The following is a 53,667-nucleotide window of genomic DNA, read 5'->3' on the forward strand; positions in this document are numbered from 1 at the left end:
TTACACTCATTGATTTGCAACACTGCCCACAATGGTCTCATAGGTTCCCAAACTCTTTCACATCAAGGACCCCTTGACGACACTCACAAATATAAACATCACGGGATAAATGGTATGGCAAAATCTCTGACGGTATACTTTTATATTTTGTAATATATCGTCATATCACCAGACGCTACATTTAACTGAGATGTCAACACATTAAATTGAGTTAATAGATTAAACCTGCACCTTATGTGAAATCAAATTTTATTGATTTCAACCACAGAAATAAGTCTTTTCTGTGGCCTTGGATTAACATTCCCAGTATGGATTTGTTGTTTTGAAGGTCAAATGACATGTAGGCTAAAACTGGGCTAAATATGGGCTAAAAGTTTTTTTCAATTTTTATTTTTTACACAAAATTTCAGAAAATGTGAGAAAAATGTCAGAAGAATGCATGAAAAATATCCGAAAAATATTGTCCATAAACTGTCCTAAAATGTTTCATGTTTCAACTGCAGCTGAAATGTTTAAATGTAGTGAAAAACACTTATATGTAACCTCATTGAAAAACTTTTCAACCAACTTTATTTTTCTCTTTTTCAGTTTAGAAATATATTTTTAGGATTGTTTGGAATATTTTATGAAAATACAGAAATGATAAAACACATGAATATAATGTATCATACCTCAATACAGACCTGTGAAGCCAGAAGCGGAGCTCCTGCTGTTACCTTGAGACCACTGAAAACCTGTTATGGATTAAGCTGAAATATTTTGAAGCCTGGAGAGCAGCAGCTCTCTCGATGCAGCTGCACCACCTCTCGCTGAGAGCGGGAGAGCTTCCCTGTGGACACTTAAAGGATTCTTATTCTTATTTCTCATCTTTGGTTTTCCATTTCAAACATCAGAGAGCCGAGCCGAGCTTAGCGGAGAATAATGTGTATTTTCTGTTTTAGAGGGTGAAATGCATGGTGCGTAAGCAGAGCAGCCCATCGCTGGCCAATTGAAAAGCAGCAACCACACACAGATGATTAATGTATGTTTCTCTTGTTTCTAACAGCCTATATGTTATGCTGACTTTCCTGGAATTTAATGAACATTTGCAGCTTCAGGACTATGAGAGTTGTTATGGAGTTACAAAGATAGAAGTATAAAAAGTATGCAAAGCATACCACGTTTCTGCAGCATCATTAAAGTTCAGGCGAAAGGAAACATGTCACCATCTCCTCTGCAGAGAGGCAAACTGGATTCACACTCTTAACAGTGGAGTCCTTTTGGCCTGAATGAAGAACTGAATTTGTTTCCTCTGATGTATTACACTTGATGGATGCAGTACTTGTACTTTCTATCCTTCAATAATACATACTATTATATAGTAAAAACCTTTTTTGCATGTTAATTGATGTCAGAATACGTTGCCATGTAATTAGGTAGCTGGTTACAGTAAACAATCTCTTAAAGTTGTCTTCTCGGTACAAAAGTTATTCGGAAAAACGTTAAAAATGCCAGAAAAATGTGGACGCTTCACTGCTGAGAGTTCAGTTGTGTGTACACTACAAAGACACATTAGTTTGTCACGGTCCGCCATGGTTTTTGTTTACGTTTGGCGTCATGCACCTGGAACGTTTGGCGGTCTGAAATTTCAACTAGGAAAATTCGAACCTCTGAGTTGTCTGGACACAGCCGGGTCTTTGTGGCAGGTCTAATCAGGATGAGTGTTGACTGGTTGCCTGACTCCAGCACACCTGTCTCCACTCCTGCAATTAGACACACACCCTCACACATGAGAGGCTGCAGGCTGCATGTAGGTGGAAGTGGAGGCATTAGTGGAGGGCGTGACAGCAGTCAGTGTTTTTCATTGACCTTACCAACTGAATTTCAGCAACACCTGACACAGGACACAAGTGGACTAGAAAGTCAGGACCCCAATCTCTGTTTCAGGTCCTCAGGGTTATGTGGGTCGGTTCCGCCTGATGATTTTTCCAGTTTCTCTTGGTTGGATTTCACCCGTCAACATGTGTAGCAGAGCTTTCTCAGCTTCTGCCAGGTGACCTGTTCACAGTCTGATCTATGACTCATGTTCTCACACTTTTACGCAGACACAGGAACATTTCTGCACTTGTTTCAGTTTGCAGCTCATCACCAGATGAATCTCTCAACATCACTTCAATTACACGCACCGCTGTTTGTTATCATGGGGAATATTATCATTATTATTTTGATGCTGTTGGTTTAACTTCTGTGTTTTCATCTCTTCTTTCAAATCTGATTTAAGGGTCATAATGCCTTTATTTTCTGGATATGTTCTCATTTTAGATATGATACATAAAATATGACTTAAATGCTAAACAAATATTCTGTTCACCACATCATCATCATCATCAGGTCTGCAAAGTAGTTGTGTGTTTCTGCAGGTTCTGTATCATCCTGTTACATCCAACAATGTAACATCACCTGCTGTCGGCTGTAATATTCTGCCGTCTACTTCTTATCTGTTTGACTGCTGATTTCCAAAAGTAGGACAAGAAGCTCAGCAGTCTGAAAGTCTTTTTATTTACTCTTTGATTACATGTTTTGTGAATGAAAACTATCCTTTTATGCTGATGATCAAATCTCTAGCGTGCACCTCCTCATGAACAGGTGGCTCATCGGGCTGAAACAAGCGATTCATGACAAGTTTGTACAGTTTGGAGAGTTTGTTGAATGCGACTTGTAATACTCGTACGAGCAAACCTCAGCAACGTGATAAGCCGTATAAATAGCCTGTGTCATGTCTACGTATTTTAAGCTTTCTGTGTTTCATTTAACACCATTCTCATTCCCAACTCCTCACATACAGACGCACGTTCACAGTTTTAAACACTACATGTTGTAGTTTAGGAAAAGATCAAATGTTTTTAGTACATCAGTTAAGTAGTCAACGTAGCATCATCAAACACAGGACTTTCAACTAGGACACCGGTGTTTGTGTTTGTGTTATTTTGAAGTTAGTGATGTGTTTTCCGTACTTCTGTTACGTTGTTTCCGTACGTATTTTGAGCCCAACCACTATGTTTTTCCTAAACCTAACTAAGTGGTTTTGTTGCCTAAACATAACTGCGGCCGTTACCCTTGCCAACCCGAATGTCTTTGTAATGTTGTGCTATTTATACGCCTTCCCATGAGATCGGGTTGCAAATCTACTTGGTTATGTTTAGGAAAGGATCATGGTATAAATGGGATAAAATAAGGACGTTTGTTAAGTAAATTAAATTAAATACATAAGTTAAGCCGTCAACGTAAATAAGTCAACGTTGACTTTTGGTTTCACACGGGACATGAACAGCGGAACCCTGTCCCCTAAATATTACGTTCCGATTCAACTAAACTGCATTGTGAATTAAGTTTCAAGGGAAATTTATTTTATATCGCAAATATGTCTGTAATGACTCTGCAGAAGTCCGTGTAGGGAGGAGGTCAGGGTGGATGGGTCAAACAAACACAGGACTTTCACCCAGGAGACTGCTGTTAATGTCCTGTGTGGAACCAAAAGTCAACGTTAACTTGTTTTAATTCACGTCCGTAGCTTAAATAATGTAAAAAAACATAGTAATAGTAGTTTTGTTACAGGTTTTGTTTTGTTTTAATTTACAAAGTTAACCGTGTTTAAAATGTTTAAAACTGCAACTGTAATCCGGGACAAAATATGTTTCCCTCGAGATGTAATTGAGAATGCAGTTTAGTTGTATGTTAACGTGATTTTGTAGGAAACGGGGTTGCCTCCTTACACTGACTCTCGCTATTTATTCTACGTCACCTGACTTTCAGAGCACGTGAGCATTGTACTGCCATGGTGACGCCGTAAAAATGACGCCCTAAAAGCAAAGCGTGTGTAGCGATAACACGTGAAAGGACTTGCTGTGTTATTCGAACGCCATTTGGTGAGACCAGAGCAGGCTGGTCCGATGTCTTGAAGGTTTACTTTTTGACCTCTCCTTAAACAGGTTAGTTGGCCTGCAGCCATAAACAACATTTAAAGCCCTTCCAATAATGAGGAGGATCATTCACTAATCAGCAAGCTGTCACGCTTTTTGCTGAATTAAAACCCAATGAAACCAGCAACTTTACACGTGGCGGGATTGCAGCGAGGTCAGTTATTCAACTTGACACGTGAGAGCCCTTCAGCTCCCGTCACGGAGGCTTCTCCAGCTGTATGTGTCGGGGACAATCAATGGTTGTCTCCCACGGGTCCATTAATGATGTGACCTTACAGACCTGAAGGGCGCGTTGTGCATCCAGGGGTCATCGCTCAGCCTCTCTGCTCCTGATTGTCTTTGACGGCATTGAAATTCATGCTCACAGCTGATTACATAATCCCAGCATGAGCAGAATGTTACCTGAGAGACGCAACATGCAGGAGGGTTGATTTTATTTCACTGACGTTAAAATTGATTTTTCATGCATCTTTGAGCTTCCAAGCAAAATGCAGCTTTGGATGGTTTATACTTGTTTACAGAGAGAGAAGAGGGAAACCCGAGGATATGAATTCCTCTCAGGATGCATGAATAAATAAATAAATTTCGACTTTCTCTCAACGCCAGAGAATTTGTCGATCCATCCTGAGATTCCATGACACCTCACCTCCTGTTATCTCACATTACCTCTTCCTCCTCCCTTTCTCCCATCTATCCTCTCCTCCTGCTCCGTCTCCTTTTTCATTGTAACCTCTCCTCTCCACTCCTGTCACCTGCTTTCCCATCTTCTTCCCTCCGGCCTCTACAAACACCTCCTCTTCTTCCTCTCTTCTGTCCACATCAGTGCTTGCAAAAATTACACAAACCAATCTTTTCTCCTGATACTTTTCCGACTTCAGTATTTACCCTCAGCCTCTGAGTCGGACATTGACTAAAGATTTTATATATTACCGAACTAACTGCTAGTGATTGAAATGGAAGCACATCACAGTCACATAACTGCCCTTTGTGCCCTCGATTTAATCATTTGTGTGCATGGATTACTTAATTCATGCTCTCAATTTATATTGTTTTTGGTGCGATACAGTCGCTTTTTCTCGTTCTGTCACCGCCCAAACAAAGGTACTCCTCAATGTTACATTAAACACTGAGAGATAGTGCTGCGGTGATGTAGTTTAAAGAGCGAAAGAGACACAGCGGGCGGGCGGGAGTCAAGGTGGATTGGTCCAACAAACACAAGACTTTCATCCAGGAGAGCGCTGTTCGTGTCCCGTGTTCACAACATTCAGTGTCATTTTCACTGTAGAAACATAATAGTTTTAAGCCCAACCATGTAGTTCTTTCCTAAACCTAACTATAGTGGTTTTGTTGCCGAATCCTAAAGTGACGCCAAGGAGCATGACAAAGTGACGAGTTGGGATGAGAACTTGTTGGATCTCTAGCAACTGTTCGAGGTGGCTTTTTATTGAAAAGAGTCAGTAACACTAGTGTCAGTCATTAGACGGGTTGATGCTAAAAATACTTGTAGTTGTTGCTGGCTCGCATTAGCATTGCCAGTTAGCTCACTAGCTACAGTTCATCGCCAGCTAACCCATAATGCCTAATTCACACTACACAACTTCAGCACTAATTTTCTGCTCCCCGGCAGTTTTTGGAGCTCCCCGACAAAAGCCCCAGATCAGAGTCAAATCGGAGTTGACTCGCCGCTCGCACATCAGCGCTCGAGCGTCATGTGTGAACTGCTCAAAGGCACTCGCCGATAGGCTTGCCAACGTTTGCCGATGCTTAGCGGACACATTCCAGATATCTAACATGCTTAATATTAGCATTTGCAACACAGAGCAAAGTTGTTGTTGCACTTAGAGGAAGAAATAGTAAAAGGTGTGTGGAAACAGGCTATTTTGTAAACACGTGCCAACAAGAACATCAGCAATGTATCTCACGTATGGTATCATTTACCGTGTATTTCTCGCGTGTTTTCGTAACAAAACGTAGTTTGGAGACCTCATCGGGGATTCCTCCTGGTGAAAGATCTTGTAGTGTGTGACCTCCTGTCTCCGGTCAGTCATGTAGTGTGAAAACCACAACGAGTTAAAGACTCCCAATCACAAGACAGCAAGTTGTTTAGTGTGAACAGTACAGAGATCTGACCACTTTGAAAGTCGTGTAGTGTGATTTTCTCAGTGCAAGTTTCTAGGGTGACCAAGCACTGAGTCATCTGATGTTGGATTGAAGACCTTAATCTGACACATGCTGCCGTAGCCGTATTGGCTGCTTGACTTTTTTTCCTTGAAGTGTTTACTTGATTTTGTAAAGACACTTTAATGTGACCAGGAAAGGAAGGATGGAAGAAATTGTATCTTCCTCCTCCCGGCTTTCTTATGTTATTGCCTCTCATCCCTTCACTCCTGTCGCTTCTTCTCTCCTTGATTTCTCTCCACTCGTCCCTTTATCTCACTTTCCTCTCTTCTTTCTTTTCCTCCTCTTCTCTCATCAATCTCCTGCCTTCTCCTCTCCACCCTTCTGCTCCTGGTGTAAACAGCTCGGTGAAACCATGTTGACCGCCGGCGTTGCTCCAGGCGACAACTCCTCTAAACTGACAGGACTTCCTCAGATCTCGCCCTTACCGCAGAAACAGACTCAGACTACAGAAGAGGGCAGAGGGATGGATGGATAGTGTGCGTGTGTTAACAGGGAGAAACCAGACAGCTGTCAGTCTGGTGAGAGTTTCTAATGATAGAGAGACACAGAGAGAGGTGGAGTGATTTACATGTTTGAATCAAGACACAGCAGGGAGAAGAATTATTTATTTTTCTCCATTTTCACCATTAAATATTAAAAAGGTAGGGGTATATTGTTTTCCCATGTTGTGTCTTTACAGTAAACAGAGACGCTGTAAACAAAGCAGAGACAGACGGCCAGCGGCTCACAGTGAATGTTCTTTTATTAAGACATGTTTTCCAGGGCTCGGTTGGTTTTCTTTTGTCTCGTCAACATTACAGACATTCAGAGGAAACATTCTCCACGGCGATGTGCAAAACAGCGTATGATAGGAAAACAGGTACATTCTCATTGACCGAGTGGCTGGCCTTCAGCCACGGACACAGACACTTTGTTTTTTACATTTTCTTTTTTCCAAACACACAAACAACAACAAGCTCAGGTCATTGCATTGACTTTTAGCGCTTAACAGAATAAAAAAGAGGAATCTTTCGATTTACACCACTACAGGTAAAACGCCAGTATTTTATAAACCCTCAGTGGGCCAATTATATTCACTGCTGTCCTCAACAAGTTGCTCTAACTAACACATGGGGTTGATTCATTAATCCATATTCTCTCTTAACCCTTTCTTTTATTGAATATCTAACTTTTTAACTCTCAAAGGAAGGCAAACTGATGAGGGAAATGTATTTGTTCACCTCCACACATTGTCCACCCATATGACTTTTCTTTTGAGAACAGGGGGATCACACTGTCGTCAACCCAGTAGACATTGTTTTGGTAATTTGCAGGTGAAAAGATCTCTGCTCCTAGATCCAAACTGGGCCAAAGATTGGATGTTTTTGGAGACATATAACCCTTGTTTCAACATATTTCAATGATTATATTTAAATATGTAGTTTGAATCTGCTAGTGAAGCCCAGTTTTAGATACCTAGATTTGAGCTTGAAGGTTCACATCAACTATTAATTATTAAAATAGCAACTATTTCCAATTGCTTATACTAATAATTTGCATTTATAGAATATTATATATATTTTTCAAAAAAATTAATGATGAGAGCAAAATGTACTAAATATACAAAAAAAAAAAAAAAAAATCATATAAAAATAATGCAATAAATGAATAGTCTACTTAAACAAACAAGAGTTTTGAGTCTATTAGCTTAGCTTAGCATAAAGACTGGAAACAGGGGGAAACAGCTAGCCTGGCTCGGTCCAAAGGTGACAAAATCCACCAACCAGCACCTCTAAAGCTCTCCTCTATTCTCAAATTGATAACCTGCAAATTATCCAGTTAATGTCTACTGGGTACTGAAGAACAAAAGATTTCAAAAAGTCTCTAAATCTACCCTTAAAGACTCTCAGGGCCATTTTAGGTAAATTAAAAAAATAAATTACAAACCTGGGGGAGAGGGATAATATTCCAAGAAAATAGTCAGAATTTCAATGATAAAAGTTGTACATTTATGAAAAAAAACTATAGATGTTCTCTGAGATTAAAGTGGCAAATTTACGAGGAAAAAAATCACAAATTTGCGAGATTAAAAAGTGCGAAAATATCAGTTTTCTTCACATAAATCTCTGAGATTAAAATGGAAAAATTACGAGAAAAAACTCACAAATTTGCAAGATTATAAAGTCATAAATGTACGAGAAAAAAAACTCAACTGCAAAACCATGGTTATGAAAAATAGTTGTGAAAAAAATTGTTGGATCAATCTCATCACACCACAGACGCCACTGTTAAACACTGCGGTAACGTGAGCCACTGAGTGCAAAATATATTATAGACTCTCCATCCATCCATGTTCAAACTCCAAGGACAAAATTCACCATAATCTGTAGTTCAACACGAGCAGTTATGTTATGTTCCTTTTCTGTGTTGTTTTCCCTTCACACTGACACTGTGACAGTTAAAAGCATCAGAGTGTAACTATGGTAACGCAGTGTGTTCAGAGTAACCTCTTTGGGTGGTTGGGTTTGTTTTAGAGTGCTGAAATACAAGACATGCCTTTGTGTAGTCAAAGATAGAAGTTGGTTGTTGTTCAGACAGTGGCTGGTGTTACCATGGTTTTTTCTTGTTTTTGAGTTTTTTTCTTGTAAATTTATGAACTTATAATTGCGAAAATTTGAGATTTTTTTTCTCGTACATTTACGACTTCAATCTTCTTTTTTTAATATTACCCCTGTCCCCTAGCTCCATAGTTATAATTATTATCTTACCTACAGTGGCCCTAATGAGCTGTCATAATCCCTGGGTTTGTAACCGGCAACATTTTGGCACAAAAATGAAACAAACACATACACACACATTCCCTCCTACACCGGGCCCTGTTTAAAGTCCTTGATGGACCTTTAAATTGGGGAAGAACTGGTCCCAGATCAGCCTGACGCACACACACACACACATACACACACACACACACACACACACACACACACACACACACAGAGTGAGCTCATTAAAATGGGACTGAAGCACAGGCGGATTATCACAGCAGCAACACCCTGCTTATTCAAACATGCAACATTCATCTTTCACTTTTCCAGGAGTGTGAAACACAGTGATGTGGTCAGAATACTGTTCAGAACAACTTCATGTTCATGTTTAATATTCAAATATGAAGTGTAAAGTAAATATACTCAACTGCTTGCGGGTGTGTGATGTGTAATTGAGCCCAGTGTGTGAACACTGGAGAGTTTTGGGAACTGAAAGTACCAGTTTTGATGTTTGAGGATGAGTTAGAAATGAAAGTGCACACAGTATTGTTTCTGAATGGCAGAGACACCGTGTTTTGTCTTTTCTTCCACTCTGGTTTTGTTCATTTAAGTGTCTTAAACAGACATGTCCGGTCCAGATGTGAGAAAACATCTTCATCCTGGATCAACGCAGGACGTAGCACAGGTGGAGGGTCCATCCCACCTGTGCTGTTCCTGTCCCAGATAGAAGACACCCATGATGTGAAGAGGATAAAAGACTCAACGCCTCAGCAGCAACAAAACATCACCAACAGCTTTCAGAGAGGAAATACTCCAGAGGTGAGTCAAAGTCACAAGTCTCAGTCACAAATGTTGTTACTAAAAGTCAAGTCCAAGTCCTAAACTCAGAGTTTCAAGTCCTTAACAAGTCATTATTATTTTAGACGGTGAGGTAGAAGCTACGCCATTTATATTACGGGGTAATTTACTAGGAGTGCACATTTGCACATATCTGAATTGCATTGAACCCAGCTCATTCTCACTCCCAACTTGTCAAATACCACCGCTTGGTCAGTGACCCTTGGCATCGAAGACTGACGCACGCGGTACCCCTCTCTCGCGTTACTTTTGGACGGATCAGGGACGGCGTGTCAATATACACTCGTTACATGCATAGTGTCCTTTCAAAATAAACTTCCGTTTTCACAGGAAGCTAGGTTTAGGCAACACAACCACTTAGCTGGGGTTAGGAAACGGTCGTGGTTGACGGTAACTTCACTGACTACTGACTCATGTGACTGACTATACAGACGAGTCACACTGTGCCTGTCAACACCATAGACTGTATTAATAGATATGAATATGACACAGTCCTGCCAACGTGGCCAACAACGGTACTGCAACAAAAAACATTTCCCCATAAACCTCTATTATAAAATAGATGTCTGTTAGAAGGCTGTGATTTTCTGTCACAGTGTTAATGTCGGCGCTACAGTACATGTCCACCAGATTCGGCGAGGACGCTAGGGGATGTGCTGCTCCACTCAACTGCTTCAAGCAGTGACGTACAATATCGTTAAATGAACCTGATTGGTTTTCTGCTCGCCGTTACAAACAGGAAACAATACGGCGGCCTGCTCGTAAACTCTCTGTTATTCTGTGTAAACTATCCACCAAAATCTACTTCTGAACATTTTAAGAATCTCGTTTCATTTTAGCACTAGATCGCCTAGTTTGACAGCTTGGTCCAAGTTCGGTGAGCCGGACGCGTTGCGCTGGACACAAGCTCATTTGTGTAAAGTTGAGATTTTTCAACTTTATGCAAATACAGACTCTGTCCACTGGGCGACTGCTTCTCCTGTTTTCCATAAGAAATGCATTCAGATCTGGTGGAAATTCGCCGTTCATGTCGGTCTGAACGCAGCCTTGAGATGGGATTAGTGTGTGTACATGATCAGGCCGTGTCATGGTTTACTCATAATCCTCACTACTGTGTGAAGAGCAGCCGCTCAGCATGAATTCCTATCAATTGTTTGCTTAAGTTTTCACACAACAGGGAAAAAAATGGTTAATCGAAACTTCTAAGATCTCTTAATGTAATTTTTGAATAGGCTAATTTTTCACCTTTGCGGTTGGGAATACTATCAAGTCATGAAGTCAAAGGCCTAAAGTCAAAGTCAAGTCACTGGTCAAAGTCAACAACTCTGTTAGCATCCCTCCATCCATCCTTTCGTCTTTTTCTTTCTTTGTCCCAGTGAGAGTTTGGCTTGTTACTCCAAAAAATTAATTGTCAAATGTAAAATATATATAATACTGTAAACGAACAGGACTATAGACAAGAAGACTGTCAGCCTCGATCACAGTTCATGTTAAATCCTAATGTTTGAAAATGTGCGTGTAGCACCTTTTAATCAATCCTTAATTCAAAAGTATATCACACTAAAGTTACTATGAGGAACTTTTAACTGGTTATGAAACGTCTCAATTTAATACTGATGCCTCTATATGACCTACATAAGCAAACGAGACCATCAGTGAGAAGATTGGCTATTTCTATATAGTTATTATTAATACTTGTCATCGGTGCCACCGGGTCGGATTCGGCGCCAAATCAGGTACTGTCAGACCCTGCTGCCGCAGTAAAATGAGAGGTTTCCTAAAGGGACTCTGGTCCACGGGTACTGTGAAAGTCAACACAAAAATGAAAGTTCCCCGTAGTAACTTTAATATTCCCGAAGAGCACCAGTTTGTTATTCTAATCAATACATTTTTTTTTTTTTAAAAAACATAATTCTGAGCAGCATCAGTCAGATTTCCCTTCTGTGGAAACAGAAACAGTGTCCACTATCCCTTTAAAAAAATCACAGTATCGGAGTATTTCTGTCTTGAAACAGAAGATTTTATGCATCAAAATGAATCAGGCGAGGAAGATGATCACAATATTTGAATAATCCAACATCAAATTGAAGTATGAAGTTGGTAAAAACATAAGAAACAACTTTAATTTGAACAATAATTCATGACTTCATTATAAAAGGAAGTCATGATAAAACACATTACTAAGTTACTCCCAAACTCTAGTCTCTGCCTGCCTCTCTGTAGATTTAAAGTCTCTCAAGGTCCCTGAAGGCATCACTGATAACTCTCTGTGTGGCATCATTTATTTCACTTTGTCTCTCCTCCTCTTCTTCACCTCCAGATATTAAAGTTCTTCTATTTTTTACTCTCATATAAAGTGTTTTTCTTTCTTTTTCATGTAGTATATTTGTTTTCTTTCCATCTTATTAGTACAGTTTTCCTCTCTTTGTCAAGGTCAAGCTTTTTAATAGCCTTTTCTTGTCACAAAAGTTAAAAATGACCTCCACCCTTTCCTTCCCCTCAGCGCATCGTCTCATTAGTGAAACTTGAAGATGATCAGGACGATCCTCTTGTACTCCTTCCTAAAGTTGTGGTTCAGGACGCCGTAGACGACAGCGTTGAGGCAGCTGTTGAAGTACGCCATAAAGTAGCTGGCCGTGAACAGCCACTCAGGTATCGCCTGGCCCAGCCTGGAGTCCAGTGCCACTGCCAGACCGATCAGGTTTATCGGCGCCCAGCAGACAGCGAAGAGCACAAACACCACGAACATGGTGAGGAAGTTGCGGAGGTCGTGTGGTTTGATCTTTGGCCGCGAGTCCGGCTTGACCCTCCGCCTCACCTGGATGACGAGGATCCAGATGCGCAGGTAACAGTAGCTGACGATGCCGATTGGCAGTATGAAGTGCACCACCACCACCGTGATGGTGTACAGCGAGCTGACCGACTGGGCAAAGGTGCAGGAGTAAACCCGCGGGTCGTACTGCAGCGACTCCACGAACCAGTTGGGCACGATGGCGAGGATGGTGAGCGCCCAGACCAGCACGACGTAGCACATGGTGTTGCTGTTGGAGAAGAGTTTGTCGTACTTAAGACTGTGGCAGATGTAGCAGTAGCGGTTGATGGCGATGCCCGTGATGTTGAAGATGGAGCCGATGACGCTGAGGCCCATGAGGAAGCCGCTGATCTGACAGTGGATGTAGCCGGCGATCCAGCCGTCGTGGAAAATGGCGGTCAGGACCAGCGGGTAAGGATAGATGGCGACGACCAGGTCAGCCAGAGCCAGGCTCACCACGAAGGCGTTTCCTGCAGACAAGAGGGGAGACAGATGAATCATCAGCAGTTAGAATATGAACTGTGAAAGGTGAGTAAGCTCCAATTATTCTTGTTTGTCTTGGATATACCAACAGAATCACGTGTTTGACTAAGTGAATGTTGCACCTCCAGCCTGCCTAATTAAAGGATCTCACCAGTGTATAAATACAGATTTCATCTATTTCACAGTACTGATGAATTATAATAATCTTCTACCTTCCAGCCATTGGTTTCCATTTATTTCTACTCAAATCAACTTGTCAAGACTTGAAACTTGATTAAGGGTTCTGAAATTGCTCACTGTTGGTGCATTTATCAATGGTCACATTTGAATGTCATGAGTTGTTGGCCATTAGCTATGACTTTGTAGGGCAACCGGCCTCAACCAATATGTCTTATTTACACCTTTCTTATAACTTATCTATGTTTATATATATATTTGTTCTGAAATGGAACAACTGAAACATAAACTAATTTCCCCCAAGGGATCCATAAAGTATTTCTGATTTCTGATCAGTAAGGATTGGTGTTAGACTACATTGACACCAAATTAGTCCTCCCATTCATTTTGAATGTGGGTAGTGCCTGTAGGCTGCGGCACTGGGGGCATGACATTTCTGCATGTCATGAAAACGCAATTCAGGCTTTTTGCGTGTCATTTATACGCCACAGGATTATTGTTGTCAAATGGTCGGCAACAAAACCACTTAGTTAGGATTAGGAAAAACATTATGGTTGGGCTTAAACTAAGTAAAACAACACTTTGGCACACGAGCACCATTCTCAAGCAACAAAGACGTTGTTATTGCACGCAAAATGACTACAAATTACCATGTCATTCATACGGCATTTGCTGACACTGGGCTGTTTGGAGAAATTCAACCCGACATCACGGTGCGTTGGCCAATCACGTAACCAGCGATCCAGAGATGTGCAACCTCGCCATAAGGGAACAGAAGCCATTAATCGTGGTGCAGTCGCTTGGCGTTAAATGGGCCATTAATAAGTGACACTCCCACATCGCCGCACAACCCTGAGCTAATCACTGGCACACCTGATTTTGTGTGAAGGCAGCCATATCTTTACACTTTCTTTCCCTTCCTCTGGAAAAGGCTATTTGCTTTGACCTTTAAAAGTGGTATATATAAATAAAATAATGATAATTATACACTTTTGTACAACGTTTGATGGTAATGTAAATCAGTGCTGAAAGGATTAGTTGATTAATCAACAGAAAATGTTCAAGTAGCTACTGGAACATTCAAAACCTCTTAAATATTTGATAAATATGAAAACAGGGCAGGATTGGAGTAGAAGGGAGTTGGATATTTTCTGACATTTTTGTAAGAGACAGGAAGAGACTGAAGGTTTGGTGCCAACAAATGTAAAAACAACTTGACAGGAAAGAAACGAGTTTTGACAGAAAAACAGCAGAGCGGAGCAAAACACAAACAAAAGCCAAACAAAAAACGGGAACATGGAGCTCGGAACAATCTGAACAGGACGTCACTGACGGAAACAAAAATAGCCTCCAACAAAGAAGATGAGCGAGCGGCAGACAAAAAACAGAAGGACAAACTCCCAGTCGTTTCCCAATACCCTCCAACGCAGCATCTGGATCATTACTCTCCAAACCTCATCACTGCTGCTCAAATACCTTCACCATCATTACAGGCTAATAAATACAACTGTTCAAAGCTGCTCCATTGATTCCATATTGACCATTCAGGTCAATAATCTGCACTCTCACCACTTTAGACAGCTCACACACAATCACACACACGAAAAAAGTTCATAATGATGGACCATTATTGTTCCCCGGGTGGGCGGTAAACACTGGTTGGTATGCCAGCCACAGCACCAGGTGTGTTACAGTTTATTCCATGATCATTTTAAATGTTATTTTTCAGAGCTACGAGCACCACAAACACAATTCCGTTCACCTCCATTGTATCGGGGTGGAAACGGATGCAAATATCTCAAAACCTGGTAAAAATAAAACCAAATGTATCAGCAGGTATAGGCCACCTTTAACATGTTACACTTGCTCCATGCTTACATGCTCCAATCAGATCTCATTAACAAACTGAGCATGCCGCTTTGAAACCCCTTCAGCGGCGCCTGAGAGGTGCGTCTCCGCTCTCTGCAGCTGCTCTAATTGATACGCTTTGGTGGTGGAAGCTTTTATCAAATTACATCTTCACACCCAGAGGGGAGCTCGGTCGTTAACTCTGGCAGTGTTAATAACACCGTCTTCTATACCTGCGAAGCTACGCGGCACCATTCAGTATTTATCACCCCCTGACTCCATCTTCATTAAGATGAAGCTTCATCGTTTCTATTCTGAATGTCTCCGGCGCGTCACACAGGGCCAGTTAGGGAAGAACTCGGAGCACAGACAGGGGACTTGTTATTAACCGCCAGCCAATATGTGCTTCTGTCTTTATTACTGCGTTTGCCCTTTGTGACTATTCCCAACAACATCCCTCCTCTCCTCTCGTCTAAGCTGCAGCTATATGTTAATAAACGAGGATGAGAAACGCTGCCACGGTTAGAGGCTCAATTCCCTGTGTAGTTCAGTAATAGAGGAAGACATTATAATAGAGTCAGTCTCATATGAGCCGTTCATGCTGCTACATATAGATTCATGGTACTTCGTGTTACATCTGTTCCTGCAACATCACCTCTACTTCCCATCCTGTGTCTATACCCAACCTGCTGGAGGTGCTGGACTCAAATACTCTGCCAGATCGTAGTCTCTGCATCAGTTAGCCTTCCGGCCTTTTTCGCATGCATACATAATCCTGTTGTTGCCTGTTATCTCTAGACTTTCCTCTCTCCCCTGTAGTTCCACCTGCTCTGACTCCAGTCCTTGTCTCCTGGCCCAGTCGCACGAAAAGGTGTATGAATTACACATAATGCGCAAGGAATATCATATGCATAAGAAAGGCATTCTTGTTTTTGGCATTTCATTTGTACACCATGTAGTCTGTTCTGAGTCCAATGCTACGCTCAGAGCTAGTGATGTCAGTGCCTGAAGTGGGCCAGTACTCACCAGTGCTGAGTACCGGTACTTCAGTATACGCACCAGCGTTATGCACGCACCATCTGAAAAGATCCTAACTACGTTTACAACCCCAAAGCCTAAATAAACGCTTCAGGTCGCGGTTACGCCCGTGAGACGCAGCTGAGACGTGAGCCTGCATGGAGCCGATGCAGATAGCTGTACAGATTAAAATGAGATTTTTTTAATGCTGCTGTTGCTGTAACTACACCATTAGTAGCTAGCTGCAGTGTAAATTGACTTTGAGGCTGTCGGTACTGGTTGCTACTGTGGTGGCAGCGGAACAGAGTCTTTGACTGTTGCACTAAACTATAGGTCTTATGTGGCATTCATCTGCTTTTATGCATTTATGGATGCTTTTATGGATGATGTATTGCCTGTCTGATGTATTCCTTCGAAGGCCTTATTGAAAACATTTTTGTGTAGACGAATATTTAAAAAAAAAAAATTCATCCACAGAGCCTTTAGAAAGGAGCCAAATAAAAGTATGGCTGTTCCTGAAAAGAGATTATTATGACTGTGATTTCATCATTAATCATTTAATCATCAAATGAATGTTTTGTTTCTCTCTGTGGAAGATATCAGACATTTGGTTCCCACTTCTAACAAGGCTTGAGCCAATAGTGCAACAACATTGGTATCTCGCGGTATCGCTCAGTTAGTGTGGAAAAAACAGATAAATGGCTGAGATTGACGGTAAAAGCCTGGCAACGACTTGTTGTGAAGTGAATCCAATAGAACGGAGGAGGGAGAATGCGACATCTAGTAGCTGAATGTTATCAATATTATCAATAGCACCTTTAACTGACACCTGACGGACAATCAGAGACTAATCATTTTTGTTACCGTGGATGTTGTTAGACGCTGGATGTAAACATAACTTCTGTTTGTTTACAACTCTACAGGGCACCTATATATCATACTTTCAGACACCCGATATGACTCCATAGTACAATACATTCAGACAACCGGAGGGACCTCAGCTCCCAAATGATACATTAAACGCAACCAGCTATGCTAATTAGCCTGTTCATTAAGACAAATGATGAATTAATGAGCAAAGATTTCTATCAGCGCAGTGTGATCTTTGCCTCTTGAACGCTCTGAGAAGTTACAGTACTTTCAAAGACATCGCTTTTTTTCCACATTGAAATGCAAATTAATGCAGCGAGTCGCTCCGAAATCTAATCAGCTCATCTGTTGTCGTAGCGCTGTGAGCTTCCTCTAGTCTGCTGTTCTGAGTTACTGTGTTTGTAACAGCCGGTCCCACACAGACAGATGTCAGCGTGGTCGAGATGCTCGTCTTTGTTCCTACACTCCTCTCGTGTTTCATTTGTTCCTCCCAGCAGTGCGAGTGTGTTCATCGCTGCAGCCGCCGCCGGTGTGTGTCATCCTGACGGCGGCGGCTTGTACCTTTTTCAAGTACAACAGCAAACACTGCTGTCAACCACAGACAGAGAGATACTGAGCTGCAGTTTGTGGGAAAAAATAGACACTTTGTCTGCCTGACTCAACCTCCGACTGACATTTCTGGATCATATTGTAAAGACACAGAAGTTGGAGGTTATAAAACTGAGTAATTAGAGGGTCATATTCAGGGCTGTAGCCACGATGGGAGTGAGATACTGAGGTCATGAGTTCAAAATTCCCCCAGCAGAACTTTCCACAAAACAAAAAGTTATACTTTCCAACATTTAAATGTTATTTGAAGTCTTCTGAACATTTTCATGTTCATTTCATGTTCATTTTTTTTTACTCGGAACCTTTAGACCTGCAATAAGCGTCCTTTAGCTGCTAAATGTCAACTCAAGTTAAGTCAATATAATAACCCAATATCACAAATATGTCTCTGGGGGCATTTGTACAGCATCAACACTTTCTGTTCTTTTTGATCATCACTTGAGAAATGGAAAAACTCCCCAAACAAACTCCATTAATGGGAAACAAAATGGAAGAAACCTAAATAAGAGTAACAGAGGAGGGATCCTTCTGCTGGACGGACAGACATGCAATAGATGCCGTGTGTACAGAATACACAACATATTAAAATTACAACATAGACAATCCAAATGACAAGTAGAATGTGAACATATATGAAAAAGATTGTCGAAAAAAGAATTTGCAAAACAGCTAGAGCCTGAGAGACACAACCTCCTCTCCACCATGTAACCTGGAAAAAGGAAACCTCGTCTCATGGGAAGGTGTATAAATAGCACGCCAACTTTAAGGACATTCTGCATGTCATGATGACGCATTTTCATTTAACACCACGTTGTTAACAGGAAACGGTCACGGTTATGTTTAGGCAACAAAACTAGGGTAATTGCAAGGCACAGTGGTGCAGTGGTTAGCACTGTCACCTCACAGCAAGAGGGTCGCAGGTTCAAAGGCAACAAAACCACTTAGTTAAGTTTAGCAAAAACACCATGGTAGGGCTTTAAATAAGTCCATGAACTAAGTCAAATATGTACATAAACAACGTAACTTAGGTATGGAAAACACATCACAAACATCCCTAACATCACTTCAAAATAAGTCATGTGGATACATGCAGATGTGTTTACATTGCAGTCAGTACAGACTTTTCCCAGTCTCACCAAATGGCGTAGGCCTATGAATGACAGGGTAATTTGTCATAAGTCATTTTGTGTGCAATAACAACGCCTTTGTTGCTTTTGGAGTGTCATTTCACGCCATCTAGTCTGTTGCTCAGAGATAGTGACGTAGAAAAAAAAGTGACAAGGACGATGGGAGGGAGAGGAGATGGATGGGTCCAACAAACACAGGACTTTCCACCAGGAGACCCGTGCTCGTGTGCTCAAGGTGTTGTCGAGTTATTTTGAAGTAACGTTAGTGACGTTTGTGACATGTTTTCCGTACCGTAACATTCTTTACCTACATTTTTTTTACATAATTTACCTACTTATTTTGAGCCCAACCATGATATTTTTCCTAAACCTAACTAAGTGGTTTTGTTGCCTAAACAATGACCGCGACCGTGTCACGGTAAGGACGTGGCGTGAAATGACGTGAGAAGACTAATGACATGCAGAGTGTCTTAAAATGTCGTGCTATTTCCTCTTCTTCCCATGAGATCAGGTTGACAGACTACATGGTGTGAAATGACACGCCAAAAGCAAGAAAGGCGTTGTAATTGCACGTGAAATGAGTTAAGAAATTAGCGTTTCATTCATACGCCATTTGGTGAGACCGGGCCTGAAAGAGGACAGCCTACACAAGAAAACAAGACGCAAAACTGAAGCACGTTATTCACACAGATAGGAGAGAGCCAAGAGGAGAGGCTGAATCTCCTGGAGGACGGAGATCCAGATCCAACATGTGGAATGAGGCACTGAGAGGCTCTGCTATGTTTACCAGCTGCTCTCTAACTGTGTCAAGTCAAGTCAGTGTTATTTATACAGCCCAATGTCAGATAAACAATGAGCTGAAACTCACTATGACGCTCCGTAAAAGCCGAGGGGAGCAGCAGATTTAGGCTGTAATTCTTCATAGATTCATCACATTGTCACAATAAAAAATATCAATTATAGCCCCTTTAAGATATTTCGGCTAAAATTGAGTAAAGAACGAGTCTATAAAAACCAAGCAAGTATACTAAATGTGTAATCGCAGAATGCCATCAACCAGTGAGATGCTTTGCATCAGCAGAACATCTGTGCTGCAGCTGGAGGCGATTAGCCACTGTAGCTGCTCAGCCTTTGATCAATGGATGGCTTCAGCAATTAGTGAAATGATTGTTAGCGTTGGTGCAGAACATGGAGGGCATTGACAAAGCTGATGAGAAAGCCGCAGGTAAACCAGGAAGGCTAATGGGTCTCTGTATTTTAATTTATGTTTCTCAAGAATGGATTTCTTGTTTCTATGCAACTCCAGCTGTAAACCTTAATGGTCAAAATTCACCTTTGCTCGACTTTAATCTGCAAATTTGGATGACCAGCTAATAAAATATGTTGTATTAAAGGGGACATATCATGAAAAACTTGAGTAGGCTCATTACAATATACCGCCCACAGACAGAGGGTAAATACAGGTATATTCAAACAGACAGTATGATAAAAATAATGTGTTTTTTTTAACTTTACATGTTCTAGTAGAGACCCCAAATACAAGTATGAACCTGAAAATGAGCATGATATGTCCCCTTTAATCCCTTAGCACTCTACAGAGTTTTAAAGCTAGAGTGAAGATACATCATATGAAACTAAAAAACCTAAGGAATCTGGACAATATTTGCCATTGTTAAATAATATATATATCCATACATTTGCATAAAGCAGCATATTTGCCCACTCCCATGTTGGAAAGAGTATTAAATACTTGACAAATCTCCCTTTAAGGTACATTTTGAACAGATAAAAAATGGGCAATTAATTTGCGATTAATCACGATTAACTATTTGAATCAATTGACAGCCCAAATACATATATGATTTAACAATATAAATGTGCCTGAAAACCAAAACAATATGGATTTCTCACATCAATAATTGTCCATTTGTTTTAGGTAATAAAACCCAAATTGAATGGATATGGTGCCATATTGTGATTTTAACTCTCACATCGCAAAACTGTGTTTTCAGATATGTGATGAGCCATCCAACTATCAATCTCATTGGACTGAAGAAAATATGACAAATATGACCTGACCTTTAAAGCACCCGCCCCATGCTGCTCTTCCATTGGTCAGAACCGTTCAATCCAAGCTCACTCATTGGCCAGACTGATGAACCTTTCAGGGTTCAGAATTGAAATTGTAATTTACTGATTGGCTCCTGGACATTTCAGTCAAAGAGTTACTTCCTCATCAATCAAGACACCATGCTGACTCAAGACAGACAGTTTTACTGACAGAGTTTAATACATCAAGTTGGACCTTTAGCTACATTTTGGGTGAAAATATGACCATTATATTGGAATCCATTGTCCCTGCTGTGAATCACAAATGACAAAAGTTTGTGCAGCCGCCTTTGAAGCCTACAGGAGCTAAATATTTGATACTCTAAGAGGGATTTGGGATGGTACATATATAGCAATGGGTGTGAAGTTGCATTAAACTGCACGTTCTACATTTTACTGATAGAAACACGGCAGATACATTTATATAACACATTTATTTCCAGAGTCAGGATCTGAGGGTGTGAGGTTAAAGATGTTGCCTCCAGCAGTGTCCTCACCAACAACACTGAAAATACAAAGAGAAGGAATTATATAAAACGCTAAAGCATCAGAGCAGTTAAAGGGAATTAGATAACATAAATCATGGCGCTGTGGACGCTCACCAGAGAGTCTGAATCCTCGGGCAGGTGTGCTGCTTCAGGACGAGGTTGGGCAGGTGGCGCGGATCAGGTCAGGCTCATCAGACATGATGTCAGGGGGAAAAGGGAGGCCATGACTTCATGTCATACGCTGCAGCAGCAACACATGCCTTCAGCACACAGCAGACGTGTGCTGCGTTGTTAAGCTTCCTGCCACCTGTTTCTGTTGTTGTAACTCCTCTTTGTTTTTTGTTCTCTGCGGATCAGTTTTACTATTATGTCTCATGATTTTGAGATATCCACAGCTATTGGTGGAAGAAGAACTCAGATCTTTAACTTAAAGTCAGCACATTAACAGCTGTTGTTGCCTGTTGGGCTGCAGTTTGCCATGTTATGATTTGAGCAAATTTTTTTAATGATAAATGCAGTACCTGTGAGGGTTTCTGGACAATATTTGTCATTGTTTTGTGTTGTTAATTGATTTCCAATAGTAAATATATACATTCATTTGCATAAAGCAAGCATATTTGTCCACTCCCATGTTGATAAGAGTATTAAATACTTGACGAATCTCCCTTTTAAGGTACATTTTGAACAGATTTGTACAAGAGTGAATCATGTATCATAGCAGATGCATTTCAGACACCCAATATGACTCAACAGCTTTTACAGGGCTCGTCTAATTTCCATCTCTTCCAATAAATATTTGTCTTTTAGGCTGTAAATGGACAATAAACTGAGGGTGAACCTGAGATTTAGTGTGTCACCATTTCACGATTTGTCAAAATGTTCCTGACACGCTAGTTTGTTCTGATGTGTGAAGAACAAGATGACAAAGATCAACTTCACAAACACGCAAACTGCAAACTCACACTGTTTGGCTGCACTGTAAACAGACATACCAGCTGCTCTTTTGTTGTGTTTCTGACAAAGTAGCTGAGCTCAATAGCTCAATATTTACACCGTCAGATATGGTCAGGGTCGGAACAAGCTGCAAAAATCTACAACAAATATATTTTTATTTATTGTCAGCCTTCCATGATGATTGAAAATGCTTTTGCTGGAGCAGGAACTGCACCACACAGCATTTCTAAAAGCTGTGCTATCTGAAAACCCCGAGGGGAGCTTCCATGAATATTTCTTTCACCTGCTGGCCATCTGTGACCTTGATCGGGCAGTGCAGTCACCCAATACTGAAGCTGTAAAGGTTTAATGATGTGAAGGCAATACAGATCACTCTTCATAATCCCTTAAAATCTATACTTGACAAGAAAAATATCTATTCAGTGAGAGGAAAAGAGAAAATGAACTCTGTCAGACCTCAAATTCATAATGACACAAGAATAAAGTGCTGATGTCTCGACTAACTCAGTCACTGTCAGCATGTTTTGCTGTAAGTAAGCAGCCAAAACAGGCTTCACCGATACCAAAGGGGTTTGGTCCTGATGTCTGGTTCCAGTTTGAAAGACTTAAGGGGTCTAGAGGGGATGCTAAGGGGCCATGACTCCGATCATGGTTCAGATCCATCGTCTGTTGTGAATCAAAACTCATACAGCTGATTTTCTCTGAAGGATCAAGCTACAAATTTTTGCAACTAATTATTATTTCCATGATCGATTAATCTGACTAGTATTTTATCTTTATATATATCAGAAAGTACAACGGCGTATTAGGGCCAGTGTAGGCTAAAAAAATAATATATAGATACAGTTTAAATATCAATATACAGTATATGGAGCTGGGGGAAGGCAGTAATGTTCAGGGAAAAAACTCTGTATTTCCAAGATTATAGTTGTAAATTTACGAGAAAAAACACACAAATTTGCAAGATTGTAAATGTAAGATGTAAATTTAAAAGCGGTTTCACCAAAAACGTGCAAGTTCGAGGAACAACATGCCTAATTTAGGTTGCACTCAAAGTTGTTGTGTTTCTGCCAACCGAGTAAAACAAAAACTGATTATAGATCTCAACTAAATCTGAGTTTTGTTCTTAAATATCAAGTTATGTAGTGGACTTAATGTCTTTACTTTAACTTTACTTCAAAATGTTGAATGTTAAACCTACATAGATTCGATGAGAGATTTGAAAGGACCAGGGGTTTGATGGACGGATTGACTTGTGGTTTCAGAATGCCCAAACCTAATTATAGCTGCTGGATGTATGTTTTATTCACGTTCATTATCTGGTCATTGCTGACCGTTTCACTCATTTACATAATAAGTCTCATTAGTTGGGAGCTTCAGGGCTCGTTGAGATCCACCAGAGCTCCTCGGAGTGAACGTCTTGAGATGTTGGAGATGAAAATGAAGGTCAGAAAGGAATCGTGAGCTAATCTTACGAGTAAATCCCCTCAGTGGTTGGTATTTCAAAGCAGACCCCACTTCCTGCTGCTCTCCAGCTGTCAAACCGGTTGGTTCTAGGATTAAGAGAATCACCCAGAGAACCGCCATCTGCTCAGCTTTACTTCTCATGATGCAGAGAGTGACACCACCCACCATCCCAACGATTAACACTGACCAAACTCCATCTGTGTGGAGCCGCTGATATTTATCACCACATATAAATATATATATCACAGACTGTAAGATGATGTTTTACCCTGTTCTTTAAGAGCACATTAACTTTGTTTGTGGTCCTGTGTGGATGGTTTTTGACCACTAGCAGCGCTACAGAGCAAGGTTTAGATGAGTGGGTCCCTGTTTAGTTTGTATTGTGTACAAACAAAAGGATTATTAATATTTCACTGTTGGTGGTGGTAACCTGCCAACAAATGTTGCAATGCACTAAAGGAAACAACAAGTTAGCAAACATGGATGTAAACAGTGGAAACACCAAGGGCAAACAGAGGCAGATTTGCTCTATGTGGCACAAACACGTCTACTCAAGCTGAACGTTTTAGAGATCTCAATTTGTTTGACTCCTCTTTTTCTGTGTTTAGAGATGGAAGCAAAAAGTAAACAACCCAGAGGGAACGGAGTTGAATCAAGTAGAGTTCATGGTAAGTTTTGAAATCTCTTTTGTCTGCAGCTGCACATACAGCACACATGCACACTTTACTGATACACAAACACAGTAAATGTCTGTACTGTCAGACTACACGTAGACAGAGACTGCTTGTGCACATACATTTGGGTATCTGGAGTGCCTACCAACCAACAAACTGTGCAATAAGACAACCCCGTTAGTTTTTAGTTGGCTGTCTAGATAAGAAAACATCAAGCTATTCAGAGCAGACTGGACTTTTTCAGGGGGGGTGACTGGTGACTGGTAGGATGACGGACAGTTACGTAGTGTATGTGAACATAACAAGGCTGCTGAATGAGAGACGCGTCCGCTGTAACTTTACACAGAAACACAGCCAAACACCTCACAGTACAACCAGCTGGGAGCGCATCTATTTCTATTTGTAACTTCACCTTTATTAACTTTTTTAATTTTCAAAATAAACTTGCAAAATGATCCATCTGTCGCCTGTACCATCTGTTATAAAGTAACAAACACAGTCCCCAGTTCATTACATTATCAAGCAATTAGCAAACTAAATGAAATATAAACTCATTTTATTACATCCGGACAAACTCTTATATTATCCAACAGTTGCCATATGTCCAACTGAACAACTTTAGTAGTCCTACTATATGTATAAAATCTTTGCTGGGATGGTGGAGTGAGCAAAATATTCATTTCAGTTTTCAGAAGTTTCTAATCCTTTTGTAAATGTAGCCTATATTATCATATTAGATAGCACAACGTAGTTCATGAGTGTTGATTGATGGATGTAAATCTGTATGTTTTTGCATACATTACAGCCCCACATAACATATAACATAGTTTAACATTTTACAAAGGTAAAAATGCTGCTTGTACTATATTTAGACCCATAACATGCATCATTCTGTGACATTTTACGTTTTTGCACACATTGATGATGCCACTGTCATACCCTCCCTCTGTAAATCTCCAGACCTGTAACACCCCCACCCATTTCTAACACCCATTTCAAACACCTGAGCTAATTGGTATGCATTGCTCCGGGATTGTGACCCAGGTCGTATCTGATTTTGTCCTGACCAGGGATTAACCCGGGTTGACTGGCTTGGTTAGAACTGACTAAAGAAGGGTTGAACATGGGTCAGATAACCCTGGTCCAACCCTGGTCAGTGGTGTGAAAGAGGAATTAGAGTTTACTCTCTCTAATGTGTGTCTTGGTGCCCCAATTTTGGTTTCAATAAGATGAGCTTAAAGATGTTTGTTTCAGGAAGTTTATGCCTTGATTGGCTCTCAGGCTTCAACAGTCAGTTGACCAAATTTAGATTTTTTGGCTCTAACTCACAGGATAGTTAATAAAGTTCCTCTGGAGAACTGTGAGTGACGTTAGAGAGAGTCAGTTTGAGCACCTCGTGTAGCAGCTATCGGCCTTTTACTGCTTTATTCCCGACACTGGACACTACTGAACTTGTATAATTAAGACAAAATAAAAATGCGTGTTCATGAATGGATCTGGATGACATTTAGAGTTCATCGCTGCTGTGGATTACTCTGTCCAGATGGGACTGTCCTCTGGCTCTGAAAAGGTTAAGACCACCGGCCGTCAACTGGAGAGGCGCTACAAAAGATCTGGCCTCACTGTCCACCTTGAGGCTTATAAAGAGCATGTGAGGGCCTACAAAGTAGCTCTCTCCCAGGCCAAAACACAGTACTACTCCACCCTCATTACCAACCAACAAAACCACCCCAGACTGCTGTTCTCCACCATCAACCGGCTCCTTCGCCCCCTCGACCCCCCCCTCCCCTCAGGTGCCCCCGACCTCTGCACTAAGTTCCTGGACTTTTTCCAGGACAAAGTCGAGTCCATCCATCAGCAGCTCCTGGTGCCTGCCCACCTCCCTCCACACACACCTCAGCCACTGGGCGTGGCTCCCTTGGATGTTCGCCTGCCTCAGTGCTCCCTCTCCTTCTTCTCCCCTGTATGTGCTCCTCAGGTCGCAAAGTTGGTCACTAAGGCCAAAGCCTCCACCTGTTCTCTGGACCCCATGCCCACAGCCTTGGTCAAGGCGTGCCTACCTGCCCTGTGCCCCATTATGGTCAACATCATCAACTCCTCCTTGGCATCTGGTCTTGTACCCGACAGCCTCAAGATGGCATCAGTCACTCCCATCCTCAAAAAGCCAGGTCTGGACCGGGATGACAGCAACAACTACCGACCGATCTCCAACCTCCCTTTCCTGAGCAAAATTCTGGAAAGAGCAGTGGCCGCCCAACTCCATCAACATATGGCCAACCATGAGCTCTACGAAACGTTTCAATCTGGCTTCAGACCACACCACAGCACAGAGACCACCCTCATCAAAATCACAAATGACCTCCTCATCGCTGCAGATTCTGGTCACATCAGCATCCTCGTCCTCCTGGACCTCTCAGCTGCCTTCGACACAGTCTCCCACACCATCCTCCTCACCCGCCTATCTGACTACCTTGGCCTCACCGGTTCAGCTCTCTCTTGGTTTCAGTCCTACCTCACAAACAGAAAACAGTTTGTCACCATCAGAGACTCCAGTTCCACCCCGGCCCCAGTCAACCATGGCGTACCTCAAGGCTCTGTGCTGGGACCCCTCCTCTTCACCATCTACATGCTCCCCCTTGGTCAGATCATCCGCCACCACGGTCTCAGCTTTCATTCATATGCTGACGACACACAACTATATCTCAGCACCAAACCATCCACCCAGCTACCCCCACAGTCACTTGTAAACTGCCTACATGCAATAAAAATCTGGATGTCATCAAACTTCCTAAAACTCAACAGCAACAAAACCGAGCTCATGGTTGTGGCTCCCAAGGCCCTGCTCCGGAAGGTTGGAGATCTCCACCTGGACGTTGACGGCTGTTCCTTCTCCCCATCCTCGGAAGTCCGCAACCTGTGTGTCATCCTGGACCCAACACTATCATTCCAATCTCATATCAGGTCCATCACCAAATCCGCCTTCTTCCACCTCAAAAACATCTCACGTCTCCGGCAATCACTCTCTGACTCTGTGGCAGAAACCCTCATCCACGCTTTCGTCACCTCCCGTTTGGACTATTGCAATGGAGTTCTGTCCGGGGTTCCCAGCAAAGCCCTGGACAGGCTCCAGTATGTGCAAAACTCGGCTGCCAGGGTTCTCACCCGCACCAAGCCCTGGCAGCACATCACCCCCACCCTCATCCACCTCCACTGGCTCCCGGTCAAGTCCCGCATCACCTACAAGATCCTCCTCCTCACCTACAAATCCCTCAATGCCCTGGCTCCTCAGTATTTATCTGACCTCCTCCACCCTTACACACAGCCCCGGAACCTTAGATCCTCAGGCACGGGTCAGCTCTCCATCCCTCACACAAGAATGCGAACTTTTGGGGACAGAGCCTTCAGTGTGACAGCCCCCACCCTCTGGAACTCTCTCCCCATAGAGCTCTGCAACGCACCATCTCTGGACACTTTCAAAAGACTCCTCAAAACCCACCTCTTCACCAAGGCCTATGGCCTCTAGCTACTGTTACATTTGTTGTGTTTATTTATGTCTTTGTTAAGCGTCCTTGGGTTTCATGAAAGGCGCTATATAAATCCAAGCTATTATTATTATTATTATTATTATTAAGACTGGCCTCTAGATCAATGAAACCTGTCTGACTCGCTCACGCTTCGACAAATTGATTTCCAGCAGGACTCGGTGTCCAGCAGGACTCGGTGTCCACGTTTGAGCAATTCCACCGAGAGCTGAGCGGAGCAATCAGAAACGTTCCTCTCGTGATAATTGCCTTTTCAGATGTAAACAATTACAGCTATTTCTGTTGAATTGTTCTCCCAGAGCGTATTAACAGAGTTGTATTTACAGGTGTTTTTTTTGCATGAATGAAGGTAATGTGTCGTGTTTGTGTAGATGTGGTGACATTGACATAATGAACGGTGACGGGACTTCACTAATGACAGAGTAATCTATCTCTGACAGGGCAGATGGAGAGGGGAGATTAATGGATGGAGGGGACAACAGGGAGATGGAGACAAGAGGATATTCACTGGTAGGAGAAGAAAAGAGGAGAAAGAGGAGATGAGAGACCTGACAGGGCAGGAGAAGAGGAAAGAGAAGAGTAATCAAGAGGAGGGGAGGGTGATTGAAAAGGGAGGAGAGTAGAGGACAGGTGAGAAGAAGAGACTAAAGAATGAATCAAACGGAAAGGATAAAAAAAGGTTGGATTTTTGGGAGAAGGAGAATTGGAAAGGCAGGAGTTGAATTGAGTCTGGAGTTGAGAAGATGAGGGGGTAAAAGAAGAGATACGAGAAGACAGGAAGGGAAATGAGATGAATGAGGAGGTGGCGACGGGAAGAATAAATGAGAGAGCTGAACAATTCATCCAGTTTTCCACCTCCAATCGTTCCATTTTCACTTAGGAATTCCAGGGATCTTCCTCCCACATTGATGGAAAAACAGGAGAAGACAAATTACTTTTTTTGTGACCGATGCGTATGGGACAGCTTTGACGAGCTAAAGGGAATTGGTGTTTATGTATTGATTCATGGCGATGCAAATTAGTCACGGTGACAGTGTGTGGCGCTCTGGAGCATGACTGTGACGGGATGATCGCAGGCTGCAGATTTAGACACTCGGGTGATGGAGAGTGATGCTGGATAGAGATAAAGATAATTAACTTGCAAAAACCCTGCCAGCTCAAACCTCCCCTTCTTAAATTCACCACTTTCTTGACCAAAGATCACTTACTTTGTGATCTTATCACTCTAAAATAAAGACATCCACGCCCCATTGCAACAGATAAAGGTGCTCTATACAATATCCAGAGCATTAGTATATCATCAACAACTATTGTCTATGTAAAGATATAGAGGAGTAATGTCTACCTGAGCAGAGAATGAAGTCTTTCTCCCTCTGTGTGTGTTGTAATCAGAGCTTCTCTGTGCTTTGTTCACGTAGCCGTGTGTGCCTTACAGTGCATGTGAGCGTGCCCAACTGGCTAGCTCATGGCCGCCGCTCTGCGCTACTCTCATACGGCGGTTACGGCTGATAACGCCGTCCTGACCGACAGCATTGTCGTGGAAGCGTAGCACACATCCTCTGGTTCCCTCTCATGTTAACACTGTTATCTCTGTCAGCAGTGTTGCCTTTGTTCGCTCTGTTAGCACTGTTAGCTATGAGCTACCGGCTCAGCCGTCACCCTGTTGAGAGCCGTGCGGAGGCAACAGAAAAGCTCCCAATCTCGCATTTAGCACCTTTTAAAGTAGTTTGAACACAGCTTGTTCAGACGAAGTTAAAACTAGGCTACATTTGACTGAAAAGTGGATATTTTTTAGACTTTCACATTACATATATCCATTGTTTCAACATCATTTCAATAACTGTATTTCAACATGTAGTTATATCTGCTTCACATTGAAATACAGTCATTGAAATGCAACCCGGTCGCCAGAAAACTGTTGGCATTGTACGTTTCTGCAAACCATAGGATGCATTAAACATCGTTTCTGAACCAAAAATAAATGTCATAGCTATGTTTCATATCAGCCTCGTATCATGCTTGCAGAAACACAATATGAAATGTGGTTAACGTTGTGAAACGATTGGTTTGGTTTAGGCAAAAAAACTACTTGGTTATGGTTAGCGAAAAAATCATAGTTTGTGTTAAAATAATAATGGAACAACGGAACAGAACAACACAACTAGCATAAATAAATAACCTAAGTCCAAAGCAGACTTTCTAACACAACGTTATGTAACTAGCGTAAAGTCAACATTTACTTTTGGTTCACTCGGGACACAAACAGCGACCACCGTCCTGTGTTTGTTTGACCCATACATCCCTTCCTACTGTCGGCAAGTGTCCTTGAGCGAGACACTGAACCCCAAGTTGCTCACTGGGAGCTTTACAGCAGCCCACTGCTCCTAAATGCTTAGAATGGCTTAAATGCAGGTCAAATTTTATGTATGTACCTATATGTATATGACAAATCTAATAAAGTCCAATTTAACTTTTTTAAGTTTATGATTTCTGTCAAATACTGGTTTGCTTGGAATGTTCATTTGAAACATAGAAAAGGCTCCTGGGAAATGCCACAAAAAGAAAGACAACTTGACATTAATGGAACTGCTGAAGAGGCAAACAAAAGTTTTCCTCACAATAACCGATATTTCTCAACACTCTTTCCACTCTTAGGGCGCAAGTATACTCCATCAGAAATGCTCATCGGATCATCAAAAGGCTCCGGAGACCTCCTCCCCTCACACCTTCCCAACATCAGATTAGGGGGCGCTGTGTCCAACAACATCACGCCATGATTGGCCATCCGTATGAAGGCAAGAAAGGAATTTCTCACATGTCTTCTAGGAGACACTGTCTGAAAATGGGCACAATTATCCCCATATTCAAACCATACAGTCTCCCCTCTTTCCACGCTCCTCATGTCTTTGTTTGTCTTCTGCCATTGAAATAAGTCCCATGACTTCAACGCTTTCAACATTCACACAGGATCAGGGTTGCAAAATAACCGTTTTCAGCCAGGTCCTTTAATAAAAGTCATTTGTCAAACATGATTATATCAATAATCATCTTGGTGTGGATTTTAACAAAACTGTAGAAGTGCAAAGCAGCAAAACATTATTATTTTCACAACGTCCAGGTTTGTCAGCTCAACATCTTTCTGTGCACCCAAGCATGTGAACGCACCACAGCAGCACATCTTTCAAACCAATCATTCGACAGTACAACCATTTAACATTGCGAAAACATAAAACCTGACTTGATGATTACTCAACTGTCACTGGTGATCAGTGGTGAAACATTTTGACACTAAAACATAAAGACTGTTTCTAAAAGTGCAGTTTTATTGAGATTTTTGACTTTTTACCATAAAGGTGTTAAAATGAGCTGAATGTAAAACACTGCAACCAGATGCCAACAGATTCACCTGCTTTCCATAGAAATTTACCAGGAGTTGGTGGCCATTTCAACCTGATCTCATGGGAAGGCATATGAATAACATGACATTACAAAGACATCCTGCGTGTCATGAACGCAAAACTACAGTAATGGCAAAAAAACATTTAGTTAGGTTTAGGAAAAACGTCATGGTTGGGCTTAAATTAAGTATGTAACCTACTCTATATACATACTGAAACAATGAAATAGAAGTACAGATAACACATCACAAACGTCACTGTATAAAAGTCCTGTGTTTGTTGGACCCATCCACCTCCACTCGGCGTTCTTATTGCACCCAAAATGACTTGCGAATTACCATGTCATTCATACGCTATTTAGTGCTACCGGGCTGCACCTCCTGTTGATCTGAATCGATTTAACAAAGACACTGAGCTGAGTGCTTTCATTAACCGGCAGCTCATTCACGATTTCAAAGAGGAGACGGCCACCCTCCTCCTCCATACTTAACTTGGGATGTGACCTTTCACAAGCAAGCCCTCTCTAACATCAACATGTTTTGTTGAGGGATGCTGTGAAGTGATGTTCCTATTAATATTGACTATTATTATCAGAGCTTAACGGTAAATTAGGCTCCATGATGCAGCGCTCGTAAACGGCACAACAACTCATCAATATTCATATGTTGTGGAGTGAGTGCAAAGCAGGTGTCCGTCCTCACTAAGTGCCTTTAATGTGATATTGAGTGCTTCATATGGCTCTGCAGGCGCATGCTGCTGAGTGAACGATAACAGTTAGGAGCCTGGATTGATTCCCTCTCTGTCTGTATGTTTGACTGCTCCTAATTGACTGGGTTATTTATGCACAGAAGTGCTCTTGAAGGCTCGTAGTCCACATCAATCTGGGACTATTATTAGATTTTAAAATCGATTACAGTGAGTCACCAACTGGGGCCTTGACCGAGAGCCAAAATGTCTCTCAGCCTCACAGCAGAGCTGCTCCACAAGTCTCAACTGTTTTCAGACATTTGACGGTGACAACTATTCTGTCAGTGCTGCATTTTTATAAAACTACAACGTGTCACACAGCATTTGGGTTGTGATCGTCTGCAGCGTGACAAACATTCTGTCAAACTGTCCTTGAGTAACACATCAAGCAGTGATCTGTTCAAGACGCTCGCTCAGCACGGCAGCGACAGGAAGACGCCAAGATGGAGAAAGTTACAGAGAATTGAGCTCTCAAGGAGTGAAATGACTTCTCCTGCTAATGATCTCATAATGAAGTTACAAAAACACTTTATAAGCAATAAGCTGGTGTGGAGGCTCACTTCGACTGCTGTCGGTGGATACTAACTGGATATTGTGTTTGCCTCCTATAATAAAGGATAGTATCCTTTCTGCTCAGTCTTAAAGCTAGAGTGAAGATACTGGCATCATATTAAACTAGAAAACCTAAGGAATCCATTGGTACCAACCATGTCATACTAGCTTTTCGCAAAGGAGGCTAAATAACGCTCCAAACTTACGCTAAATTTTGTCGAGGAAAAACTGGCATGGCCATTTTCAAAGGGGTCCCTTGACCTCTGACCTCAAGATATGTGAATGAAAATGGGTTTACAGACATGCCCACTTTATGATAATCACATGCAGTTTTGGGCAAGTTATAGTCAAGTCAGCACACTGACACACTGACAGCTGTTGTTGTCTGTTGGGCTGCAGTTTGCCATGTTATGATTTGAGCATATTTTTTTATGCTAAATGCAGTAACTGTGAGGGTTTCTGGACTATATTTATCCAGTAATTTTTTCCAGTAATACAAATATACCTCCATTTGCATAATGCAGCATATTTGTCCACTCCCATGTTGCTAAGAATATTAAATACTTGGCAAATCTCCCTTTTAAGGTACATTTTCTACAGATTAAAAAATGTAATAACCAACTAAAATAATTAAAAGTTCTATTACTAATGTTTTTTTAAGGTAAACTATTAGAAGAATATCATAAGAAAGGAAATAGAGTATAAATTCACTGAGCGCAACACTGTAGCCTGAGTTCATAGTGACATAACCTCCAGAAACACTGGATAAAGTTAAATTCTCTATTGATAAACATAATCATTCAGTTACTCCATGGATATTATAGAAAACTTAACACTTTTGAACTCACTCTTGAGTTTCTCCACAAACCGACTATAACGTGCACAAACACAAACACCTGTCCTACCTGCTTTCCTGAGTTTCCTGTTCCTGAACACGGACACGATGACCAGCAGGTTCCCGATAACATCCACCACGATGGTCGTGATGAGGACGCCGGCCAGCAGGGTCACCGCCCAGGGGAAGGTCTGGTGCTGCTGACCCGGAGACCCTTCCTCTCCCACCGTCGTGGAGTTGCGCGGCCCCAGCGTCCCCTCCACCATGGTGGGCTCATGGTCCTCCAGGGACATCAGTTGCGGGAGGTGCCTCGGGTCGACCAGTCGCATCGGGTAGTAGTGGTGGTGGTCGCGGAGGGTCAGTCCATTCAGCATTACGCACGGCTTGTCCAGGGAGGCTGGAAGTCAGTCAGAGTTGGGGTGCTCAGTCAGTCTGTATAATGACCTTGTAAGAGCCACAATGTGTGAATATAAGTTAAAATACATAATTTCTAGTTATTGTGGCTGACTTAGGTAATGTTTAAAAAGGTAAAGAGACAAATGCATGTATTTTGAATTTTTATGATTTATACTCCCTTTAATATAGTGAGAGAGTGAGTGTGCATTAGAGTCAGGAGGCAGAGAGCTGCGTTAGGGTTAGGGAGCACATAGTTTTTCTACCGTGTGACACTATGTAATATCTAACTTTTTTCAGTAAACGTTTTTAAACTGGATTACATCTCCTGTCATTCGCGACTGAAGTTACTGTGCCTACAGCTCGTTTGTGGCTTATTTTTGGGATCCAGACGGAATGCCACTACAGACCTCTTAGGATAAAACATGCCGGGACGTTTGAATGGGCACCATCATTTATATATAATAGTAATAATTAACTACCATTTTAAACGTTTTAAACTACGTTTACATTACATCTATTTTTATATTTTTATACTTCTAGTGTAACACTTCTATTTATATTTATTTATTTATTACATCTACTTTACCTGTTTTATTTGCTTTATAACTGTGTGTTTTTTTTTTACCTTTTATATGTTTTATCTGCCTCGTTTAGTCTTGTCAAGTATTTGTTTTAAAGCACTTACCAGAAGTGGCAACTGTGAATCTCGTATTTAAAACAATGACAATAAAGCTTTCTATTCTATTCTATTCTATTCTATACACTGAGCTGATGCATGAAAAGTGCGAGGAGAGGAAGAGGGAGACGAGAGATGTGACCCCCATGAAAAAAATGCAGCACAGGAACAGAGTTCATATAAACCAGCAAATTATAGATTAACATTAAGATTCCTCATCAAAGACAGTTTTTGTATCTGCTCTGTCCATATTCTCACGCCCCATCTCTACAGCTCGTCCACCACATGTGTGCGCCCTCTTCCTCTACCTAAACCTAACCAAATCAAACATCCCATTGTAGCCTACAGATAGAGCCCACAAGCGTCATTGTACAGCAGTAATATCAGTTACCTTATGTACTCTTGGTCTGTCTGTCAGACAGGATGCTCGGTGCCCCTGGTGTCTTTGGTTACTTTGATTCAGTCGGAAACTTGAAAAACTTCCTCTGAAAAGAAAAGCTCCGGACTAATAAAGGAGTAAAAGTGAATCCTCTTTCCCACCACTCGGGGAAAACATTATATAAGTTTAAACTTCTTTATCAACTCTAATGGTTTTTCATAATGCCTGGTTTAGGGGGTGCTTCAGCCCCCCATCAGCATCCCTATTTCCCACGTCCATGCGTCAAGGTGCGCATCACTGCGCGCAATGGCACCGGAGCGACGCGTCCTTTACGCGCACAAGTCTCCAAATGGGGCATCGTATAGGAACGACTTTCTGTGAAAGTAGAGCGTTTTTTTTATCTTTGATTAGTCCTGCTGTATAGGTTCACTTCTCACCGGTATAAACGAGAATATAGAAAACCTACAGATGAATAGTCTGGGAATCCTCTGAACAGGGAGAGAAAACGCAATAAAAAAATCTTCAGATGCTTTTCCAGTCTTGTCATTCAATTTCCATTTAAACTGAAAATAAAATAAATCTGCACATCTGCACAGCTTCTCTGGTCGGCGGCTTCTTCATTTTGTGAATGGAGTCCTTTTCGCGCAGCTGGATGTTGTTGCTGAATGATGTTTTCCAATCTGAGGTTTCATTCACAAATCCTCTTATTCATGATGATTCCAGCTTCATGTAGTTTCAGTTGCCGGTCTGTCTCTCAGTCTGCCGGTTTCACGGTCATTCAGACCTTCACGTGAGGAAAGCAACTTCAACTCTGAGAGTGTGGAGGAGGTTTACGCGCCTTATAGCATCTCTCTGTCACACACACCCTTTCTTTCATCCCTCTCTCTCTCTCTCTCTCACACACACACCCTTTCTTTCATCCACCTCTCTCTCTCTCTCTCTCGCTGCTGCGGTTTTGTGCGTATTTCTCTGTCACACATTCTCCATATGATCCACCTCGCCTTTCTCTCTTTTCCTTTCCTTTTTTTCCCTCCATTTTCTTTTCTCCTTTCCATCCCTCTCTCCATAATGATCTTACTTTGACCTTTTTGTTGAGTTAAGTGCCTGTGATATCAGAATTAAAACCTCATTAATTATACCTTAGACACATTATGCAGCAGCATATATATAGGCTAATATATTATGAGAGGATGTCTTGACAGTTGGATGGAAGCCAGCCAGTCAGTAAGTTAATGGCAGATAAAAAACATGATACAGCTTATTACTGTATCTGAAAACATCCTTCACAGTTATCGCCTTTTTGCATTTCCTTTATGACCTGTCAAAGAGGGAGAAAAGCTCAGATCGGTTTGAGTTTCTGAAGGCGGTGCTCTTTTTTGTCTGTTTCAACATTTTATTTGGGCATTTAAACAGTTAATTTTGTTCTTAAAAATTGCATTGATGAAAGGTGTCCCAGCTAAAAAACTAAAAAACATTGCTTAAATGACCTATTCTGGTTGAAATGGTACACCCTCCCACCTGTAGTCAAACCCAACTATGTCAAGGTGCCCTGAACACACCTTCTGTACACTTCTACATCACTGCAGCAAGATGCAAACTTTTGCCAGTGGAGGTCGGCAAAAACAAGGTTTTTCAGCTGAAGCAAAGTTATTCTTTGAAGGGCCAGTGTAATCACCGGACTTTAAGAATCATTGTGTTTTCATTAGTTTAGAATGAGTTCTTCATATCTACATACAGACACACTTGTGAAACTCCGGTTACGGGCAGCCGTCGTCTGACTTCCTTTGCTCCTAAAGTAGTGTTAAGCTTCAGTTATACTTTCTGCAGGGACAGCCGCTTGGACATGAGCTGACATGGAATCATGATGAGGAACCGTCACATGTTATACTCAGAGTGGATTTCTCCTCGCAGCAGACAGACATTCTCAAAGCTCCTCAAAGCTCTCCATTTTTGCTGCCCATTCACGTAGTTAGAAAAATTTGGATGTGCGTAGATGGGTGACAACATGCCACACGGACGCCCCGCGAAGGTCCGTGTCTGATGGTGTGACATCACTCCGGCAAGACGCAGATTCGGCAAGCATTATGTTAAGGATGGCCTTTGAGTGGGGCGAATGGCGTAACCACGGTTTTGCACTTGGTGGCTCACGATACCTCAGTCCAGGAAAGGGAGGAGTGAGCAGAGGTGTAATCAGTTGGTTGCAATCTCCAACCGCACCACTAGATGCCACCAAACCCTACACACTGTCCCTTTAATGCTGATTCAGACACCTATTCGTCCAACTTTGATTCAACTTGGAGGAATGATGCATCCAGGCAACTTCACACCAAATAAAATTTCCAAAATTAAAGGGCTTTAACAGCCACTTCACCTTCATTCATTCAATCATTCATTTTGACAGTGAAAAACCTGATGACACATGTTGTCGCTCACTGACTCAAAGGCTGCCAGCACCTTTGTTTTACATGAAACTATGAATGCAATTTTTTCCCCCAAAAAAACGAATAACATCACCGACTTTTTTGCCTAAACTGAACGACAAATATCAGCCTCCCAGCAGCTCCGATTAAAACAATTCAACACGGGAGCACACATGGTGGAGTGAACAAGGAGATAAATGTAGACCACTGGCACTGGTCCATAACAAGAGAAGAGGAAGGAAGTGGGGGGCTGGTGCATAAAAAGACAAGACGGTGCCCAGAGAATTTGAATCATTCATTTCCACATCAAACGCAATGTTCGCCAAGTCTTTGGATTTTCATCCAAAAAGGGCAAATACTCTCTCATCTCATCTGACATGCACTTTGTTGGTGCTTAAAACACCCGAGTCTCCGCTGTGAATAATGTGTGACTGCATTTAAGCATCCACACACACTTTAAACACACACAGTTTAATACACCTGTGCTCCTTTGGGATGTTTGACCAAACACTGTGCTTTGTTTGTGAGTGTATATGATTATGTTGGATTTGTCGTGAATGCACAAACACCCAAAAAGAGACACATGTACACTCACACTAATGCACAGAGACACAGAAAACCTCATGTGATTGCTTTTTGTTAACATATTCTATCTCCCGTGCTTCATGCATAAACATCTCTATCAGTAAATTCAGGGCACGTTCACACTCAGCATGTTGTGAGAGGTTTATTTAGAACCTGAGGCATTTACTCTCAGTTCAGTCAAAAAAAGAGCATAGAGACACACCTGAAAATGATAAATGGATGTCTGATGATCAGCAGTTGGGCATGATTGGAAAAACTAAATGAAGCACGAAAGTTGGGACTGATTAAAAAAAATAATAATAACTTTCAGATCAGAGTATTCCAAAAGTTTTCTTTTTTGATTTTTGAATTTTAAGTAGCAGCAACTCTATTTTAACCTTAGAGGTATTTAACTTTCCCAGAAAGTCCTCCAAACTACTCAACAAAACAGGATGTTTGTCATTGCCTCCAAAACGATAAACATTTTTTGATCTGACGCTCCTGTCAGTAGGACAGCCTTTGTCAGTGCCTTCTGAAAGCGTCACAAAGGACTGTTACAAAAGTGATTGTTTTCTGTCACCGAAACTTCAGAGTCTTGTCGTCACTGTGAGGTTGTCGCTTTGGCAGGAATCCTCGTAAAACCTAGAAGGAAGTGGCGGGCACAGCAAGCTGCCGACTCAACATCTTGGCAGGCAGGACTCTGCAGTTTTCCCAAACCACGCTGTGACAAAGCCTGTAGAAAGGAGAAGCAGCAGATGGTTCAGGATGAGATACAAGCAGAGGTGGAGGAAGAACACTGTAGCAAGATGGTCATCATGTACAAACCAAGCCGCGAGGAAGAGCGCCAGTCGTTGATGCCAATTTGCGTAGTGGCCAAACGGTGGTACTGCAACTGCCATGTCCGTCACATGATGCCATTGGGCCCAAAAATACTTTTTCCAATAGACTTACATTGAGAAAGAGTCGTCTGTAACTCAGCGGATAATTTTTTTTGAGGTGAATCAACTTCCCAGTATGAACACTTGAATAGCCCTTATTTAAACCATTAGGTCCTAAAAGTTGTAAAATGCACTAATAGCTGAATCCAGAGTTATTTCCCTTCCTCCGTTCATGTGAATGAGACCCAGACCGAGGCTGGAGCGAGGGCCGGGAGGCGGAGTTAGCAAGCCGTGTTGACGGCGTGACAGCTGTGACCCCGTGACCGAGCCATGTGACCGAGCGGGCGCCACTGCACCTGCTCCATGCAGGTTAGGCGCCTGCACCTTGGATGCGGAAGGTGGCCGGAAGATACAGGTACTTTTTTCACTTGGGAGTCGAGTCATTTTGGCATCATGCGCCAACGAACAGCTTTCATAGGAATGAACGGGGCCCCGCCTCCATGCTGTATCCAGTTCTCTCAATGCATCCATGATACAAACAAGTGGAACCTCACAAAGTCACCTGGTCAGAGCTCTGGTTTCTCATCCAATCAGTCTATGAGCCCAGCCAACCTGCAAAGCTGAGACATGCCAACTGTGTCAGAAGAAGGATACCTTGGAGTATATCCTCAGTTACTGCCTGAAGGCGTAAGGGGAAGGGCGATACCGCTGGCACCATGACCAAGTCCTAAGGTCGTCGGCGGACACAATCAGCAGAGCGATTCAAAACAGCAAGAATCAGAACGCCCCCAAACCAACTCTCTCAATGATGCTACATCTTCTAAAAGTCTTCATTAAAAAATCTAAATCATAGGCGCACAGGTGTTAGAGTCGCAGGCAAGGTAGCGCCGCCTCGTTGTTAGGATGATTTGATATAAATAATGATAACATATTTCTTTATAAAGTACAATTTATGTATAAGATGCTTGATATAAGAAAACAAAATAATGAAAAATAAATGAATACAAATGGAGCCATTATATTTGCTGTATAGAACATGTAGCATAAAGCCCAATAGATGACCCACTAATATCCAACACAGAAGGTGTCTCAATGCAAACAATAAATCCAGTTTCTTATGAATAACTATTCAATGTGCTGTGACACTTTTAGAAACCTCTCCTATTGATTCAATTTATTCATGTAATTCAGGGCCATTTTGCCACAGTAAATCACATGCTATTGCATACAGTCCTATAGGGGCACAACAATGAGGTGCAATTTTAGGCTGTATTTCCCAGAATCCCGGCAGCTTGGCGTGAGAGGTGTGAGGCTGTGAAATCGTTTTTTTCTGACCTTTGACCTCTTCCTCTGTCCCCTCGGCTCATTACTGGCCACAGTCACAACAGAATTGTGTGTGATTGGCTCGGCTTTTTTTCCACGAAACCGATTTATTCAAGTACTACAGCAGAGTTCACCCTCATGGGATGACCATGGAAACATAGCGTGTATGCGTGTATGTCTCACATAGCGAGACATACATTTGCACATAAACGGTTTAATGAGTATGAAAATGATGTGACTCATGTATGTAATGGCACCAGATCTGACCCTAATTGTATCATTTGTATTTTGCACATGCATTCATACATGGTGTTAGTTGCTGTCTTCATGGTCTTGTTCCTGGTTCTCATTCATATGTTGAAAATGTAATTTTTTTTTTTATAGTGTAAGATTTCTTAAAACATCTACATTTTCTCTATTTTAAATATATTTATCAATAGTTTTTTTTTTTGTCAAGTTAACACGATAATAACATGTTAATGCAAATTCATTTTAAAGCCACTAATTTCTTTAACACATTAAAGCAACTTGCGATTTTTAGATTGTAACAGGCTCAATTTTAAAGCTAGAGTGAAGATACTGGTAGCATATAAGGAACCTATTGACAACCATGTCATTCTAGTTTTAAAGGTGCAGTGTGTAGGATTTGGCTGCATCAAGTGGTGAGGTTGCAGATTACAACCAACTGAAACTTCTTCCGCATGCCAAGCGTGTAGGAGAACTACGGTGGCTGACGCGAAAACTCAAATGTCCCCGTCTAGTGTCAGTGTTTGGTTTGTCCGTTCTGGGCTACTGTAGAAACATGGCGGGCGGCCCCATGAAGAGGACCCGCTCCCTATGTAGATATAAATGGCTCATTCTAAGGTAACGAAAACACAACAATTCTTATTTTCAGGTGATTATACACTAAAGAAAACATACTTATTAATATTATATTCCATTTCTGCCAATAGACCCACTAAATGCTACACACTGTTCCTTTATGTAAATCGTCTTTCTGCTCAGGACATTACTTCTGTTTAAATCTGATCACTGAGATCAACATGAACTCCCATGGCTGGTTGTCTCCCACCTCCTGTGTAACAGCAGGGTTGTTAAATCATCTCTTATAGAACACACACACACACACACACACACACACGCACGCACACACACACACACACACACACACACACACACACACTCAGGCACACTGGTCGTTCTAAGTGGATAATGAGGATGACACCCGGGGTGCTAAAATAATTGAAGCTGTTTGATGTCTCGTCAAATATAATTCACACACACACACACACACACTCTCACACAGACACTTTAACCTTTCTTCATCATAATGATGTACATTGAAATACACACATACCAGCAGGACCACAACACACACACCTTAACCATGCCTGTTGGTGTGCGATCCTTGATGCTGTTCAGGGAAGCTCAATAGATGGGCATATAATAAGGCCTGACAGAATGTGTGTGTATATATGTGTGTGTGTGTGTGTGTGTGTATACGTGTGTGTGAGGGGAGGGATGGCTCCTTTAGAAGAAGAAAGGAGGCTGCTCTAAGTATTCAGTGCGCACCTTTGCACCAGATGCGGCTTAGCAAAAGTGTGAAAAACAAGACCAAGAGTCTATGGCCATGTTGGTGGCTTTGTGTTGCTGCACCAAATTGATTTTTTACCAGATGATGGCACACCAAAGTCAATAGGATTCATCCTCTGGGGATCATGAATGTCTGTAGAACATTTCATGGGAATCCATCCAACAGCTGTTGAGATATTTTAGTCTGGACCAAAGTGGTGAACCTGCCGACAACATCGCCATCCATAGAGCCTCACTAGCATGGCTAAAAACATGCTTGGGCAAGCAACAGATGGTTATATGTGTAATATATTTATACTTTAAAGGAACAGTGTGTAACATCTATTAGCAGAAATGAAATATAATATTTGTAACTATGTTTTCTTTAGTGTATAACCACCTGAAAATAAGAATTGTGTTTTCGTTAAGCTTAGAATGAGTCCGCTTTGTTGCTCCTCCATGTTTCTACAGTAGCCCAGAGCGGACAAACCAAACACTGGCTCTAGAGAGAGCCTCATGCGTTTTTAAGTTACCTGAAGGCCACCGTAGTTCTCCAACACGCTTGTGAAACTGTGGTAACGCCGCAGAGTGAACACCGTGGCACCGCCAGCTGCCGTCTGACTTCCGTTTCTCCTAAAGTACTGTTATTATGGTAAGGACGGTCTCTGAGCGAGGCCAAAGGCGTTACCCAAGCTCCTGAGCTCATCACTTGTCACTTTACCTCTGTATATACATACTACACACTGTTTACACACATCTGAAATACTGTACATTAACTAAATTACAAATTTACCTTTACATTACTATTTTATATTTACTTGTGTTTATATTTATTTTAACTGCACTATTTTATGCCTTAGATTATCATTTTGCTTTTACATTTACTTGTGTGATTTTTCCCTTTTATACAGTATATATACATATTTTATGAGTATTGTTGAAGGAACCTGAGACCAAAGATTTTCATTGCCAACGACTGCTTTGCTGGAACTGACATATGACAAATAAAGAACCTTGAACAGTTTTACACTCCCAGGGCATCTAATACCGAGGCTTTGTCATGGCCGTCGGCGTGTTACCACCGCACAAAGCACCCTTTAGCGCCAGTATGAATCGCACCAGGTTTTCCATTGACTATAATGTAAACTCATCCGTGGCAACAGTAAAAGTTCAGAGAAAGTGCACCGGGAGTGTGGTGATGTAGTTTAAAGAGTGAAAAGACACACATTGGGCAGGCTGGAGGGGAGGTGGATTGGTCCTATAAACACAAGGCTTTCATCCAGGAGACCGCTGTTTGTGTCCCGTGTTCACAACGTTCAGTGTCATTTCCACTGTACAAAGGTAGTAGTTATAAGCCCAACCATGTAGTTCTTTCCTAAACCTAACTATAGTTGATTTTGGGCGTGACAAATTGGGGTAAGAATATGTTTGCGGCTCACGTTGCTGCAGTCTTGGAAAGGGAGGAGTGAGCAACCACACCACTAGATGTCGCCAAATCCTACACACTGTACCTTTTTAAAATGTAAACAGAATATGCTTAAAGGGAAAGGACTAATGAATGAGTTTGGCAAACATTTGTGTTAGGTAACAATCTACCGTATTTAGCTGTACATGCAAACGCTTGCAGCTTTCGAACAGAACAGCACACTGTTAATCAATTCCTTACACGAAAATCCTTTCATGTTTTCATGTCGGCCACCGTACTTCTCTTACGCACACGGGAGAAGTTTCAGTTCAGTAGATGAATCCTACACACTGCACCTTTAAAACTTGCTTAAAGATGTTAAATATTTCTCTAACTACAGCTCCATGCACATCACTTCAACATGCTGACAAAATCCAAAGATTGCCATGCCTAGTTACAGATGCTAAGCTGTGATTAATTAGACTATCACTGCTCTGGGGAGGGGGTTTAGCTAATGGTCAATTAAGTAAACAACCTCTCTGCTGTGACCCCCTAGAAAGCCCCTGATTTCCTGTGTGACAATTTGATGATAATTGGACTAATTAGAAATTTGATTGGCAACATGTTCCTCTACATGTACAGAACCATATCAACTAAAAAGTTAGTTACTGTAAAGTGGTAATCTTGTGGTCTAGTGGGGAGGCCCAGTGTGAAAATGTAGTTTTAACACCTTTTTGTGCGTACATGGTGCATATTCTTAGATATTTTTAACGAACTGACACAGAGCAAAGCTGTGGCCAAGTAAGAGTACTGGATGTTTTTTGAGGCTCTGTGCAGAAAGTAATGAAGCTGCCATGTGTAGTCAAATGTACTGTATACACTTTGATCGGTACTTGAAGCTTAACAGGGTACCCACACAATGTACAGACAGTGGGAGGAACAGGAGTCACAGCTCATTTTTACCCCAATGTCTTCTATTAGACAATACAAAGGAAATGACTCACACCAGCAATTATGTCACCACTCAGCATGTATTGTAGATCAAATTATTTGAACGCCCACATCCTCTCCCCCTCCACATCATGCTTTTAACTTTCAACTGCACCATTAAATTATCACACCATGCACTTCATCCTGCAGTTTGAACTAACAACCGTCATAAACTACTTTTGAAGTTGCACTGGAGTCATTTGAGTCCACAATATAGGCCATCATTATTCTTACCATACATTCAGGCAATGCTGCAAAATAGCTATTTAATAAGTTAATTAGTGAACGTTTTCCGTCACAGCTATACCCTTCAGACTGAGGCCTTCATCACAGTGTGAATCAGTGCCGTGTTAAATAAATCAGATTAACTACGAAAAATGTTCATTCTTGATTTACAATAAATTCATATTGTTTAAAGCTTCTGTACACCCACACAGGTTGAAGCTTTGATTGGAATTTATTAGCTCATAAATTTTCATCTATCGATAAAAATGATGAAGGTGTAATTTGTCCTACTCTAACCAACACGTTCTCATCCCAACTCGTTACATACCGCTGCTTTGCTTTGCGTCACACTAGGATTAGGCAACAAAACCACTTTAGTTTAGGAAAAAACAACATGGTTGGTCTTGAAACTACTACGTTTGTACAGGGCAATGACACTGAACGTTGTGAACATGGGACACGAACAGCGGTCTCCTGGCTGAACGTCTTGTGTTTGTTGGACCCATCCACCTCGACTCCCGCCGCCCGCTGTGTCATTTGAGGATGTCATCTTGGACTTTGGGAAACACTGATTGACGTTTTTCGCCATTTTCTAACATTTTATAGACCAAACAACTAATCGACAACCCGCCCTACATCAGTGTTCCTGTTTCTTTTCCCTAAACTGGTGAAAACGTGCCTGAAGACATCCTCACCTTCACGAGGGCATCATGGCGCAGGTGTTTGCCTTTGCCTTCAGGGCATCAGCTGGCAGCCGTCCTCTATCACTTTCTTACACAATGGGGTCAGTGGCAATAGTCAAGTCAAGTGATATCCTCAGGCTCTATTGTGGCCATCTGTATGTAATATTAAATAAATTAAATATAATCAATTACTAAGCTTGTCAAAGGCATAGCTTTTTCTAGTGTGCACAAGATAATTGTTTTTTAACTTACAGTAATGTATGTCATGAGTGATTAGAAGTATCTACAACACATTTGTAGTGCCATAACTGTCTCATCTCCATTACAAGAACAGCATGTTAAATGTTTATTGTTGTGTAGATTATGGTGAAGTTAACATGCTGAGAGTGCAAGAAGAGGCATTAAAGCACAAGAACACAAGTAGTCAACATTTGTATTTTGGAGAGGACATTAATCTACCTTCTTCCCACTTTAAGTGTATGCCCATGTTTGGAGATATGAATAAGTCACTGAAATGTGAGCCGCTGAAGTCTTAATGTATTTTAAAACTGTTGAATTATTAACAAAGACTATAAGTAACATACTATTGATTTTAACTCAAGGTCCATTAGCTTTTTTCCAGAGTTTTCTGCTGAGGTTGTCAGGTGGAGTCATGGAGATAGTTGACCTGCTCCATAGCTGTTATGATTTCATCTACGGTTGATTATGATGATAAATATCATAAGACAATGTAGATTTTTCTATCGTCACACAGTTTATATCGTGGTGTCTTTCCCTTTAATATCTCCTTGTGTGTTCCAGGCTGTTGTGTGCAGTGTTACAAATCAATGACCAGGGCTGATTCATATTGGATTTTTCTATGAGTTTTGCATCAAAGTGATGAAGTATCTTGTCCATCCCTAATTTCATCCATAGTACTTTTAGGACGTCTCTGCCATGTTGGCTTATAAATTAAAGAAAACCTAGGTATTTTTCAACCTGGACCCTATTTTCCCAAGTTTTTGTGTCTAAGTGACTAATGGGGACAATGACTTTTGAAATTGGTCCAGTATAGAGCTGGCAGCTGTGAAATGAGCTGCGAGGGCAAGTGAGCAGCGTCAATGTAACGTTACGGTCACTAAAAGTGCTTGTTTTTTCCATTGACAGGCTAAGTTTCATTGACAACATGGAAAGGACCCTACAGAGCAATAACATGTTTTTCCTAGCGATGGGTATCGTGTAATGGTGCTACTACTCTTACCGATACTACCTATTGATCCAGCACTTTAACAGTACTCTTAATGGTTCCTTTTGTTGTTGTTGTTTAAGAGAAAAAATTAAAGAAACCAATAACAGAATTAGCATTGCTTTATTTTGTCATATATACTGTATATGAATTGACATTCAAGTAGCAACTGCAACAGCATTGTTTTAAACAAATCACTTATAATGTAGGGCTGTCCCGAATACCATTTTTGGGCTTTGAAACTTTGGTGAGAAATATTCAAAGGTATTCAAAGCTTCAGGACAACGCCGCTGCCGCACTACTGTACACACAAGCACCTCTACACATAACAAACAAGATTAATCTTGTGAGCTTGATTTTTCAGCTGATGGTTACTTGAGTGGTTTATAGTAGGATTTCAACACTGATTCGATGGTTTTGGCTGGCTGGTGATCTGGATCAAGGTTTTAAGCAGCTTGACCAGCAAGATATCATTTGATCTCATACTGCAATTCCCAGATAACACGGTGACACCTGATGCCTTCCCTTACAAGTTGCTTATATTTACTCTTATTTAGCAATTCTTTGTTTTGTGTGCTTGAACAAATTGATTTCAGTCCTTTTATCATGACTATCAAGGGTCTCCTTGTCACTAGAAAACACACATGCATTTGAAAAAGGTGTGCGCTGAAAATATTGGTGGAGATGGAGGTGCCTCGGTATTATGAACATTTTTTTTCTTTTCTAATCCTCATTTCAACCTGTCAAGGTTTAAATCTGGGTTTAATCCATTTTTTGGGGATTAAAAACTAACACCTCTGAATATGCCCTGATTTATTCAGAGGGATGAACAGCAAATGCAACAATACCAACACTATGAACCTGATTTTTATGCTGTGTGTTAGGTAACATTTGTAAGCATGCCTCCGGTGTAATATAGGCTGGTGCTGGCTTGACTGCCCCAAACTGAATGTTATTATCAAAAAGTGGGAAGGTCTGTAAAGGGGAGACTCGTGGGTACCCATAGAACCCATTTTCATTCACATATCTTGAGGTCAGATGTCAAGGGACCCCTTTGAAAATGGCCATGACAGTTATTCCTCACCAAAATTTAGCGTTATTTAACCTCCTTTGTGACAAGCTAGTATGACATGGTTGGTTCCAACGGATTTTCTAGTTTCACATGATAGCAGTATCTTCACCCTAGCTTTTAAACTGAGCTCACTACAACCTCTGAAAGATCGATTGCGTTAATGTGTTAAAGAAAAAATTTGTACCGTTAAAACGATTTGCGTTAACACGTTATTATTGCATTAACTTTGACAGCCATAACAAATAATCAAGCTAGTTAAATGTGTGCAAATACAATTATCAGATTGTAGACTACCTGTGACTACCATCATAAACCTTTACTAACTTACTGCAGCATGCTATCTATCTAGGCAGTTACTTTTTATTGTGTGTCATGGGTCCAGCCTTGATCCCATGCAGGCAATTTAAGATTGAGTGCATGTCAGCAATGTGGCTGCTGAGTGTAATGTGAAAATTACAGACCTCGCAGTGCAGACTACATGCCTGTCAGAGGCAGCACAATATCACCAGACATACTAACACCTTTGTTGTCTGACACCAGTGGTGTTGTGTGTTTTCACCGTGAGTTTTCACCATGAGTTTTCACCGTGTGTCTTCACCGTGTGTGTCTATATGAATGACAGGGAGGGAAAGAGTGACTGACAGCTGACTTGGAGAGGACAGGCAGCTCCACAGCTGGGGTCTAAAGACAGGAACTGGCATTACACACTTGCTATGTGTGTGTGTAAGTGGAGAAAAAGTGTGACCAGGAAGTGTGAGCAAGGGGTGTATCATGTCCATCTGTGACAGGAAAAATATTGTGTGAAAGGAAAATGTAAATACAGACTTGCACATTAATGCATACACATTGAAAGTTATATTTCTTACCACGTCCATCGTATCAAACTAGAGCTGCAACGATGAGTCGATTAATCGACAGAAAATTTTGAAAAACTTTTTTGTCCATCTGACGTCCGTCCATCCGTCCATCCGTCCGTCCGTACCATTCTCGTGAACACAATATCTCAGGAACGCCGTTAGGGAATTTCTTCAAATTTGGCAAAAACGTCTACTTGGATTCAAGTATGAACTGATTAGATTTTGGTGGTCAAAGGTCACTGTGACCTCACAAAAAACGGTCTTGGCCATAACTCAAGAATTCATATGCTAATTATGACAATTTCACACAAATGTCTAATAGGTGAAAATGATGAAGTGATGACATTTTGGACAGACGTGATTCACTGGTTGGTGGAGGCATACAACTGTGAGGCGGTACTTCTAGTTTTTCAAACAAAAATGCCCCCAAAAATTACTTTTTCCAACTTCTGGAATTGGAGGATTTTCTGTACTTTATAACAGTAAATGGAATATCTTTGGAGTTTTTTGGTCAGTCAGACAAAACAAGGCATTTGAAGACGGCCCTTTGGCCTGTGTGAAATTTTAACAGGCTTCTTTTACTATTTTCTGACATTTTTGATTTAAAAAAAAATATATTAATCGAGAAAATAATCGTCAAAATAATTGATAATCGTCAGTTGCAACCCTACATCAAACCCCATTTGTCAGCAACCATTAACGTTTTTTTGCATTCTGTATCGCCTCTCTATATTATTGTCCATAAAGTGTTCTATATTGGAAGTGCTTAAATAAATATAATTTTTTTTTGTGTGAAAATATATGAATTATGCTAAACAGGTAGTGGAGCTACATCACACAACAAAAGCCATGTATTTAATGAGTGAGTAGATTGTTTAATCAGTCCTCTAGCAACTACATTGATAATGTCATGAAATGCGTCACGATCTGTGTGGTTCAGCTGAGCAGGTAATCAACTAAGTAATCACGTCATATGTTCGCTGTAACCAAGAAGACAGTACAGATACAAACAGCCCAATCAGTCAATATGAGGTGCTGCTGTGTGAGAAAAATACTCATTAAGTTTTATAATCACCAGTTGGACTCATTATTATTTACCCAAGTCTGCATCTACATCAAGTCTGCAAGTTACTTTAAAGTTTGTGTTGACTGATTGTCAAAGAAAGCTGTACTGGTTACACATGTTAGAGGTTGATATGAGCATTATACTGTAGATGGAGTTTACTAATGTGTTTTAGAGTGTAGGTACTGCTCTGTGATGGTTTTACCAATACTGTGTAATATTTCATTCTCTTTTATTACTTAAGAAAGATATGTACTTCTGTTATTTAGATTTTCCTGATTGTTTTTAGTATTGGCTGATCCTCCGTTTTAGTTGCTTAGTTGTACCTGTAGAGCTTCCTATGTATTTGGATCTTAGGAACTACAGTTGTGCATTATGTAAAGCTCTGAGATTTCCTATGGCGGACGTTTAAAGACTGAAAGCTAACGTTTTGAGTAAATACCTACGCCTTGGCATTGGATTGTGATTGCGTTGAAATTTCCAACCCCAATACACTGTTAAAAACTGCTTTTGATTGGTACTTTGTACCTGTGATGTGTGATCTGTGACATGTGGGATGTCACATCCAGATATTCACAACAGCTACAAAAGAGAGCAGGAAGTGTTTGGTTGTTCAAGGAAGTTTGGGAAAACATGAGAAACGGTTACTTGAAGCAGAAGTTTGACGGAGAAGAAGTAGTTTCGGAGAAAGTAGGTTCACCCCAAAATAATAAACAAACATATATCATCTCAGACTGATGATAAGTTTCAGGCCTCCAGGCAACAGAAATTAGAGCAGTGTAAAGTGTGTGTAATCTTTTTTATGCAGTGTGCTATAGCTACCTCCAAATACACACACTCCTTATCAGGTAGCGTCAGGATCTGGCAGGAAGTTGCTGACTGGGTCAGATAAGAGCTTCTTCTGTTGTAATGACCGTCTGATACACACAGACACATTAACTGTCGCTCCTTTATCTCAGCACCTCCATTTCTCACTTTCTATTTCACACAAACACACATTCTTTCATCCCGTCACGCCTAAGTATTCACAAAATCTCAGTCTGCCAGACACAGGCTTTCACTTTGTCCTTCTGCCTTTTATTTATTTTTTTGTTCTCTGTCTCGCATACACAAACGTCTCTCCTCTAGTAAGAAAGGAATTAGATGATTATTGCAGCTTCTGCTCATTTCCTGCATTTCCCCACTGTTTCACGTCATTGTAATCATGCATTATGAGATGCTCAGTAATAGAAAATTAGATATCCGCAAGAAACTCCAAACACACTTGAATGATTCTCTAAATAATTCTGGTTTTTACTCAAAGAGAAGAAAGAGGTCTCTTCATTTACTGTGTGCAAATGTAGCATCACGCCGCCGCATATTTTGCCTCGCTCTGTTAAGACTCAATAAGGCGATTGTTCATCGTCACTGAGTGCAGATAAACGTACTTAACAGGCAATTTTATCAGCATTTAACTTTAAAGCTTTAAACTTCAAAACTGTGACTTGATGCTCTTAAATGGCTTAGTATTGGTGATGTATTCATGTGACTGATATTTAACTTCTCTTGGACATTACCTCTGTTTTGATACAGTAGATCATGCTTTCGCTTCCACCGCTATACTGATGACACTCAGTTTTATCTGCTCAAAAATAATCAGTGTTCATCAGGACTGCGTGGGTGTGGTTTGATCAGATCTGATTGACACTGTAGACACTATAAGCACACAACATCAGATCTTCATTCAAATGTTGCTTAATTCTGCGACTTCAGGAAACAAACTAAAAGCCGCTGAGAAGCTGAGGTCGGTCCTGGTTTGCTAGTCTGAAGCGCTACCAAAATGATACGCTGGGATTAAAAAAATACGTTGAAGAAAATCTTATTTATTAAAAATGATCAACTTATTATAACATGTACAAATTTCATAAAAAAAATAGTCAGTATAGTATGTCGAAAAATTTCATGAAAAAATAGTCAGTATAGTATGTTGAACAAATTTCATGACAAAAAAAAGTCTATGACGAAAAATTTCATGAAAAAGTCATATTATAGTATGTCGAAATATTTCAGGAAAAAAAGTCAGTGCAGTATGTCGAAAAATTTCTTGAAAAAATTGTCATATTATAGAATGTTGAGAAATTTTATGAAAAAGTCATAGTATAGTATGTCGACAATTTTTAAGAAAAAAAGTCATAGTATAGTTTGTCGAAAATTTTAATGAAAAAATAGTCATAGTATAGTATCCTGAAAGATTTTATGAAAAAAAAAGTAACAGTATGTTCTAAATTTCATGAAAAAAAGTCATAGTATAGTATGTTGAAAGATTTTTTGAAAAAAAGTCATAGTATAGTATGTCGAACGATTTCTTGAAAAAATAGTCATATTATAGTATGTTGAAAAATTTCAGGAAAAAAGTCATAGTATAGTATGTTGGAAATTTTCATGAAAAAAAGTCATAATATAGAAAAAAGAAAAGATTTCATGAAAAAATAGTCATATTATAATATGTTGAAAAATGTTATGAAAAAAGTCATAGTATAGTATGTCGAAAAATTTCATGGAAAAATAGTCAGTATACTATGTTGAAAATTTCATGAGAAAAAAAGTCATAATATAGTATGACGAAAAATTTCATGAAAAAGTAATATTATAGTATGTCGAAATATTTCATGTAAAAAATCATAGTGCAGTATGTCAAAAGATTTCTTGAAAAAATAGTCATATTATAGTATGTTGAAAAATTAATGGAAAAAATTGTCATAGCATAGTATGTCGGACATTTTCATGAAAAAAATTCATAGTACAGTATGTCGAAAGATTTCATGAAAAAGTCATAGTACAGTTTGTCGATTTTAAAAAAAAAAAAAAGTCATTGTATAGTATGTCGAACGATTTCTTGAAAAAATAGTATGTTGAAAAATTGTATGAAAATTGTATGAAAAATTGTATGAAAAAAGTCATAGTACAGTTTGTCGAAAAATGTATTGAAAAAAGTCATACCATTGTATGTCAGGAAATTAATAAAAAAAAACATCATTGTATAGTATGTCGAAAAATGTCATGAAAAAAGTGATAGTGTAGTATAAAAGTCATAGTATAGTATGTTGAAAGATTTCATGAAAAAAGTCATACCATTGTATGTCAAAAAATTAATAAAAAAACGTCATTGTATAGTATATCGAAAAATCTTCAGAATTTCTTTTGACTATTTTTCATGAAATTTTTCGGCATACTCTACTATGAATGTTTTTTCCAGAAAATGTTTACTATACTATACTTACTATACTATAGTATGGCAAAAAACTAATTTTGATTTTTTTTTTTTTTGCTATGAAATTTATGAACTATGAAATACCATACAATGACAACTATTTTATAAGGCTAAATACACTGTTTTTGTCTCAATCTTCACTCATGCTAAGTCAAAAGCCCTGCTGTCTCGTAAAACGCTGATTGATCAGCCTTCCAACTGTTTGGTCCAGTGAATTTCTGTTGATGTGTTTGAGAATTACCCTGAAAATGATTTTACTGTCTGAGTGACTTACATCACCGATAAGCATGGGCAAATACAAATTACCCATGATTTCCTCTGATAACACTAATCCTGTCTGGAAAAGGCTTTACGTTTTTTTTTTTAATGTCTTTTAAACCAAGTCTGTTTTGACGGATGCAGAGAACACGAACCAGCAAGAAGTCTGACATCTTCAATCTGTGTTCATAGAAGATAATATCTTTATTCATATTCTCTTTACAATATTGAAAAACAAAACGGAAAGACGGCATCTTAATAAAATCTCTCACAGAGAAACAACAGGGCAAAACATGGGGAGGCCCACATTGATAAAAAAAAAAAAAAACTTCATGAATGAAAACAAATGTAACTTACATTCAAGTGAAGTCATATTCTGCACTAACAACCTACAACAGCAACACACAGATACAGACCGTATGTACAACATAATACCTGTACACTATAGGGGTGTTTTTGTACTGAAGACAGCAGTCACAGTTAAACCACCAGTGATAGACAGACAATAACCCACAGAGACAACAATTATCATTTAAACCGTTGGAAGGATTTAGTGACACATTCTCAGTATATTTGGGAAATTATAACAGCCTGGTTAAGATTAGCTTTTTGTTATGATACAACACTTTCCCTGATGTTCAAAAAAACATTCTTGATCACAAAATTGCCTTACAATGCTTGGACTGAAACAACAAAGGCAGCAGAAATACACTGTCAAATTTATGATGGCAACAAGTTTGACATTAAGGCCCATATTATTCATCCAGGATATTAAATTCAAAAGGCTTATCTAAGGCATAAATGCTAATCTTTCTACTTAGTTTTTCTTGACAATGATTTGTAAGATGCTGTCACCGTGTCATTGTCACACTGTCTACTGCGAGAGTGATTAGTAGTTTTTAAAATGTTTTGCTTTGAGCTTTCTCTCCCCGTTATCCAAACTTTGAAGTTGTCTCTGGCTAAGATCCTTATAGTCCTTT

At 40.7% G+C, this 53,667-nt stretch overlaps 1 protein-coding gene across 1 annotated transcript; it reads right to left on the reverse strand.

The window, feature by feature from the left end:
* Positions 1 to 7,859: 7,859 nt before the first annotated feature.
* Positions 7,860 to 34,255, reverse strand: mtnr1al (melatonin receptor type 1A like). The gene is made up of 2 exons (XM_074648999.1): positions 33,522 to 34,255; positions 7,860 to 13,024 (listed from the first exon to the last, which is right to left on the reverse strand). The coding sequence occupies exons 1-2, from the start codon at positions 33,823 to 33,825 to the stop codon at positions 12,258 to 12,260; spliced, it is 1,071 nt and encodes a 356-aa protein (XP_074505100.1). The 5' UTR covers positions 33,826 to 34,255; the 3' UTR covers positions 7,860 to 12,257.
* Between the last annotated feature and the right edge of the window lie 19,412 nt (positions 34,256 to 53,667).

This window comes from Sebastes fasciatus, chromosome 10 (genome assembly GCF_043250625.1).
Source record: "Sebastes fasciatus isolate fSebFas1 chromosome 10, fSebFas1.pri, whole genome shotgun sequence".
NCBI classification, from domain to species: domain Eukaryota; kingdom Metazoa; phylum Chordata; class Actinopteri; order Perciformes; family Sebastidae; genus Sebastes; species Sebastes fasciatus.

Coding starts and splice junctions, on each gene's coding strand:
- mtnr1al (XM_074648999.1), bottom strand. CDS start 33,825: ATGCTGAATGGACTGACCCTCCGCGACCACCACCACTACTACCCGATG. Junction 13,025..33,521: donor CAGGAAACTCAGGAAAGCAG/GTAGGACAGGTG, acceptor TCTTGTCTGCAG/GAAACGCCTTCGTGGTGAGC.